Raw genomic sequence first — 72,089 nt, 5'->3', positions numbered from 1 at the left:
TTGTGGGTTTTTCTTCATTTGTTTCTGATGGATGGATATTGAGTGGCTGGCTATTGCTAGTTCTTTCTCAATCAGTTATTGTAATAGGATTTTGGCTCAAACTTTCCATAAACTGGAGACATAATGTCATTTCACGAGCTTTCACAGAGACAAAGTTATACCAGCATCTTCAGAAGTAATCGCATGATTTCAACTTTCTGATATACTGAAGAGGCTGCAAGCTTATACCCTCTGAGCTTTACAAAATGCTGAACTTCTTTTGGTTTCTTAATTTTAAAGCTCAGGTAGCTTTTTCCAAGCTGACACTTGCTAAGGATGAACTCACTTACCCACTCTGGCTCAAATCAAATTCTGGTACCTCCCTATGGGCTTCGCCATGCCGAGGTGGTCGTGGCACCAAGGAACCGTGGGGAAGTAGCTTTTCCCTACTTTCCCCAGCTCCCAGAGGTCTGCTGGGCCTGCGGTGGCAGCTGGTGCCCATTACCTGCTCAACAGAGCTGGGTGCTGGAGCACTGGGAAGGCTGGAGACTGCCAGCCCCTGCCTGTCCCCTCCTGTGGTCTGTTAGCTGAGGAAGAGCCAAGTCCTTCTTGGTCTGTATTAGTGGGTATAGATATGTATTCCTTCCACGTATGTGCATATGAAGCAGCTGCTGGAGAAAAAGTGCCTAATCAAGTTTAGAAAGCCCTAAATACTATCTTGTAAAATAGAAGCATTAACGTGTTTTGAAGTACGGTAGGAGGCATATTTGTATACATAACAGACATATCAAACACTTCTGCTACTCCGGGTGGATTTACTCCATACTATGTTTTCCTGCACTTAGAAAGAAAGGCTCGCTCACCAGTCTATGATCAGAATGTGTAAGCCATATTTGACTCAAAGGCTGTGATTTATTCATTATCTAATAACTCATTTTCCAAATATCTGGCTGTTGTAGATTAAATTTGTTGAATTTTTTAAATTGGGATTTATAACTAAACACACTGCAATTCCTACAGATTCATTCTTGTAAATTCAGTAGATCAGTGATTTTGTTGTGTTAATTCCAATGGTTTAATTGGTTTTGAGGGCACGCTTGCGGTTAGACTAAGCTAACTTCTAAATTTCACTTAGATATTGTTTTGGTTCAGCATTTGTATGGCTCTCTTTTGTTAAGTAGTGGTTTATGTTTAAGGGGGCATCTCTCTGTTTTGTTGCTTGTTTGGGTTTGGTTTTGTTTGTGTAGTAACTGTAATAACAGGTCACCTTATGGCAGCTTGTTTCTTCTAGTCATCAATGTGGATCCCAAATGTCTAATCTGGTTGGAAACCAGCTGGTCCATCTAAAACCTTGGCCGGTTACCTGTAATTACCTTCACAGCAAGTTGTTTTTTATTCCTCTCAACCTTCCCTGGTTTTAGGCTATTTATCACTTTAAAATACTAAACCTGTTGTTGTTTCATTCTCTCTTTTCTCTGAATGTGTTTCATTTGAAGTTTTTAAATGTTGCAAGTTCCCAGCTTAACATAATTTTTAGCAATTGTCAATAATGCATTTTGGAATCAACTTAATGCATTAGCGATTTGAAAAATTGGCAGAAAGTACTGGGTTTGGAGATACACCGGTTGAGGGTGTTTACTTAGCTGGAAGGAAGGACAGGATGAATTTTACCAATGTTCCATAAACTACATATAAAAGATCTATTTTTTTTTCTTTCAGACCAGAACTCTATGAGCCTGGAGTTTACAATCTAGTAATTGGATGTAAGAAAAACAAAAAACTTTCAGCCTCTTCATTTTAATCTTTGTATTGATTTAATAATGAAATTTAAACCCATACTTTAAAGAGACCATGTACAGTATTAGTTTTTTAGATCATTTAATAAAGCTTCAGAGATGGGATAGGAAACGAAGAAGCAAAGAAGACAATAATTTTTGGGAGGTGGAACCTTAGAAATCTCATCTGCTGGTGATTTTGGCAAGTAGTTGCAGCAATATTGCCACGACGTGAGAATTCACTTGCTAGAGCTGAAGTTGAAACAATTGCGAAATATCAAGAAAAAACCAGCGAGCACAATTAACATGAAATACCCTCATGCATTTCTTTCACCTCCTGAAAAGTTACTGTGAGTTGTCTTTTCTTGCATTTATCTGGTTGGTTTTTATTACAGTAATTTCACTAATCTGTGAGCTGACTGTTTTAGTGTTTGTCTTTTTAATAAGAGTATACATCTGAGTAAAATGAACAGCAAACAGCAAGGTTTGAAAGCCATGTAGTTTTATTTCTCTGCCCAAGAAGAAGAAATAAAACCCCTTCAGTTTAGATAGTGTTTGAATTTGTTAGGTTCACTGTTTGGGGTAAATATGTTAGATTTTTGTAACATTGAGATCTAGAAAAGATTTTTCCTAGAAAGGTGGTAACTTCACTTCTGAGGAACAGCTTGGTCTTCATTACAAGGGCCATGTGATTTCAACTTTAGTTTCCTTGTTCTGTAAAAGACTGCATAGTGTTTCTTACCGGGATTTTACTTATCCCACTGAATGTTCTCTTTAAAGGTATAGACTACATACACGAAGTAGTGCAGCTCTCCCAAAAAATAGGCAGGGAATTTTCTATTACTGGTGTATCTGCAGTTATAAAATATAACAAAATGTGGATGATCCTAAAAGCTTAGCTGTACAAAATTATTCGATCACAAAGCTATGAAAAATGCCTGTTGCTTAATGGAAAGATACTGCGTGAGTACTGGATTTTCAAAGTAACCATTACAGTGCTGAGGGCTGGCCAAATTATACAATGGAAAGATTTAAATCTATCTTGGCTTTAAACATTGTGGTAATTATTACTACGGTGGATAAATGTTAAACAGGTACGTGTGGTGTGTGATTTGAGGAGTACTTGCATTTGCCACGTCCAAAACCAAGTGGAACTGATGACGAGTTTATAACTGCATTTTGGGTAGAACATGTAAATATATATTTCCTCAGAGAGCTGTTTATCAAATCATCAATATTTTTTCCATCATGGTAGTTTCATGAGCTTCCACTGATCTGTACTGTTTAAATATAATCCTGGTATGGGTGACAAAATCCTCTTTGAGTGACGGTTTCTTACTCTTCAGAGAGCTTTTAAATACATAGCTTAACATTTCCATTTAATGCCACAGCTTGTAGATTTTAACATCAACAAATTATTTTAAAAGAATAGATGTTGCTTCACACCGAAGTAATCACTAATGATGATAGATAATAGATTAAAGAACCAGACCTTCAATAAAAAAAAGTACTGATGTGCACAAACTGGAGGTAATTTCAGAAGCTGGTAAAGTTCTGATGCAAATGGGCACCTCTTGGACAAATGCGCTTGTTTGCTTGTAGATAACATGGAAAGGAGTCCTGCACCGTGTTCTTCTCCAACATTAGAGTAAAACCTTTCTTTAAATGCTTGCGATTTAGATATAGATAAATTAACTTGCAGGTTTGTGCAAGTAAGTAGAATACTGCTATAAGTTGAGTCTGCCGTAGCATAGGACAAAGGAGAAGTAACAGCTACCAGGGGCTTGGCATATGGATAATGCAAGGCCAGTTGGCAGCTACCAATCCTAAATCACTAGAAAGAATCAATCCCCCTCTTTCTGCATTAAGCTATTGACTTCCAGTTAGCATGTATGGTTTGATGACTACAGCATAACACTTCTTGCTTCTGTTAGGCAAATTCTTTATTTGCATCTGTGCTCTGTATGCAATAAAATAATGTAAGGCAGCTCAATTACAGCACTTGGATAAGGTCCTCTCCCTGGCCCCAAGGGGAGAGTGTCAGGTGTATGATGGTAATTTGGACCAGTGAGCATACCTACACTGCCCAGATCTTCTCTGGCATTAAGTAAATGTCAATGTCTTTGTAGCATCATGCTTTGTGCCACTAAGTTTTAGCATGTTTTGTTGCCTGCATATTACACAGCTACTGAGAAGTTACTCACCTATAAAGTGCTGACAGCATGGTCATCCCTGCTGCCAATTTTTAGGGATGGCCAAAGGGAACTTGGTTGAGTGTGTTTACATGAACTTCTCAAGATCTGTCTGATTAGAGCTAAAATTGCCTCGTGATCTATTGGAGCTGATGGCCCTTAAGCAAAGGCCATTAGTCTGCTGAAAGACTCCCATTTGACGTAAGTGGGCTCTAGATCAGGCTTCATGTCATTAAACAGCTACATTTCCTGGTTCTTGGAGATGAATGCACTGGATTCTTGCGATGATATTTGAATTAAGCATTATAAGCCTGATGTAGGAAGTAATGGGTGATATTCTGTAATGTAAGTTATAAGGGAAATTGGAATAGAAGATGATAATGGTTCCAGAGGGCCTCAGTGGTTATTAGTCTTGTCATCCTTCTTCCCTCTGTCACCTCCCGGAGTCAGAAACTGGTGTGGAGGCAGAGACTGCAATACTGGGGACAAATATCAATAACTTTGCAACCAGCTTGGTGAATTCAAGCCTGCTGTGGCTTTGCGAAAGGTAGCTAACCGTTCCCTGTCAGCAATATGCAGTTAAAAGTATATTTATGGGGAAAAAAAACAACAACAAACTTTGAAGTCTAAGCCTGATGTAAAAGAATTTGAAAAATGCTTAGATAAAAAAAAACAATGTAGTATACAAAATGATTACAAGAGCTTGCTGTAGCTATACAAATATAAGAGTTTTCTCATAAAACTGAGATGATAGTGAAGAAGTCTTTATACCTAAAACTTTCTTTTCTCCTCAGAGGTCGAGGCAGATTGTGCTCTCTCATGAATTTCATAGTTCTAAATATTAAATTTGAAGGAAAAAAAAAAGACATTTCAGGTAACACTTGAACTGCATAGAACTACTTGGAAAGATGCATGATTTTACTTCTCTTTCTTGTTTCTCAAAAACATTCCCGAACATCTGATGGCCTGAGTGACTGAAGTCTAGAGTTGTGCTAAGTGACACTGCGCTGGGTTTTCAGACTGTCTTCTGCCCAGCTGAAGGTTGAAGCTGCTCTGATCACTTGTCAGATTTATGCGTGATAGCAAAGTGAGTGTCTAGGAGATCCCAACTGTCCACAGTTGCGGATGGGTGCACTATATAATTTCTCGTTAGCATTTATAGAATGCATACCATATATAAAATTATGTCTCCTTTACATGTTTACATCTCCTTAGCATTCTCAGGAGCATTCCCACTGTTGTGTGTGAGCGCTTTCCTGCAGTGCCTACCTAAGCAGTGACACTGCTGCACTGTCACTTTGTAGATGGCTTTCCCTGAGCAGAGAGAAGAGGTTTTGGGGGTTTTGTGGTGTTTGTTTCTTGGAGAGAGGAGGAAGAGAATTGAGGATAGAGTATAGTAAATCCAAATAGCTGCCTTTTCCCTTCCATGTGGTGTCCCCTTCCATTTTTTTCTCTGCAGATTTATCCTGTGCAGTTTATTCAATAGCAGAGAACAGGCAGCAACCAGAGAGGAATCTGACTGATTTGCAAAACAGGAGTGCAGGCAATGTATTTTTCAGATCCAAGTTACTTTTTATGTCCTTCCTCATTTTTCGTGGTCTTAGCCTTAAAACAAGTACATCTCAAAAAAGGTTAATCTTGTCAGTTAACTTGATGGTACAAATTCTAATCTTGCATTCTGAGCATGAATAACAAAGGCTGTAGTACAGAGAAAATTAGAGGTGAACTCGTTTTTCTTTATTCTTGATTATAGAGTTCAGTGCTTGCACGGCTCCCTTAGCTGAAAAAGCCCTGTAATCACCCTCTGCACTTCCTTTTTATGCTCTCCCACTACTCAATTAAGAACTCATTAAACTGCACACCTGCAGTGTCTTTACCCTGAACTGTAGTTTTTAACCCCCTACTTCTACATAATTATAATACAGCCTGTGGATTGCTTGACTTCAGCCAAGTAAAAATGACAGTAAAACTTATTTATGAAAATAAAACTTCTGTATTATTTAAAGCCTGTTCATAAACAAGAAGTGGAGGGTTTTTTTGGTGAGCACTGAGGACTAAAAATTGTATTTACCATGACTTTCTGAGTCGATAGGACGGGGTAGAGTGCTAACTGATGAATTACTATAGTATATAGTGAATAACTGTAGTGGAGTGATGCTCCCATTCAAGTGGGGATTACAGCTTGGGGACCTGCTGTAATATTTATGTTGAATGTAACTTCTGAGATGGCACTGATTCGTGATTTTTTTTTTTGAGTGTCCCTTCTTGGCATATGAGCTTTGTTAAGCCTTGGAGGAAATGTTTTGATTCTGGTTTGTTTTGGAGGATCTGTTGCAAGTAGTGTGAGTTTAGGGCTTTTTTATGGTGTTTTGGCAGAGGTTCCCTAAAGAGGGCACTGCCTGTATGCTCTTAGTGCTCAGCTGTGTTCAAGGAGTAGTGTAAATATATAGGATTCACTGGGGAAACATCTGTACTTCATGTCTCTGTTTTTTTCTCCAGCCATAAGGTTCCATAATTTGCTAATGATTACTGATGATTTGCTAGTACGGCAAGAGGGGCAGCAAGAATAGTGAACCTACAGATTTGAACAATATAACCCTCGGTGCTGAGTGATGTTTGCATATAAGCTCTGGGACTTGAGGTATTTTTTGCTTACATACTTTCTTAAATTTATTTCCTTCCAAGTCTAGCATTTAACACAACTGTAGCAAGGTTTTATAATGCTTCTTTTTCTAAACTCTTTACTTACTGTCACTGTAAATCCCAATGGTAAAAGAGCTGCAAGAAATATCTGCTTTGCTTTGATAATGGTTTAGCATCCTAAGAATGATTTTTACCCTGTGCATCTTTACAGTGTACTTTATGCACTTTTTCTGCCTACACTGAATAAATTTTATGTGGCACTGCTTCCTCCTCTAAAGTTTTAAATGACAGCAAAATGAGGGATGGCGGGAGGGCAGAAAGGAAGAGGAGGTGATTGCAAGTTCTCATTATTTAGTAAGAGACAACAGAGACATCTCAGAAGCAGGGGAAAGATGAGGAGTCCCAGGAGGGAATGCAGAGGTGTTTCAGCAATATGGGGAAAACAAAGGAGAGAGGAAGAGACGGTAGCAGCAGCCCAGAAGTGGGGGAGTTCAATCCCATGTGACACAGAATATTGCCAATTTTCTCATGGGAGGCTTAGCTACAAACAGGCTGACACCCCCATAGCAAGTGAGGTGTGGAAACTCATGAGGACTGCCAAATGTCCCTCAAATGTCCCAGTAACACCCCTTCTAATTATAATGTGTATGTTCAAAAAAGCACAGGGACAATGCCTTTCTTGGCTAGTTCTGGCGGGGAGTCGTGCTGGATCCGACAGGGCCAGCATGTGGGAGAAGCCTTTGGGAAGCATGCCGAAGTTGTGCCTTGTTCAGGGTTAGCTGCTGTCTCTGGGATGGCTGCATAGCCAGACACAGGCAGCAGTCTGGTCAATGCACATGTGCTGCCACTGCTGTGCCTGCTGGTAGGTAAATATTGCCTGCTGTGGAAGGGCAGTGATGCCTGATTCTGTGCCTTAGGTGGTTCCCCTACAGAAGATATCTATACTGCAGATATATGCAGTGTGGAGTAATAATCCCCCACTACGAAAGCCTATGCAGACTCTATAACCTTCACTGGGTGTAGTGGATTACAAGTAGATCCCCTCTGAGAACTGGTATTTTTACAAATGTATCATACTTACCAGGAGCTCTGAAATCTGGTTATTGCATGTATTTTGTTGGGGGGGGAAGTCTTAATGTGTAACTTAAAACTATATGTAAGAAGGCAGCAGGAAAAAAAACGATCAGCCTAATGTTGTGGCTAAATGAGCTTTTGTCAAGGACATGAGCAAACACATAATTGTCAGTCTGATTGCAGTTCACAGCCAGAAAAAATTGTGTGCTTGCTGGGCTCCATCAGGAACACCTGTTAGCAGGAGGGATTCCTCTCTGACGAAGCTGAAAACTCCTTCCCAAAAGGGAGATTGTTTCAGATGCTAGTGAGCATTTCCCTGGGCTATTGCTGGAGCTTGCAAACTCCAAAGCACCAAAGGGAATCCTAACAAATCAGAGCAAAGACGCAAAGTGTAGCTCTCAGGCGCAGCGCTGAGCAGCAAGGGAATGCAGACAGACAGCAGGAGGCCATCCAGCCCTATACACGAAATGGGAGAAAGGAGATTGTACTAAACCAAAATGGAAATAGAAATCCAATTTTCTGCATTGTATACCCCAGATAGTAATTTGGAGACTTGATCACAGAGTGTAAAAGTAGATGTAGCTGACGTGTATTCTCTATATATTTACAGGATGTTTACACATATGCGATATTATTACGCACATTGCGGGGTAGGCATTATTAGTGGCACGAATTTGGGAAGGGTCACAGGGCATGTGGCTGTAAATGAGTAATGCACATTCTCTTAAATGAAGGGCTATAAATCTTGTTGAATTTTCCAGCCATGTAAAATTTACCAACAGTTGGTACAATTGCTTGAATATTACTTTTCTGTTGTTAACAATTTATTTGAAATTGTTCTCTCTTATCCCTTTGGCTATTCGTTCCACTGGCTCAGTCAAATATTTGTTGAAATAAAGCTTCGTGGGGTGGCACAATTGCTTTGTAGCATGGACAACATGGAGCAGAATGTATGTAACTTCCACAAATAACAATTGCAAAGAGCCCCTTGACTTTAAAAGATAAGTGACTTGCGCAGAAATTTGAAAGCACTCTAAGCGTGGCCTAAACCAGTTTTCTCTGCCTATTCAAAAAGCCAAAGCTTTTAAGTATGTTATGTTTGGATCCTTTTAATGCTGAATATGTATTCCCAGTTTCTTTGGCTTTGTGGGAAAGTTGTTACTGTTAGCTCAGGCTCTGGGATATAGAGTAAGAGAGAGAAGGAGGATGAAGAATTTCAAGTGGCATGACTAAACCGTGTGATAGCACAACAGTTTAGCAGACAGAAGTTTATGGACACTTAGTTTCATAATGCTTTTTCTTTGCAAATCTGTCACACTAAGAAATTATACAAACTCATGGAAGATTTTATTGAGAATGTGTCCTACTTGTTTTTTTCTTTCGCAATCAATAGCAAAGAGACTATCTTTTCTGGGAAACCTAAGAGTTATTGAGTAGGTTTTTATACCAATATTAAAGATGTTTTTATTTGTAAGAACATTTGCAATACTGTAAACCTAGGTTCACTTGGAACATTCAAAGTTGCATCACAAGCTCTAAGCCAGATAACTAAGATGTTGGCATCTGGAGGGATTTTTATTGTGCCACAAAAGTAACAATTGAAATACATTTTCTTAATGGTGTCTGAGTTATGACTCATCAGATCTACATCTTTGCGTAAGTGTTTTGGTCAAATCGAGAAATATTTATGTCATGGTACAACAGCTGTGTTCATTGGCATGCTCTGTAGGCTTTGGTGACTGTGATTTTTCTTTGCTCAGCTTTCTCTGAGTGGATCATGCTATTTATCGTCATACTAAAAATTCAAGTTGGCTTTGTATCACTCAGTATGACATTTTGATATTTTCTCCTGAGTTGTGACTAACAATGAGATAATTCAGGAAAAGCAAAATCCAGGATGTTGCTTGGTAAACAGGATGTGCTTGGAAATGCAACGTGAAGACTGCCCATGATTTCTTTATTGTGCCCCTCTGTGCGACAGTCCTGCATATTATTCCTGCACAACTGCTGCCCTGTTCACTGCTCATACTGAGAAGCAGTTACAGTAATGCTTCAGTATTTTTATTCAGGCAGAAAGGAGTTTTTGCCCTATTCACATTACACCTGTGCTCGGAAATTATACAGGTATTGTTCTCCATAAATTATTGCTGACTTTAATTGTCTGTCTATTTGATGACAGGCAAATTCAACAGGCACAGATGTTTACACCGGTCTCAGCTGAACCTGTTCAGAATTGGTTCATAGAATAAATCTGTAATCAAGGCAAAAAAAAGAGAAACTGTTTTATGAAGACTGAATGCATCTTGAATTTATGCATAGTATACAATTATAACACGTACTTCTTTCAATGTAAAAAAGAAATATCAGCGTTACAGTTCCGTGTTGGAAGTACTTTGTCCTTGAAAAGCTTGCCAAGGGCTGTCTCCCACAGAGACTGAGTAATAGCTAGCTTTAAAAAAGGATTAGCACATGTGGTGTTTCATGGAATGGGGCCTAATCCTGACTATGACTTTTAAGTTCCACCAAAGTGCAAATGCTAAATAAGATGGGAAGTAAATCAGAAATCTCCTGGGGTAACATCAAAATCGTTGTAGTAAGAGGAATATTTTGAAAAGACAAATAAAGCTGGTGAATACTGAAATACGCTTTTCATTGTAAATTGGCATAACTTTTTAATTGTGCTCCTAAAAGGTGCGGCATAACAAATTAGTTATTAAGGTCCCAGAAGCAGCTGTTGTCTGTAAACAATCAGTTCCTAACTGCTAGTTACAATATTGTTTTTAGGACTAACTTGTGGCTTTTACAACCCTAGGCAATGTGAAACCTTTTGAGAGTCTTCGCTGAAGCTGCGTGCTCCTGTTCTTTGTTCAGTTCCTATACGTGGTTGCTCCATGTGAGATGTGCGCTCTTCAGCTTACCTTAAGAGGGACCCCACAGCTTGTTAGCTCACCTCCATCAGGTGGAGCTGGAGATGAAATCCTGCTGTAGAACAAGTGCCCCTGCAATGGGGGCCGCCAAGGTTGATGCACCCATCGACCATGCAGAACTGTGCTCTTGCAGAGGACTGAGCAGTGCTTTACCAGCGGCTGCTGTTTCAAGGTCAGTAGTAGGGAAGTTGGGGATACCTACTGTTTGCCCTGGGGTCTCTCCCTTCTGTGAATCCCTGAAGGCCTCAGAAAAGCTCGTACTGATAGCTCCACCTTGGACTCATCAGCGTCAGTTTTATGATTTGCTGCTGACATCAATCCAGCTGTAATTTCCCAGTGTCATTTAAAGAGCGGTGGGCTAATGCTGCTGCCATTTTGCTGCCATGGAAAGTAGTTATTTCTACTGACCAATACCGTCTGTAAGGCAACTAAGCCGAGATATGTTCACTGCTCATCACCCCGCTGTGTTTTTAGGTTGTCCAGGTATCCAATTTGATGGGGCAAACACCCATCTTCTTCCATATTTCCTATTTTTCTGTGAGACAGCTCCAATCAGCCACTTCGTGGAATCACTGTGGGAATGTGCTCAAGAAAGAAAACATCAGTGTTAAAAGAAGTTGTATTATCCTGGATAGGGTGCCACATTCGAACATGCCTTTACAGTTGTTTGAGCTTACATATCACTGTTATGGCATTTTCTGAGGTTATTCCTATGTCCTTTGAGTAGCAACTGTCTCTCCGCTACTTTCTTAGAAAGGTCACAAAAATTTGCAAGGCCAGTGTGCAATCCCAGTGAGTGCTGCTGGGTGAAGCATTTGTGCTGCTTTTATCTGGGACTCTGGAGGGACCGGGACAAAGAAAAGCCAACTGAAGGATCCAACTTCTTTAAGAGCAAAAATTCTCCCTCTGACAAAATTCTGAAAAAAAATGGACCAAAAAACCAAATTCACCACTGGCGTAACCGGGTGCAATTACAGCAGAATGAGTAGAGGCTGGTGGGGAATTTAATTCTGTGTATTTGTGCACACAGAGCATATACTTTAACAGGAAACACATACCTAACAGAGCAGGATTTATAGTTATAATTGTTTGTGCTGACACAAAAGTTACAGGATCAGTGTGTACAGTCTTTGATCATCTAAATCATTGACTTTGTTTGTCACTTTTAACTGCATGTGTTGAATGCACAGTATGTCACGTGACTTCCATCATTATTTTTAGTATTTCAAAATATGGCAGAAATCTTACCTGAAAATTGAGATCAAAGGTAAAATTCAGCTGATTTGCATCTGTGCAGTCTTCAGAAAGGCTGCACGTGTATAGTTAAGAGCCAAACTTATCCCCATGTTTTTACATTTTAATCTTATATCTATATTAAAAATATTTTTCTGTAGTGTAAGAGATTATTATTGCATTTCAACCAAAAAAAATTACTGTAATACTGCAAAAATGATTGCCACTTTTGAGTTTCTGCCCTTGCTTATGAAAGGCTTTTGCAGCTTATTTGAGTCAAAGTTCAAATGCCACTTTTATCTGAATGCCTAGTTTTGGATTTGTATAAACACAAGCATAGAGAACATAGAGAACCTTTTTCCTTAAATTAAAATGTGTTTTTTCTTTTTTCATCCAAGAACATTCTTCTTTCAAGGAAGCTTTTAGAAAACTAGCATCAAAATTCTTGTTTTGATTGTAGGTAAAAACTTTATCTGAGACTATTACAATGGAAACAAATGAAGTTAAATCCAGTGTCTAGTAATTATTTTTCCCCTCTTCTTGTGGATTTCCACTGATTTCCTGTAGGATTAGTTGCTAAATCTTTAGGAAACCATATCCATATGCTTTTACATTCCCTAAGAAACTTAGGCTGCCTCAAGCAAGAAGGGACAACTAAGCAGAAATGGTTGTGCATATAGCCAATATGCCATCCTTAACCTCACAGCACAAACTTGCCTCTGGAAGGACAGCATATCTCATTTCATCCCCAAACTTTAAGATTCTTGTGTTTGTCCTCATTCAGTTGTTTCCCAACACTTACTAGTGAGCTCACCTTTATTCTATATAATGATTGCTCAGCTATACCCCCTCACTGTGGAGAATGTATAACTATGCCAGGCTCTTTGATGGTCTGTATTTTGCAGTGCAATAATCCTCCCCTTTTTGAACACAGATTCATGACTGCATCTCTTCTGCCTACCCATAGCTGCTCAGCCAGGTTATAAAATCAGCACCCGTCAAAGGCCAGCCACTAGGCAAGAGACCTAATGCTTGACGAGTCAGAATGTAGCTTGCCCGCATAATACGTGTTACTAAGTCTCTAAGCCTTGTGATCCTAACAGGTATTTGGGATGTAACCCAGAACTGTAAGCTGCAGTGTTTTCTTTGAACAAGCTAAGTAGCAGTGTCAGAAGCCTAAGATAACAATTGCAGAGTTGCCTATGAATAAAAATTATCAGTCTCAGGATATGCATTTAACATATTGTGCTCTCTGTGCATCCTGTAATAACTAGGTAGGTTGCTGAGCAAATGTGAGGCGTTGCAGGGAAGAAGGGCAACACCACAGGAATTGAAGATGCTGTTCAGCTGCTATCCAGCAGTCTCTTGAATGAGGAACAGTCCAGCAGTCAAGGGGTTATTGGGGTTATTGGTCATGGATACCCAGCCTGGTCTGTCTCATCAGCAAATTCTGGGCAGGCACACGGGTGCCTCTGGCATGGTTTATACGTGCTTAGCCAGAAGTCAGTCTCTCTCCTGTGTCCTGGCTGATGCAAGCCGGAGAGCTGAGCTGAGCTGACAGAGGGACGGGTGGGCCGTGTCTCTCCTTCCAGCTGGAAGTGAGCAGCTCCTTTGTGCACGAGCTCATCTGCCCCAGCAGAGCATCTGCCCCAGCCATCAGGCTGGCTGATTTTTTAAAAAAATTAAAATGTGTTGTACAGTGGCACAGATGATAAACTGCCAAGTCCATCCTTCACTTCACACTGAAAATTACGAGGGCAATGAATACATATGTTTAGAATTTTATTTGAATGCTGTTATCACAGGTATGCCTTGTGGTGTATTTCCGTATGTGTGTGCTACCTGACTATGACCTAAGTTGACTCTTCCACCTTCCACATAATTAATGAAGTTGAAATGACTTAAGTACAAAGTCAAGTCATATTATTGAAACGGTATGTGTTGTTATTAACATGTTATCTCATTTGCATAATGAAATCAGATGGCTTTAGAATGTTTAAGCTTTTGTATTTTAGATGTAATTGTCATTGTGTCTTTCATTATTAACTACAAAAAGTTACAAGAATAATGTGTATAAACTTTTGGAATGATTGATTTAAAACTAAAAGCCAGAGCAAATTAAGTGCATTGTACTGATGTGATCTGGCACCAATGAAGGACAGTAATGGTTTTCAGAGTCATTTATTTAGCCTTAAGCTTATTTCTAGATCTGATGTTAAAGTAAGACTAAAAGCTTAAGCTATAAGATAGACGTGCCTTATGTAAGACTCGCAGAAGTTCCCTGCATACAGACAATTGAGTCATCTTGGAAACAACATAGAAAGCAGATAGATTTTGCTTAAATTTATCTTACCAGTGCAGTTGGGGGTAAGAATTGGACTTACTCTGAAAATTTATATGTTCAAAAAGTGACTTTTTAAGTTGAAATCAATGAGCACTCAGCTGTTTGTGTAAACGTGGTAATTGAAGAAACACGTAGTTGACAATGTATAGCTATTTGTTTTCAATCTCCAGGTGAGGTGCATGCACATATATTTTTGCACATATAACTCCTGTGATCTGCTTTATAGTGTCTCAGTGCTTCTGAGTGTAATGTCTTTCAAAAATGTCTTCTAGTCCTAAATGGGCTGCAGCAGATCTACGCTGGCCCCTCAATAAGTGGCTAATAATTTAGAGGCAAAATTGGCATGCCTTTTTCTGGAGCATTTTCTAAAAGGCAGTGAAAGAACACAGTTAAAAACCTACTGACCCTAGTGGAGTTGGAGAAAAACCTCTTCTTACTCAATCTTTTGTAGGCTCAGCTCCTCAGGTAGCACTGGCTTAAATGAACTGCAAAATTTATGACCAAGCTTCTTACAATACTGTGAAAACTGCTTTAAGTAAACCTGGAAAACAAGGACTTTTCCAGGAAATGGTTTGAAGCAAATAGCGTTGACATGAGAGGAACACCACACCAAAACCTATTCATAAAAGTTCCTCGAAGAAGTCCAGTGAATTGGCTGTAGTTATAATTTCACAGTGTGTGTACCTTGGATTGCTAAGGGCCTGCCATAGCATGGGAACTAAATACAATAAAAAGTGTAGAATAAAAAAAGAATGTACAATGTGTTGAGCTGAAGAATGCCTGCAGGCATGCTAAAAGCTTCATGGGCTCGAGGTAGAGTCTCAGATCCGGCCTCTGCCGGGAGAGTAGCAGAGGCCAGAGCCTCTCTGGTCACTCATTCTTACCTGAAGGGCTGAGCAGAACTATAATAAGTAGATGCTAATTAGCACTTATTTACTATTTTTTTCAGAATAAATTGACAGCTTGTAAGGAAATTATTGTATTAAAGTTCAGCACCTGGTTTGCCTTTAGCAGCCTACGTATCTGCTTTCCCCTCCCGATGAAAGTCATATTTTTTACAATTAATCCCAAAGGTTGCAAGTTACAGTTGAAAGAAGTTGCTTGCATATCTCTAGTATGGTCTGTGGACTGAAGAAAGCAGCAATACAAATTCAATCAAGAGAATTCTTTAAAATTAGCTTATACGGAAAAAGATGTTACCAAGCAATTCAACCTAAAATGTCAGTGTACCTTATTTTTGATGGACAAGACTTTAGCTTTCATAAGAATTATTCAGAGCGCAGAGCTCTTCATTTTCAAGAGCAGATAGGTTTTAAAGTTAGAATGAAAGGTGTTTGAACAGGTGTTACTATTATGAAGATAAAGAAAATATCCACAGTATCAGACAGAAGTAACTTTTTGTCCACCCATAATTTCTGTAAAATTTTGAAAAGTTGCACGAGTATTTTGAATTGTAGATCTTGCTAAACAAAAATCCCAGCTCCACAAACTCTCTGTGACTTTGAAGATCAGACAGCAATCCAAAACATCGATTGTGGCATTAAAGAGGAAAACTTAAGATCTTGGACAACTCCTGACCTCTAGGAGATACTAAATCTAGAATGAAACTTCTTTGACAAACTAGTAATGCCTTGCTGAATAGCCAGTTCTGCATTTGTTCTGTTCAGGAGCACTGTAGCCAGGGATAGCCTAAATCTGCTGATGTAAAGCGGATTTGGCATATTGTAGTGCTTTCATCTGTTGTGTTCTTGGGTCAGCGTGTCTCTCGTAGGTGTGTAATAGACATTGCACAGGATATGCTGCCAGATTTTGTTTCCCTTGCTTTGCTAGGTGGTGTCACAGTATTTCTTACATGCTGCAGTGCTTAAAATTGCATAGAACCACATATTCCTCTTTTCCTTCATGCAAATATGGGGCTGCCTCTAGAGAAGTTTTAGGATGCAGCCCCTGCTAAGGGAGGGAAGCTTTCAGTGTGCATTGAGCGGTAGGCAGAAGAGGTTCAGGAAGGAAGGACTTGTAGCAACCTTCTGAGAATTTGCAGCTCGTGCAGAGAAACTGAGAAGCTGCTGAGGTGAGGAGGGAGCAGACCCAGCCAAACCTCAGAGGTGCTAAAGAGAAAAACTTCCTAAGGACCACAGGAAAAAAATGTGTGGTTTGCTGCAAGCCAGAAAGCCAGAGCTGATTAAACCTCCACCTGGAAGCATGAGCCTGACCTGCAAAAAAATAAAGCTCTGTTCCAGTCAGATCTCTGTTCCAGTCAGATCCCCATCACACCTGGCGTAAGGTGTAGCTCTCCCTTCCCTGGTCCTGTTATATAGTGGAGAGTCAACATGTGCTCTGAATGGGTGCAGCCAAATTTTTTATCTAGTTTGGACTGAAAATTCAATTTGGAGCTGAGAAATCTTTGTCAGTGAAAGTTTTTCATTAAAATTGGTAACTTTTCCTAAAAGGTCAGGCCTCAGGAGAAAAGTGCTTAGATAAATTGGTGCATTTGCAAAGAATAATCTTTCAAGAAAAGTTCTCATTCAGCTGTACTTCTGTTCCATATAGTGTAGGAGGATGTTTTTTTAAGATAAGCATTTTTATATTCCAAGCTAGTGAAATTAATAGTCCTTCGACTGTTGTACCTGAAGGTTTGTTCTGTTTTTACAGGTAACTATTTTAAAAGCTTGAAATCCATTGAATATGGAAGGAACAGCTGCTATAGCAAATGTACCCCTTGATGCAAGCAGCATAAAACATGAGGAGGTCTGGAAACTGAAAAGTGACTTTACTTTGAGGTATCGCAGACCCAGTAGGAAAAACCCAAACAGGTCCCATTAACATCCTGTTCAGAAAAAAACACGCTGTAAAGAGAATGTTTTTGAAAAGGTTCAGGCATATGTTTTCCAATAAATTAGAAAGAGACATTGAATGTTGCATTTCTTTTGGTGGAGGAGAGAAAGGAAAACTATTGTTACCAAAGGTCTGGGCTGGAGCTGGAACTTAATCCTCTCAGCTGCCTCTTCCTACTCCGCTGAGTTTTGAAAGCCAGTAGTCACAGTGTGTAAAATGCGCAGTGTTAGGAACATCCCTTTCTCCACTCAAAATCTATTACCGGAATTGAAGACAATTAAGTATAAACAATGTGCAGAAACAATTGGGATGCAAACTGCCTATTTTTAATATTCATTTATAGGAAATGGAACATTACTTTCAAATTTAATAGCTTTTGCAATAAAGTCTAACTGAAATTTTGTTTGTTATCTCTTGGCCTCAGAAAATATTGCACGTCTGAACTTCACTTGTGTTTTGCTTAAAAGAAAAATATAAAACCTTGCCTCTTTGTATTAGCTTATAAACTACAACAGCTCCTAAACAGACTTCTTTTCTTCGACTTCAGTGGGAATCTCGGAGGGGGGAAAGGTCTACTTTCACGTCTTGTGGAAGCAGTTGCACAGAACCTGATACGGGTTTTCCATTGTATTTTAAATGAGAGATTCCATTATTTTGATGCACTTCTGGCAGTTATAGCATACAGCATCTAAGCATATATGCGTGTATATAAAGTCATTTCTAGTGCATTTTATAAAATATACTGGAAGCAAAAACAAGGAAAAGGAAGAAATGGATGGCAATAACGGCATAAAGGGACGTAGCTCATCGCTTTAGTCTCTTTTTTCCTTCGAAATAGTTTCTCTTACAACCTGGACGTGGGTGGGCAGTCTTTATATGGATCAAAATTTTCAACTACGATGCCTCAATGTTTCTCCCTAAGTGCGAACTGGGTTATATTAATCACTGGAGACTGATATTAGCTCTATTTAGCATTTATTCAAAAATTTTAAAAGGAATGGATGCCTTGCTTCAGTACTGTTGACTGATGCTCCCATATGAAGTATTTAAACAGGGTCCAGAGAAGATTCTTTTCCCACCTGGGACCACAATAAGCTTGTGGTGTTGTGGAACCTGGCAAAGTGAGAGGCTGACAACAGTACTGCTGATTTAAATGAAATTTTGCAGAATCATCTAATTACTGCAAGAGAGATGGAATGACCATTGTCCCAGAATCCTTGTTTTGTTTTAAAAGGCATATATATAAATACCTCTGCATTTGTTAAAAAAAAAAAACACAAAAAATCCCACAAAAAACCAAATCACGATTTCCTTATAGAATTACAAAAAAAGAAGAAAAAACTTAATGAGAGTCATGGAGAGGTTGCTGTGGAAACAAGAAAAGGAACAATGAAAAACATCTTTGAGGAGATAGGTCAAGAAGCTTAGGTTGAAAATCAGATACGTTTAATTATAACCAAAGAAATCTTAGGGGAGGATTTTTATCTTCATTTTCTGTGCAAAAGTTCAAGAACAAATAAAGTATCTGCTGTATTAAATGCATACACTTTCTATAATCTGCAGATGAGTTTATGCCAAGGAAGCAAAACTGATGAACAGAATAATTCTGTAATTGGGAAAAATAGTGAAATGAAGTTTGCAATTGCAAGGGTGTGCTGGATTGAAGAAAACAGTCTGTTTTCTTACTGCTCACAGTGTGTGCTCTGTAAAGAGATATTGATTTGCGTGGTCAAGTACACCAGCGAACGTGTGAGGAGTACCTCATGAAAAAATGCTTCCTGTGCCAGTAAATCTGCTCTCTGCAGTTTGGATGGGATGTCTAGTAGCAGAAAATGGCATTGTGGCTCCCAAAGATGAGATGCTGTATAGCAAAGTTACGCGTTAGCAAAGCTGAAATCCGTATCAGGATTTTCATCAAGATATTTTTTTTATACCCTGGTTGATGTGCCATAACAAGAACACCAATAAGAATGATAGAAGGAAAAAAATCAGGCTATTCATAATGCTGCTGCTCAAGCAGTGCCATCTGAGAGCTGCAAGCACGAGTGCTAGTGTGGCAGGATTTATGAGCTGTTATGCACTCTGTTATTGTTTTCTGCTTTTTTTTGCAGAGCACAGTGGCCATAAATTGGCTCGAAGTATCCAGAGCTTATTGCTGAATCTGCTGTCAAGTTTTAATTTTGGATCTTGGTCATGTTGTTTTTTCCAACGTTTTCAAAGACTTGTTGGAGGAGTCAGGGATGTAACAGAAACGTCCTGTGGGAAGACAAGTCCCAGTAAAGGGCAGCGTGGTGGCATAAAGGAAGGAGACCACTTTTTTTACTCACAGACCATCTTCGTTATTCAATCATATTGTTACCGTGTCTGTGGACAGAGAAGCCTGACATATAATTAACATGTTTTTAGGTGCCCTGGATTGAAAAAAAAAAAAAAAAAAAAGATGCAAGGTAGATGGCATTGTCGATGTGGTTCTTCGAAGGAGCAATACTCTTGTTACTGCTCCCAGGGGCATGTTCCTAACAAACTGAGAATAAATGATGGCTCCAGGCAGTCAGGTAGGTTTCCTCAAATCCAGTGGGCAAAATACAAGTGAAACTGGGAAGAATTTCACTTCATTTCACAATATTTCACTTCCTATTTCACAGTTAGGAAGAATTATGTTTAGAAAGAAGAATTAAATGGCATTCAGAGTTTTGAGGTGGACTTTTTCTAGGCAGTTATTAAATATCTACACACAAAATCGTCTACCAGCAGTCCTTTGCGCAAGGCTCTGTTGCAGAACAGACGTCATTTTTGTAGTGAGATGAGACTTATTATGAGACTGAAATTAATTTTTCTGTTAAATTTATCTGTGTAGAGCAGTTATAAAATTGCTTACAGCAATCAAGACCCTGGTAGCTTGCCAGCTTTTTAACAGATAAGCAGTTTTGAAATAATTATTTTCCAATAGTGTCATTGAAGTTGAGAACATTTTTGTTCCTCCTACTCTTTCAGCTTTCTTTTTAATTAGGGGGGGGGGGAGGGGGGGCACATTTCTAGAAATGTGTAATGAACAGGCTGTGAATACCAAGTGTGAATATTGTACTTCTTTCTCCTTTCAAGTGTTCCCATGAGACATTGCAACACTTCAGCAGTACAGCTTCTATATTTTTAGTGATATTTAAGCTATGTTGTAACCCATATCTATAGTGCTATTAAGTAAATCTATCCCTCGTTATATGAAAATACTTCTATGCATTTTTATATTTAGCTGGGAAAGAACATCAATGCTTTAAAGTTATGTAAAAACTAAAATTATGGAAAACTAATTAATGGACATGTTAAAATGCATTTCACACTTGTAATCAAGGTGGTTGTATCGAAATGTAAATTTACTGTGGAAAGAGAAGGGAATGCAAGGAACAGATTCACCTCTCCTTGGGGTTATCCTATGTTTTTTAAACCAACATCCTACCCCAGTTGCTGTGTGGGGCACACGGTCACTTTGAGGCACTGAAAGGGCTGCTGCCCTGCCTCTGTTAAAGACTTGCCGCGGGTGCTAGGGAGGAGATGGAGGACTTCATTTCCTCTTGGCAGACTTTAGAAAGTCCAGAAAGGGTCATACATGGTCTCTCTGCAGGTAAGATAATGATGCGGAAAGGGGAAAGAGGGAGAGAAGAGATGCTTTCAAAGGCAAAGAACAGGCTCGAGCGTTTCTCCGGTGGAGAAAGCTGTTCCCCAAAGATGGGCAGAGCACGGCTGTGTGCATGGCAGGAAGGAGGGCAGAGCTCACTGCTGCGGTCGGCTAGGCAGAGAGTACTTGTTGCTCTGCGGGGAAGGGAGGAGTAAACAAAAAAAGACTGATTAGGACATTTAAGACATTGTATGCCAGAATATCTGTGGTACGTGTTGTCCAGGCCAGCAAGAGGACTGCAAATTACTTGTTTAGAATGATGGGAGTGTAGTCACTGCAAATCAAAATGTTGCTCAAATCTGCAGGCTATTGTTTCTCAAGTTCAATTACACACCTACTGTGGTTTTTTACTTCTTTTTTTCTCTATGTGAACAGAAGAGAATTATTGATAAGTTAGAAAAATCACATGGGCAGCCGTGTCATTTTCTAAACTTGCTAACTTAAAAATATATCCCCAAAGTCATGAATAAAAGGTTTTTATGAGAACAACAGAATTGCAGGTAATATGTAGTATTGATTGATGAAACTGGGTGGGAAACAAAGCAAATGAAGTGAATTTACTATCTTTGTTCTCTTTTTCTCTTATTTAGTTAAGAATGCTTTGGATTATTTGCAGTGCAGTAGCTTTCAGAAGCAATGACAAAGCGTGGTAGTTAACAAGATATTAATAGAAACAAAAATAATTTAGAAATTTTATTATCGATGCAAATGTATGGAAGCACCTATTCTTTGGTTTTGGCATTTCATTGACAGAGACAGCAAGGACAGGCTTCTTTACCTAATGGCCCTAGAATTGTTTTGGGCTTGCTTCAAAAGAAGTTTTCCAGAAGAAAGATTTCTATGTGAATCTTTCACCATACAATTGAAAATCAGCCTTACTTTTCAAATTAGGAATCTGTGAAGACATAGATGGGCCAAAAATATGAAATGGACCAGAGAAGTCGGAGCAGGCACTAGCCAACGTGATGTGGTTTTGACCACCTTAAATAAATTGGTAAATTTCTTGATATTTTCCATTTCTGGACTGAATCCAGGAGCACCCATGGATCGCTAACATACATGCGTGTGAATCTTCTTCCGTCTCAGTGCTCCCTTAGCTAAGGAATCAGATCTACACTCTGTCCTTCTAAAAACACCCTTAATCCAAATTAGAAACTCCAGAGCACTGGATTAGAAACGTCAAAGTAATCCCTGATTTTTTTTCTTCATTCTGGTCTGCCTTTGGGATTTAGTTGTCATATCCCCCTTGCATATCTGCCATTCCAAAACCAGCACATATCCCTTCTTTCCAGAGGAATTACCTGTACTAAAAAGATCCTGCCAGTTCCTAATACCTCTGTGGTCAGATGACAAACACATCTGTCCCACTGGCACTCTTCAGTCCTTCTGTTGCTAGTTTCAGTGGGTATATATTATAGTGAAATAGCTGTAAAGAATAAACTGTACACTGACTCTTATATAGAGATGCATTTTTTTTGCAGAACATGAAGGTGTGGCCTCCTTGAAAGGGCAAAGAACAAGAAGGAGGAGGGAGGAGATGCAGGCAGGAGATGAGAAGAAAGTAAGTGAACTGTTCAAAGAACAGCCACCGGCTTTGCCTTCTGCGGGGCTGCTCAGACGTCGAGAGGGTTATCTCAGTGACAGCAGGGGTGCAGTGCTGGCACCTGGCAGGACGTCTTTCTCCTGAAAGGGAGATGGGAAAGAAAAGCCGCGCTGGGAAGATGCAGAGCCTGAAGGGCAGGCGGAGGGTCATGAAGTGGCTTTGGGGGGAAGCTAGCAGACGTTAGGGGCATTCTTGAGAAGTGGGCTCTGCTGGAGAGTGCTGTGCGCTCAGTGGGGCTTGGGGCTTCACGGTGGAAAACGTGGCATGAAAAAGGCCAGCGCAGGAAAACAGACATAAGCAGGTAACTGCAGTGATGGTACTTACCACATTTTCTAAGTTAGACTGCAGAAATTGGCTGTTTTCAAACAAATTTCTAGGCATGTGAGAGATGTTTTAAGGTAAAAAGTACAGCATAGTAGGGCTACATCTAAAACACCTCTTGGCCCCAGTAGTGTTTGTGAACTAGTGATGTACAATATGAGAGAAACTGCGTATGGGTCATCCTCGGGGCTTGCAAGTGCCTCTGGTCCCTGTGTGTGCTTTTAGTTGCCTTGGCTTGGGAAGTCAGCAGGAGTGCTAAGACTACAAGCTATCCTATTTCTGGCAGGCTACATCTCCTTGTTGATCACTTTCTTAGCCAGAGCAATAAAAACAAGCAGGAAGGCAGATGTAGGCAGTTAGGCTGTAGACCGTAAGACTTTCTCAGCTGTAAGAATAATTTCAGAAGAGCAGACTAAGGGAAATATTTTTTGCTTAATTAGTTACGGCATCTCATCAGTCACATACCACACAACACACAATTTTATAAACTGTTGCACTTTGCCTGATATAAATGAATTGTAACTGATAACCCATAAAAAATTAAGTTAGTTGAAAGTTTTTTAATGGAATAAAAAACATCGTGCTAATGAAAAAGCTGACAGATTAATCAGAAGAATGTGTTAGCAGAACAGCTATGTATACTTTTGGCTAAGTATAACAGACCTGTCATCAGAACATAGCAAATGTTACATGTTGAGGATAACCAAAAATTGGGGGTAACCAAAAATCCAGGAAATTGAAATTAGGGGTATGTGAATTTGTAAGAGATTGAAGAAAAAAAGTATTATCTGAAAAATGCTTGAAAGCTAGTACTTTGCGTTGCAGTCCTGGATGCTGTTGATCTGGTCATTAGCTTGTATGATACTATGCAAAATCGTCTCACCACAGGGTTGCATGGTCAGAGCAAAGATCTGAGCCTGTGCTGTTTTATTGGGTTTTGCGCTTTAATGTATTTAATTGGCCATTTTCCATTCAAGTTAGATAAGATTTTTATAAACCTCAAAGTCATTTCATTTTCATGAATTCCATTTTCCTCTGCCCTACAGGAGGGGTATAACCATTTCCTCATGACAGAAGGAATCAAAGGGGACATCAAACAACGCATGGCCTAATCAATATTGGTAAGTGAATGTCATTGAGTAATTGATCTGCATCCTCTACGGGATTTTTCATTGCAGCCTGTTACCATAATGAGTGGTCAGCAGAGCAGAACTGGTCTAGACAGAAGATAAAGGTCTCTGGTGAAAATTAGCCTTTTGAAATGTAAATTCAGAAAATATTGGAACAGAGGGCTATTTTTTTTTTTTTAATTAGAAGCAACTTTCTTTCTAAATCAGCACCAGTACTTCCTTAAATTAAGAAATGCAGTAAACACTGGAATTATTAATGACGTTGTATAACTGTACCATGGCTAGTTATCTCTATCCCCCTTTGTTATTTTTAAGGGCCTGTTTACTGAATTCAACAGTAAAATCCCATTAATAATTAAATACTTAATTTTCTTTAGAGAGAAAAAATAAGATAAACGCTCTATTTTCTTAGGTAATTCATCGTTATGAATTGAATGACTTGCTTAAAATCAATGTTAATAAATAATGTATAGGATTCTTTTTCAGCCACCCCATAAATACTAAGCTGATTGAAGAAAACAGAGAACATGCTAATGGAAATACATCTTTAGGCAGTGATAAGGTTTTTGTGTGTATGTTCCAATTTACACGAAATTGATTTCACACTTCCACTGGCGAATGAAGCCATGTATCAATCAACTGAACACACGCACGAGGAGGTGACTTAAACATAACTTTCCTCTTGCTCAGTTGCTGCTCAAGGCCCCCTTTGTAAGGGTCTGTCTGACACTCCTTTGCCATGCGTACAGTCCTGCACATCTTTGCAGGATTAGGACCCACATTTTGCAACCGTTACTTTAGGCAGCTCCTTCTACATTGTGTATATCCCATCCAGTACTCTTTTGTTGTGCTGAATCTGGTCTGCATGTGTGCCCCGCATAAGGACGGCACCTTGCCTAACCGAGGCAGAAAAGGCACTACCAAGTTACTGCTGGCAGGCAATGGCTGAGTTGGAAGCAACTTGTTTTATAATGGCAGGAGGAGGGACGAAACGATAACACTATTTAAGGCATGGAGGTAAGCAAGGTTCTGTGAGGGTCTTCGCTGGGGAACTTCGTAGTCCCTGAAGTTTGTATCATCAAGGTTGTTAAGGTTAAAACTCTCAGCTGACGAAAATCAGGACAGATAATTTTGCCCTTAGGCAACCCAAGTAACTTTTATTTATTACATTAGGCATAAAGGATGATGTGAATCTGGTCAGGAGGTTCTTTTGTCTTCCCTTCTCTGTGTCCCTGTCCCCACCCTGCAAAAAATCAAGCAGTAATATATAAGAAATAAACTGTATAGAAAATTGAATAAGTAGGTTTTGGTCAGCCATATATGCACAGATCCTGCTAACATGCCTGATTCTGTTAGTTGCATCAATGTAAAACTAAATGCAAGGAAAATGATTCCTAACAGGCACTGACGAGCAGCAAGTGTGATCTGTGAAACAGCCTGTGCTGTCAAAGGAGGGGAGAGTCACATGTGACAGCCTTTGAAGCTAAGTACAGTTTATCTCCTGGTACATGCAGCAGCTTTCCTCAGAGGAAATAAAACAAATATTCTATTTTCTTAGGTAATTTATGTTTACAGTTGAAGGCGTATGATGCCAATAAAGGCAGTAAGGTTTTTCTTTTTCTTTCAAGAAGGAATTAAAAGCTAGAGAGAAAATGTGAATCCCTTGAGATGGGAACCATGGTGCTCAGCACTGGGGGCCTGTTCTCAGCCGTGGAAGTAGATGGTTGGTTAGGAGGGAGTATCATCTCTGAAACAGTGAAGATGACTGAAGGGTGGGGTGATGCATTATGGACGAAGAGGGAGTTTGTGTGTTTTGGCTGCAGTGATCCTGAAGCTCTGAGAAGGAGCTGAAATGTTAAAATGACGTCTGAAACCAGCAATAGTACCGAGAGCTGCTAAACAATGCAGTATTCAAGGAAGGCGATAAATTGTATAAGGTGATGAACAGATTTACAGACTTGGAAAATGGTGAAGAAGAAAAATGCATTTAGGTTAAAAGCAAGCAATGAGTTTCTGGACAGGTGTGAACATACATCCTGAACAAGGGAGAATGAGGTTGGGAATGCTGCGTGAGTGCCTGCTATAAAACCAATCTCTCTGACTTGGAAACCTTCTGGAAGTGACATCAGGCTTAATTATGTGAATACTCTGGCTGTGTTATTAAAAAGTTTTAGCACAATTCATGAAACACTCACTCCCGAAATCACTTCAGACATGAAGTGCCCCAAACTCTCATCGTCTGTGAATTTTGGACGTGCCAGGCAGTGCTGAGCGTGTCACTTGGGGGAGCACACGGGCCTTGGCCTGCAGAGTGCCTTAACTGAAAAGAGGACTATGCAAACAAAAAAATTTGTAGAGAAAGTGCACTGAAAACTAGTGAGCTTGATAGTCTGTGCTTTCAGAATATGCTTGTAAAATGAAATAGGGTGGGTTCACGCCCCTAGCAGTGCTAATGATGAATTCCCTTCCTGCACTGCTCTGACTTTTGCCTTATAGTTTTGTATTCAAAGACATCTCGAGAAAGTGGGCATATGAAGCTGGACAGCCTTATGCCTTTATTAGTTGCTCAGAAGATATTCTCAGTCTTCTACGGAGCAACAGCATGTAGTATAAGACAATAAAAGAGCAGTTCCAGAAAGGCTTGGGAGTCACTGAAAGTAAATAAAGTGGGCAGAGTAGAGCCACAGAGAAATTGCAGGTAGGAGTCAGTGAGTAACTCAGGCTGTAAGAAGTCAGTATAAGGACCAGAGGAGAGAGGTTAGAGTTAAGAAAAGCCGAGATGAAGATCTCTGTTGGAGATTGGGTTTAGCGAGGATTCACTTTGGTGAGCCAGAGTTGGTAGCAGTGCCTGCTAGCGCAAGAGCCAAACAAGTGAGGGAGGCTTTTGGGTATGAGGATTCAGAGGTGGGAAGCTGTGATTGCCTGGAGATAGTATCATCAGAATATGGTATTATCTCACTGGAATAATCTTGCAGTGGCAAAGAAGTTTCGTTAGAACTAAGAGTATATTATATCTTGTTTCCAAATGCTGTACAGATGTTTTCTCCTCAAAAAGTTGCTTATCAATTGATACTTGCTCATTTCTTTCTTGGCCCTGAATATTCTCCAGTGTTACTCTTATCTTTTGCTCTTGTCTTTTCTGATAGTGGAATTACAGTTAGAACCTAGGACATGCCTGACTCTTCCCATATGTAAAAGCAGATCCCCTTTCTGTTCCAAATACCATATTACTGATTTGGATCATTTTTACTCTAATCTCTTTCTGGGCTTTAACTGAAAGCTCTCAAGGACAAGTGGTTTTCTTAAGTACTGATTATTGTATGATCCTTAATCATTATTACTAATTACATCCTTTTCAAAGATGGAATTTCTCAGCACCTCCATGCAGAGGTCAGTGGGAGGGTTACAGCATGATTGCTCTCTAAAGTGGAGCACTTCTGTGGTTTCCATTTTCAAAGCATAAATTGAAGCTAAAACAAAAGTCAGGTCTTTATTTTCTGGCATTGCACTTCCTTTCACTTCAGTGTTCCCCTTTGCATGTGGCAACTATGGCCCCAAACCTTGAAGACTGTGAGCACGCATCTTGTCTTAATGACTCAGCCTTTTATTTCATTTGTTTGCCTCTCTCACTTCGTTTTGATGATCTGCGTTTCTTTCAAGAGGAAAAAACCATACACTGTTACCAAACACAGCAGAGACAGAAAATCACAGAGGAATGTCAAGGGAAATTTTCAGAGAAGCAGAGGGCAGGCATCCCCATCCTTTAGATCGCCGAAAGATTAACATTGTTACTTTATAAAGGGTTATATCATCAGCTACCTCTTGATAACAAGGTTATTCCAGTAAGATAATGTTATGCTATGAGTCACCTCCTCCCAAGAGGAGAAGTGGGGAGGAAGGACATTTTCACATCAGCTTTCCTACAGGTAAACCAGAAAATAAGCTATCATGAAATTTGTCTTCTGTGGAAATAGGAGGCATATTACATATATGCGTATTACATCACGACAGTGGCTTATTACAGAACAGTATTTTTGTGTATGGGGTAATGCAATTCTGCAGGACTTTTTGAGTCCAGTTGACAAATCACTGAGGGTATAAATATCTCTCTCCTTTAAGGATGCTCTAGAGGAAAGCCATTTTTGCAGGGAGAATGAGGCTTCAGCCTTTATCTCCTTATGCATGCTTTTTACTAACATGATTTTTGTTTCCCTCTGGTCTCAGACAAACAAGGCTTTATGTGCCCATGTAGGGGAACCATCAGATGATTCCCACCAATCTCTCCTTAACCACACTGTACATTGTATTTTCCAAATGCTCCTCTGCAGTAGTGTAGTATCATAGTAGGCTGACAGAGGGGAAGGATGAATAAGATTAATGTCACCACTGGCAGAACCTCCTATTTCCTTTGTTAGTAAAACATTAGGAATCATGGCTAAAACAGCAGCAATCATGGCTACCTCAGACTCTGATGTTATGGGTGGCAGAGGAGTTTTTGTGGCCATTTCAGTGGCCTTGGGAGTCTGCTCTACCCAGCTGTGGGCTTTGTTCTGCCTACAGTCAGCTCTGCAGCATCCACTCCTATGGGAGAGATTGCAGGACTGAATGAAAAACTATGTTCTCCCCTCTTCCCCAAGCAGGCCCTGATACAAGTTGACTGAAACTGAAGAATTCCAGGTGGATTGCCTCAGATTTCTTGTTGTTCAAATTTCAGCGTATTTTTACTGGCAGTGCCAGAATCACTGTCCTTCCCCATCCCACCAGCAAAACCAGTTAGTCTAAACGTGAATTAAGGTGGGTAAAAAAGAAAGGTTTTAAATCTTTGTTTTTCAAGAAGGTGGACATAAAAGGCCACAAGCACAATTTTCACCTTAGCAAGTTACCTTTAAAGTAAAATTATTAATTTTTTTTTAATTATTATTATTTGGAATCTGGGAGTCTGTTTTACAACGTAGGTTTTTGATTGTTTTGGAGTGGTCTGTAGTCCTGAGAGGGATTTGCAGTGCAGCTGCAGAAAACACCAACTGCAGTCTAATGAAGTGTCAAAGAACATAATTAGATATTAAGACAGATGATATAGGCATCGTTATAGGCAACTTAGAAAATTGCAAGCTAGAAAACTCCCCCTTAGTTGAGGATTAGTTATAGTTGAATGTTGATCACTGAAAAACTGGGGAGGGAAGAATGTTACGCATGTCAGTGTGTATGGGGTTTTTCCTGTTGAGAGCTTCAGTAAGAGCACTGCTGTGGTTTAACTGAGACACCTCGTTGCGCTCAGAGGAACGTACTTAGGAGCCTGATCTCTTCATGGGGAAAAACAAGTGCTCTGCCTCACAGGGCCAGTGAGATGCCTGAAGTTGATGGGAGACTATCCAGCTCCCTGATATCACTATAGTCCTTCCTAGCTAAGAATATGTCTTTATCTTTTTGACAGAGGACTGTCTTTTTCTTTAAAAAAAGAGTGGCAAGGGACAAGCCTCTTTGGAACCAAGAGACATTATGAAATAACGTGACAGGGAGGTGTGACTAATATATGCTATTAAAGTCTTGATTTCTTTGAGGCAGAAAGGTTCAGTGTGAACTGTAGAGTAAGTGCCTACATCTTAAAAGCCTGTAGTAAGAAACAAAACTAAGTTCCGTATCATTTGATAGTGAAACCTTTTAAGAGATTTTGTCTTCTGAAGACCGATCCCAAGAATAAAATTAAAATCTCACTTAAAATAGCAGAACTGTGCAGCAGGAAGGAATTCTAATGCCAGCTTGAAAATTATTAGAAAGAATCCTGAAAGAAATGGCAGATATCATTTTAGGAAAAAGTCGATTAGCACACAGTGCTAACTCCTGTATAAGATATGTGAGTAACTCAATAAAACCACTGGCAGGGGAAAGTAAAGTGCTGCATGTACATTTGCACGAAATCTCCATGTTTGGCATGCTTTAAAAAAAATAAACGATTGAAGACGACAAGAGTCGAGCAATAGTTTTACCGGTTATTACTCAAGAAATTGCAGGAACAATGCCGTGTTGAGTAACGTTTCCCAAACCGTTCACTCTCCAGTATTCTGCGGAATTGAAATCCTCTCATCTTCCTATTCATTTAGTACTGCTTGATTTCTCATAATTTCTTAGTAAAATAAGCATTAAAAAAGTTACAAAATGCCAACTAGCTGGTTACCAGCGTATTTTGCAATACTGATTTGACTATGGAAAGCAGTAAGAGCTTAGCTTGCCCTTGGTCACTAGTGAGCAACCCTTGCCTAGTGAGCAACCTGATCAACCCCGCATCTGACCTGAGGTGGGACCAGAGTCCTCCTGAGGTCCCTTTCCAGCCTGAGTTACCTTGTGGTGCTATGGATACTTGCATTAACAGTAGCATAAGACAGTTATGTTCAAATACTCTGGCGATGCTGAGCAAGGAGAGCAAACTGATGACGGCCTCCTGGCCAGGCATGCTGTAGCACCCTTTTTTTCTCAAAGCCTTGTTTCAGGCAAGTCCCAAACAGTGTCGCCATTCGCCCCTTCTCAAGTAAGAAGCAACATGCCGTGGCAGAAGTGGCACAAACTGAGGCAGGCAAACACATTTTGTGCTGTGTAATGGGCATAGAGTGCAGAGTTTTAGTGTTTCACCCAGTCATCCATACGCCATAAGTTGAATTGGTTACATCATCTTTTGTCTCAGTACCTGAGTCAGTGATTAGGTGTTTGTATTAATTGGCAAGAAATAAAATCAAGTAAAAATTCCCCAAGTTAAGACAGTTTTGCTCACAACAGTGGTGTCAGTACAAGGCTGTGTGTCAGGATCTGCTTGTGGAGGAATTCTCCACTGATACCTGCCTTTGAAATGCTGAATGAGCCTTTAATTTTGAGACCTAAAAAACTTACTCATTTGAAACAAAGGTAACATAAAGGGTAATATATTAAGATAGGGTTTTTTTGTAGCATATCCTATTAGAAATAATCCTATCTGAAAATTTTAGTAAAACTCATTCCTAAACTTTAGTTAATAGCACTTCTGTGTAATACTTTTGAATTGGAAAAACATCATGGATTATTGGTATTCAAGCAAGGGCACCAAGTGTGCCATCCTTACTTTAGATTAATATCTGATAAAGTCGTGAGAAGTGGTTCTTAAATTGGACTTGCCTTGTGTATTAATTAGGATTTGCTCTCAACTCTTCTTGTAATGCTTGTGATGAAACAAATCGTTCCTCCAGGCCAGATGGTGCCTTTTGTCAGGTTAACTAAAATACCATGCCTGCTATATAGGAACAGTTATGCAAATAATTAGTTTGTCACTTCTTTGACCAAGCTAAGAAAAGCAAACAAAAAACCATCTACCAAAGCTCTGCCCAAAACTTTGAAAATGGTTTATGGAGCTGTTGGATTAGATTCAAATCCTTTTGCTCTTGTTGATTTGTACCTCACTGTCAAGACTTCTCTGGCTTCAGTGGTATCATTTGTGGAGCAGAATGACATTCCAAAGGGCAGGAAGAGTGAGAGTAAAAATGTAATCACAGGTGGAGCATTGACATTGGCATTGGTAAGCCTTACGGTAGCCAGCAGCGGCTTTAGCTGTTGTTTGTTTGGAGAGCAATATAATACCAGTGTGCCTTCCTTCTCCCTTGCTAGTAGAGAACTCAGCAGTTCACAGCATGAGAGCCTTTGACTGGAAACATTTTTAAAAGCAAATACAAGGAGATTAATTTCCTCTTCGAGAGTGATATGCATGGTGCTAGCCCAGAGCAACAGATACTTCTGCATGGTGGGACTTTACCAAAGTTGATCTGATCCTTCAGACGTATTACTGTATCTCTGTAAGATGATGCTCTAAAAAAGGCAAATGATGCATTATAATTTACTTTCCATTTCATCCTTCTGGAAGACTTAAGTACTGTAATTTATTATCAGCATTTCAAGGGAGAAGCTGGGAGGCTAATGCAGAAAATTATGATGGGAGTTGGAAATTCTTTTATCTCTACAAAGATTTAAAAAAAATCCTAGCTCTGGTTCTACCAAGACAATTAACTTGTGCTTGCTTAAGTTGTAGTTTTAACCTTTGAAATGCTGAAGAACATTGTTCTATTCATCAAATGCCTTTCAGGGCAACTGTTCAGGAAATAGGTTAATTTTTATAATCCCAGCTTTTTATCGTCTTTATGGTGGCATTAAAAACATGAGCCAAACTTGTCTGGAGATGACTGTTGTAGCACATTTGCCTTGCCTTTATGTTCAAATCATCTTCACTTTCTCTCAATTGCTGTGCGAATACTGTACTCATAGTGCTAAATGTAACCCACCGAGGAAAGGTGTTTCATTTCACTGCTGCAATAGAAAACTTTCTTAGGAGTTTGAGGTGGCGAATGTTTGAGGCACTTAGTTTCTTCATTAAACTGCAGGTTAATTGTGCATCCCAGTGCTTTGTTAGAGGTATTACCTTGTCTTTTTCTGTTTCCTACACATGATTTCTAGTAATACTTCTGAGAGAGGTACCTCTCTCCTAATTCCCGCTCCTAAAGGGTAAGAATAAGATCTTTACACACTGTGTGGATCCTCAGTACAAAGAAGAAAAGCAGCGCTTTCGGGTAACACCTGCATAACGAAGTTGTGAGTTGTATTAGCCCTCCCATGTTTTCAGGGTAAAATACAACCTAGGTGTGGCATGGGAGCTTGGAGGACAAGTGATGTGGGCCATTGTATGGATGGTCTTCTAACTTTTTGATTAGACTTCCATGTAGCCCCAAGATTGAAAAGAAAGCAGCATAAAACAATCAAGTTAGGAATTTGAGGAAGGTTGAAATACTGCTTATGGAAACTAGGGCTTTCATTCAAGGTGTTGGTGTGCACTCAGGAATGACATTTGTTAACTGAAGGTCTGATATACAGCCACCTGTTAGCTGAAAAATCTGCTTAACTGAGAGTAGCTTGATAACTCGCTGCACCGGAGATTAGCACAAGATGGTGTGTTTCATGAGCTCCACTCCCCTTTTTACATCTAATGAATAATGTAAGCGGTGTTTTTTATTGCTACTTACTGTTCAATGAATGGCAGAATGATGTGAACTGAATGAATATTTAAGTGTATTAGTATTTCCCTTTGTTATAAAATGCATTTAAGAGTACGTTAGGCAATTCAGAAAGGTAAAAGCAGTGAACTGGAGTTGTCCCAGATTATATGATGGAAAACATATTTTTAGTTTACTCAGCCTCTTTAATGTAAAGGCTAAACAAGTTTCTAATGAATAATGACATCTTCATACATTTTCAATTGCAGCTGACTTTGTTAAATGTCAACTAGGCCATATAAAACAATACTGAAGGTGGTAAAATAACGTGCAATTATGTATGGTGATCTGGATGCACAAGATTAAAGAAAGCTGCAATAGGAATAGGTTTAATGTGACAGACCATAAATTTATTCAGTTGATGCCAAGAGAAGGATGGGGAATGGGCACTTTTCAAATCAGGAAACTGCAGATGAAACTATCTCATCTAATTGTGGAAGTAAAGTAACAACAGCTATCTTACCCGTTCAAACTCCTAACAAGGAATTTTGTTCAAGATGGGATATTTCTGACAGTGATTCAATCCATGCTAAGCCTAAAGCTGCATTTATCTTAGATGCAGTGAGCTTTGGTGCTGGTACTTGTTTGGCTTTGACACTTTCGCCACAAGAAATGTTTGCCTCCGTGTTTTATAGACTGTGCGAGACACCTCTGATAAATTGACCTAAAGGCTGTTGCTGTGGGTCTTTTATCTCCAGGTGGTTGATGCATCGTCTTCCAAAGCCCTCTTTCCCCATGCTCATTCTTCATACAGGAAGGCAGAAGGTGAAAGACAACTATACTAAACATTTTCCCTATATTGCTTTACCTGATTATTTTTTCCAGTGCATCACATTCAGTTTGTTAAAACCTCTGATTTTCTGAATACTACTCAAAATAGCAGAAATTCTTTGCTCTAAAGGGATTTTTTGCCTCGTGCAATTCTTAATGTTGTTTTTACTCATTGTCTTAGTGCCCATTTTTGTATGGATTTTATGGGTTTGAAATGCACAGTGAAAGCACAGCTGCTAATTTGTTCTGGCAATTTGGCTGGAAATTGCCAGGTACTGAGCACTCCCAGACATTTTAATGGAAAGTTTCAGCTGGACTATCTCAAGGGTGTGCTTATTTTGTTTAAACTGGTTCAGTCATTTCTCATCATTTCAGAAGCTCTTGGCCTGTTACCTTTTCAAGTGTAGATTCAGAAACAGGTCTATCTCTTGTTAGTATTTGTATTAATAAATATTAAATAAATTGACAGTTTCTAAAGTACAGTAAGATTATTTGTAATTGATGGTATCTTTAAGAAGTGGGAAAATCAAGTTGATATTTGTTTTGTTATTGTGCTAAATTTCAGCTTGTGGTTTTGTCTCCTAGTTCATTATGGGGAAAAAAATTATTAGCTTGGTAGTAACCATAAGGAAGAGATCCAGTGAGCTATTTTCTGCAGTTGTTCTCAATTAACAGTGCTCTCCGTGCAAAACTCTGAATTGTCAGATTGTCTGTCTAAAAAACCAATAGGCAGTGTGTGAAACCCTGTCTCATCAGGGTGGCCAGAAGTCATCCCATCACTCGGTAGTTAGGTCAGAAGATTGAATTGTCCCACAACAAAACTGTACTTCAGTTTGTCTTTCGTGAAGAAGCACTTGTACTATGAAGTGTTGGCCAACCCGCTTACCCTGGGCATCTGAACCTGACCACCTTACATGGAGGCAGGGGATAATTGGGAGTCCTTATATGGATGATCATCTCTCTAATCAAGGCTCTAGAGCGGAAAGTATCTGCCAATTTGGGGATGAAGAGGAAACGTACAGGGCGCCTGATCTTCAAGAACATCTCCTGCCGGTGACCAGCCGTCACAGTCGCTCCATGTCGTTGAGGACACATGTGCAGCAGAGGGCACAGTGCTTCTGACTCTAGCATGGATGAGTATTAGTGGTCGCAGCATCTTTTAAGCATTTAGCAATCAAATAAACAGAGTTTTGCCAAAAATTTTGCAGCTCAGAGTTTGTCACAAAGAACAACTGCGTAACTCTAAGGCTTTATAAAGCGTAATGAATTATTTTAACACTTGCACTGTTTCCTGTATTTTGTATCTCTTAAAAGTATATGCATGAAGATATGTATGCAAAGATATGCAAATTTTGGTGCCTTTTGGTATTTATGGAAGAAGGCATCCAACTTTGGAGTGGGATCCAGAATACTGTGTATGTGTGCCATAGATTACACGGGGAGGGGGTGTGGAAATCTGCAAAGGGGTTTCAGAACGAGCAACACTGAAAACAGAGTAATCTGGGGTTAAGTAATGGGCAGGCTGGACAGTGTGTTAGTCCATTTCCACATCCATGAAAGGTGTCTCTGTCCATGTGAGATGATCAGTTCAGACCCCTGTCTAGAAAGCAGATGAAGATGGACTTGAGCATGGTGTAAGCAGACAACAAGGGCAGCTGTCTCAGTTAGCAGAGCTCAGAGAACAGCCCCCTGGCAGAGGCATTACTGCCTTGAGCGGTTTGTGTGTCTGTAGAAAATGCGGCACCACGGTTAGAAACCTATGGTCAAAGTCAGCCAGTGTTTCATTAAATTCATCTGTTGAATTTCATGAGTGAAATCTTGATGCCACTGAAATGAATAGCAAAACTTCTACTGACTTTTACTCAGAGCAAGATTTCATCTCTCATTTTTGGTAAGTACAGAGAAACAGTAACTACAAAGGCCAAGGTTTTCAAAGCTACCAGAAGGATTTAAAGTACTCTGAAAACATGAATTGTGGGTGTTCGTTTCCCTTGGGCAGCTCTTGCAGTCTGAATTCTATGTTAATGGAAAACTGTGATGAAATATTAAAGACCCTCGGCATCAGGACATGTGAAATTCACTGTGTGTGGATTGCTGAACTGGTCATCAGCAAGGGCCAGCCCTCATCTGTCAGTGCATGAAGGTACAATTCCAAGCCATGAGATTTGCAGCATGCCCGGGAGTGGTATTTTCCCTGCAAAAAGAAAATTTGAGTTGCAGAATTACCAGACATAGACAAAAAGTGTAAAGGAGAAGTACACAGAGGTACCCTTGGGGTTGCTGGCACTGAGTCGGGCTGCCAAAGAACAGAGCTGAATAAGAGTACAAATAAACTATGTAGAATAATGAAGTTCTTTTTTTCACACATGAATGCTTTTTGATCTTTCCAACAGAAAAACAGGTAACATTCTCAGTTAATGAAGTATCAGATTAGTATCATGACACAACCTAATTAAGCATTGATCATGTGAACATGCCGGTAGTAACCGCTGAAAATAGCTTTTTTTTTCCTCCCTTTGTTATAATCCATACATTGGTGTTACAGGGCTACACTTCTTTTGAAGCAACACAACTTTTGTTTAAGAATTTGGTGGGTATATAGGATAGGACTGAGTTCACCTGTGAACTGTAAGAAGTGTATCTATCTGCTTGAGATTATAAAGTACCTTAATGCTGCCTATGTTCTTTAGGTTGATAGGGCAGGGTCTTAATTTCACCAGTTCACAAAAAATTACTCCAATCATAACAGAAAGCAGCAAACTTCATAAAAATGTTCTTGTCTTATTACAACAGAGAAAAGCCAACATTTGAATGTTTTGTAAATCATCTAAATCAGTCCTTGTTCTGAGCTGCTCTCAGGAATGTAGATGATGTTTGGTAAGTTTTTTTTCAAACAGAGACATTTTTTGTTAAGGAGAGAGGAGTGGAAGATTCCCTAGAGTCCTGCAGGGAGTTAGCCTGTCTGCACAAATGTTTAGTGCTTGGATATTAGAAACGGGTGCTATTCAAGCTCTAAAATAGCTCCAACTTTTCTTTCTTGAACAGCAGTGAACATCATCATCAATATGGTCCACCGTCATTCTTTGTCCCCGTCTTGAGCAATGTCTTCCAGCTTGAGTCTGACTAGGACTCCTAGGATCATTTTCCTGTCGTGGTCTGGTCGTCTCATCTGTCAAGGGTATGGTATTTTGTTAGTCATTCATTTGCTGAATCACAAACTGACTTTGTGTTTCTTCCTCTTCCCTCTCCACTCCCAGTTTCAAAAGCTGAACAAAGGTAATAATTTCTGCTCCCAAACTTCCAAGAGAATAAAATTAAGAGAGTTCTGGAACTGGGAAAATTTACTAAAAAGCCATTTTCATTCTGTTCTCCCATTTGTGCCAGAGGATCTGTGTCGTCTTTGAGTTTCAGACCCCAAGGTGTGCATTCAGAAAGACTTCGTGTCCTTTATATAATGCTCTGCAACACAGAACAGTAATGGTAAATGTATAATTTCACTTTCCTCAGCCAGCTCTTTGAGATCAAGAGGTTAAGCAATATGTGTTTGTAAATCCCATCCGTGTCTTTGTATAAGGGGAGACTTTTACTATTCTCTACTTTTGTTCATAGAAGAAAATTGAGAAATAATCCTATCTGAAGTACCTAAATGGTAGAAAATTGTTTTTATTTTTGGTGTGCTTGCATTGTATTTTGTGCTTCTTATATATTTATTGTGCTAACAATACAGTTCTCTTCATGAAGTAATATAAGTTATCAAGAAATAGAAACTGTCTTAGAGGTTACCTTGTTCCCTGACTAATTGAAGTAAATGTTCCCACAGACACTAAACAACCCTAAACTAAAACATTTGTGTCAAAAGTCCCCATATACAGCAAATCCATAGACCTGATCCAGTGAAAATAGGTATGAGTTAGGCCTTTAAATACTGATGGTCTGTATTTACAAAACAAAAGTAATAACAATCTGAACAAAGAAATCTCCTAGAAGATTTTTGTTGGAAACTGGACGTTGCGTTAAATGGAACTAGTTGGAATTACAAAAGCTGATAAAAGTTGGAATTATAAAAATTACTTCATCTGAAATCTGAAGTGTTGTTGCTAACAGACCTTGTACTTGCTGACTTCTTTCATGTCTTAAATGTTGCCAGCCTGGCAGAGTGTGGTAGATCAACTTTAATCTCTGGAATGGCCCACAGCTTGTATCCTTTCAATCTGTAATACGAAAAGAGAATAACTACTTTCTATGTATCTTGAAAATAGGTTTTAAAAAATAAAATTAACATGGAGGCCAGCTACTGAACAAGGGCATTTTATCCCTCCAAAGAGGGAGGATTAAGGGTAAGTACACAGAAGCACTGCCAATGCTTCCCTTGATTTTTGTACTTGTTATCGTTTTCCTCTGTTTTCAGGTATCGCTAACCTAAGACCTGCAATTAAGAGAGCAAAGGGAAGGAGAGAATAAGTTAATGAGAGCGGAGGTTAAATTAACATAACCAGTGTCACTGAATGGAGCCACCTGAAAATTCATAACTGCCGGAAAACTTCCTGCTGCCAGAGGGAAACAGTCATTTCGACAATCAGTTTCTGGCTGATGTTCTGGGTTTTGGGTAAGTGAATATTTTATTGAGTCATGGTTGTGAGGCTGGGACACTGAACATGTGCCATGTGCAGGTGTGAGAGCTCAAGAGATGCGGCAAAAGGTAAATGCTTCTGTTCAATTAACAAAGGCATGATGGTTTTAAAATATCAAAGCCTATGCCCACGTTGGCAATTCTTAACAGTGGTGTTACTGATAATTAACTTCTTTTGAAGCAAAATGATGATGTGATCAAGAGAAGGGGATTTCTGTCATGCAGGCGGTCCCAACAGTGAGGAGGGGAGATGTCTAGAACTTTTACTGGAAGACTAACATCACGCTTAAAGATGTGATATCGGATCTGTATATTGTTAATATGTAATTTATATAGGTTTTATATTAACTTGCCAAATTGGAGAGTTTTGTCACGTGGAGAACTACGCAATGCAGAATGGCATAGCATGTTCTCAGAAGATTCACAAGAGCAACGATTTGGTTTGACAGCAGTTGTGTTTCTCTACCAGAAAAACTCTCTGCTTTTCTTAAATACATCCGACATACTGCATGGCATTTATTTTGCTGCCAAATTAATTATGCAGCTTCCCTTTTCACCCTGCCATCACTAACATTATTTTATCCAGGGATGAACCTCAAGCTGGCTCAGCTGGGCTGGCTGGGCCCAGGCAAGCCATGCCAGGGGGTCGGGCTGTCCCTGTGTGTCCTTCCCCAAGCCAGGGCAATCCCTGCTCCACACCATAGTTCCAGCTTTTCTGTTTTCTGGGGTGTGTTTTCCGGGGTGTGTGGCATGTCCATTAAACTTACATGGCAGATTTGCTTATGTAGATGGCAGAACAGTCTTCTTTATAGCTTAGGGAAAGAACATTTAATTTTACATCACAGAGTGCCACCAAAGCCACAGCTGTGCTTCATTTCGTATCCAGTGCATGCTCTCGAGAAGTACAAAAGCAGCCTTCCAAAGCCGAGGAAGTAATGCTGCATACCAGTTACCTGTATCTTGTTTAAGTTTTTGGGAAAATATTCTTCTTGGATCTAGAAGTAGATCGTAGGTGAAATACTCTGATCTCCATACTTGCATGGAGACCTACCTGTGTTTCTATATGTGTAATGGTAATCACAGCTAATGTCATTTTTCTAATGTGCTTAAAAAATTCTCGGGAGATTTTATTATTATTTGGTTCTTATGAGGGATTTTTTTCTGCATAACTTCCTGTGCAATATTGTTTAGCTTTTTGCTAGTCTGTCAAAGAGACATTCTCAAGGGAAGGTGGCACGTTTTTTCTGAGGCCAGCTGTATTCTAAAAAAGAAAAAAAAGGCTCTATTAGTTTTTAAATTGATTTAAAGATGGGTTTGGAAGGAATTTGGATCTTTATTTCTTTTGTAACTATAACAAACTTCTGTTGAGTGCATGTCCCCATGATTTTTTGCAACAGCATTTACTATGGTACAACAATTCAAAAGAATATAATTTAGTTAGACCTGCATGTAGCAATGTTTTGTTGACAGTTATATTGTCTCAGCAATGCCTCTAACAAACTGTTCAAAGTAGTCCAAGGTTCAATCTCTTTCTGCCTGTTAGTTGTCTCTTGGTGATGTTTATTATTGGATGCTCTGCCTCTTAATGGAGACAGGTATTCAAGAACAAAGTTCGGTGATGTTCCCACCAAAACCCTTTTCCTGCATATTGACTTATAATAATCTGAACAGAAAGACTAGTTTTATAGTTTATTATAATGTTTTAATTACAAGTGACTTTTTAAAATATTTTAGATATTTAGAAGAAATCGTGCTTTGAAAATTATTTATAACCTTGCAGAGCCACTTCAGTAGAAAAACAGACAGCTTGTTTTGTTTGAACATCCAGCAGAGGCATTAGATTACTTAATTATCATCAGCTTTTATTCAACTGGGTTTTTCCTCTGAGAGAAGAAGCTGCTGTGGACAGAGGCGTTCTTCTGCATAGCACAGCGGAGAGTTCACTTCCTACGCACAAGAACATTTTTACCTAACATGTTACCTCATACAGCCAAGACACTAGATATCAACAACACGCTGCATGTTTCCCACTGTCTTCCTGTGACACATGATAACTTTTGGGAGGCCTTCTGGAATAACGAGTAGGGCCCTTCAAACTGTACCAACTGGGTGGTCATCCAGGTCATGTCTTCTGGTCTATGTTTGCCAGATGTGACCTTAGATTTGGGAAAGGCCCATTTGTTTATGAAATAGTTACAAATTACAAACATACTATCCCTACAGGGCTTTGCGTATGAGCATATCGCCATAATGATATATTTTTTTAAACCTATGAAAGAAACATATTTAAGGAAATCATCTGTTTATTTTTAGTCTCAAGATTTGCTGGAGATGGAATTGTTTGGAGTCTTACTTCTGTCTTTGAGTCCAGCAATTCTACCTTATCATTACATACTGCCTTCCAGCAATGAATTAGTTATGTCAGTCAGCAGTCTTGACTTGCATCACTGAGTTTTTATGGAACACTTTTATCGCTCTGACAGCAATATTTGGGAAAAGACTAATGGTATGAAGGTACCTGGAGGTACATAGTCTGAATGAAAAATAAATAAATAAAATAGCCCAACTTTGTTCAACATGCATATCTGAAACACTATTAAGGAATCAAAGTCCTGTCTACCTTCACTCTTTAGGATCTTGTTGTTCTTTTAAGATGAAATGTTCTCAAATACCTGTGGTAGTAAGAGCTTTCTAGCAAGGCTGAAGTTTTCTATTAATTACAGTAATAAGTGGTATTGAGAAAATGAACTTAAATAATTTGAAAACTTGTAAAATAACTTTAACATAGTTTTAAAATTAACTTTTAAATTAATGCTGTTTCTAGACATCTACTTTACATATATAGAAGAAATAATAAAAAATGCATATAGGGAGAAATTCTGTATAGGAGAAACATTGTTTGCTTCATGGATGTAGAATTAAATTATATCTGTGATTGTTTTTACAAATATATTTGAGATTTGGAGTAGGTTTCAGAAACATTTCATAAACTATTAGCCCCTCTTTTTTAGGAATTAATAGTGTTAGGATTTTATTCTTCATTTTCTTTACTTTTATATGTCTTCCCCAAATATACTCCCATTTATTATTGCTTCATCAATCAATGAATGGGAAATTGCCAGAATAAATAGTGCAGTATTATGCTTTTAGATCAAAATAGAAAATTAAAAAAAAACATTGGGACAATTAATGAAAGAAAATTCCATCAATGGCTGTTGAAGCATAGACATCTCCTCTCAGCCAGGAGGGCTCTGAGCTTTTGAAGTCCAGCAGAGGTTTGGTGGGCAGAGGAAGCATCACTTCAGGCTTGTGCCACCGTCTTTTACTCTTTCCTGGGCAATTGCTGTTGGCCACTGCTAGAAAGAAGATGCTTGACGGAGCTTGGTTTTGCTTGGGGCAGGTGGCTTATATATCCATCTTGATGTCAATTGGTTCATAAGATTTCTGAGATCTGGAGCAACGCTGTTAATGTAATCAAGATATTAGTCTTTTTTGTGGACAGTACTATGCTTCCTCTATACCTGCTTGTCCCCTGCTCTGTCTTTCCACTGCCATCTGCATTATTGCTCATTGCTGAATAAGGAAGTGGGAAAGTAAAGGTAAATTCACTTAATCAGTGTTATGATGACACTATATTTACTGTTCTAGAGCATGTCAAAGTGTGTTAACAAGATCTTTTGGTTTGCAGAATTTATACGTAAGAAAATAGTGTAAAACTGGGAAAATTCTGTTGAGCAGAATCTTTTGATGAGTTTTCAGTTTCTCTGATTTTTAATTTTTTTTCAAAGCAGAAATGAAAAGTTCCTTGATGTACTGCCTAGTGAGTTTGGACAGCAGCTGCAGTAACAGCAGGGATATGAGCAGGGGCAGTCCACTAGAGTCTACAGGCAGCCATAGAGCAGAAAACATTCTTTTCATTATTTCTGCTGTCTCCCTTCTCAGCTTTTTACTCCCTCTAGTTAATGGGTGATAGATCTGAAACACACAAGGGAAATAAAAAGAAGGACAATGATAGAAATAACAGACAATTCTTGATAATAATGGGGCACTGAAGATACAGCAGTGTGTGTGATTCATTGTGGTGTCTTGTAGTAAACATGGAAAGAAAATACTGCTCTTGTTTTTTTTTTTTTTTTCTTCTATCTTTCTTAGTTTAAAACTTGAGTGAAAGCTAATGGGCAGCAAGAAAATTCTGCTATCTGCAAGGTTATCCCCATATTTTAACGTCTTAGGTGATGGAATCAGGAACCTGATTACATCATTCTTTGCTTGTGGTACCACTTTGGCTTTTATAAAACATTTTCGTTTGTAAAGAAACCGTTCCCTGTTTTTTTCAGTGATAAAAGTATTCCCTTTTTCTTTTTTTTTTTGTTTAAAGACTGTAAAATGCTCCTAAGTGTGCTCTCCCCCTCACCACACCCCAAATCTCTTACTAACAACTACTAATGTTTAATATATGCAAGGAATTCAGGCAGAGACCTAATTTACATGCCCCATGGCAGCTCACCGGGTGGTGTAAATGACCACAGCTCATCGACTTGCAAGTGGTTTCAGTGGCAACAAGTGGGAGTATTTGTGTCAGCAAGATCCTGATTACGGATATGGCCACTGAGGCAGAAGAAGGTTGAAAGAGGCAAGATGACTAATAGGTTAATAGTCAACAAGTAATTTACAGTCTGGTTGTATTTGCCTATTATCCACTAATACCACCATTTATTTTTAAGCATTGCCTTACAACACGGAATTTTTCCTACCTTCAGTTTAGCACCTTGTTAAGTTTGCCTTTTGTCCTCATTACTGGCAAGCTAAGGAAACATCTGTCTTCTTCTGGTGTGTCAAGTGATGAGGTAATACACAATCAAAGCAGAATTCAGTACATTTGAACTACTTTGTATTTTAAGATTTCCAACAGAATATCATCTGAGAAATGAAGTTCTGCTACCTCTAAACTATTTTCATCTGTCCTTGCACCTGAAATCAATGTTTACATGCATTGGCTCTCCTCTGAACCCCTCCACCAGTTTTCTAATTTGTTTTGGGATCTGTTGTACTGCTTACATGATTATTTGTTGACTTGTGACTCTTCTAAAATACATAAGGGGCTGATTTTATAAGATGCTGAGTGCCCCTGTGCACTATCTCCAAATGGTACTATGGCACAATGATACAGACTTGGATCAGTTATTTAACCTACAGCTGTTTTTATTCTCGGCTTCTCTCCAAAGTGACCTGTTCTTGTGGAGGTAACCAGATCAGAGCCACTCTGCGGATGCACGTCTACATTAATATGGAGTTGGTATCCTTATAATTTGTGGTTAGGCACAGTACAAGAGTGTGTTATCATTATCGAAAAACCAATGATCTTTTCAACCAGTGTTTTCAGACTTGATTACTACTATCTATAACTATTCAGAGTAATTCAAAAACATCTGAATGAGCATAGTTTAGGCTCTCAAACTGCATTAACAATATCCTGCAGTGACTCCATACACGAGCCATATGGCTCGAATTAATGCATCTTAGTATTTGTGTTTGCACACTAGAGAAAAAGAAACGGATATGTCTTGGATGATAATTTCATCCTCCTCTTCACTGTGCCACTTTATGCCATAATAAGGATATATACACATGCTAACTGTGCATTTGCACTTTTAATATCTATGGATTTCTTTTCAGTATGAGGTCAAATCCAATGTCTAATGTTTGAATTGGGGATAATTGCAACAGTTAGGTAAGGCACTTTACGGCGCACCGACAGTGCAATTCCAAACCAGACCCCTGTCGTCAGCCAGCTTCTGCCAGGAAACTCCCTTGATTTGGCTTTGTTTAGTGTCAGATAAGAATATTTTAATGAAAACTAAGCAAGCATTAGCACATAATATTATCAAATAATGGTTGTTTTTTCCTTTGACTGTTCTGGTCATGTTCATCAGTGTATTCTGGCTGCTATATTTATTTTGGAGAAGCATAAAACCTCTTGATCATATTTCAGATGGCTTTATTAGTGTTTGAGATATCCAGAGCTGCAGAAAGAACTTGAGGTTTTATCTCCATTTCCCGATCTTCTGTCTTTACATTCCCTTGTCTTTTTTCCATCTTTCCATGTTTCCCCATTCCTTCATCCTGTGTGTTTGCCTCACACTAATACGAACGATGTTCTGCCTGTCTTCCCTGCGGCTCACATTCCTTTCATCCACAGCTATGCTATTTTCACTGCCAGTCTCTTTTTCCCAGCCCTACTTTTTATTTCCTGTCTTCACTGCTGAGATGTAAAGGAACAAGTAACTTTTGAAAATAAGTATTTTGGACTAATATATATGGTTTTGTCCTTCTATTGTGAGACTGCAGTGTAGCCTGTTTGCAGGGGTCAGTGCATACAGATGTCAGCTTTACAGAATTCTTTTTGTTCAAAATGGCTGCTGGTTTCCATTGTATGATAACTGCCTGCACTGAACTTACCTAAGCTGTTCATGCTCTTTATTAACCCAGTAATTGTGGCAATTAACACACAGTTCTCATTAATAACTTTATTAGTTACAATGTAAGCATTTAAATAAATACTGATTAAGAATAATGCTAGTTACTTTAAAAGGTCTCACCTACATTGTTAAGGCCCTTCAGACAAAGACAAGGCAAGACTAATGTCTTTAAAGAACGTTAGTTTTGATCAGTTTTAATCTCTGTATTTTTTAGAAGATACTGTTTCAACATACCATTGTGAGGTAACCAAAGGTAGATTTTTAAAATGTTTTTCAAACCAAAGCTTTTGAGGAAAGTCTCCTATTTAGCATGCTTTCAATAAAGTACATACAGTTCTTTCTACTTGATAAGAAAGAGGGATGAGAGGCAGTTTATCTAATAAATCAACACAGCTTTGATTTAAAAACTTTAAAGCTCAGCTTGTTTAAAACATGTATTTTTAAGAAATGTAAATAGCTTGTTCAGGTCACTGGACCCTTTTTAGAACCGGTGTCCTTAGACCCAACGTCCTTAGCTCACTGGACCCTCAGTTTTACTGAATTTGAAATATTTCTGATTAGCTGTTTTCTTGACTGGCTGGTAACTCCAGCCATTGGTTACTGCTTATTACATTTATGAATAAAGTGAAATATTTTCAAGTCTATGACTCAGTTAAGATACAGAAAGAAACTTCCATGAAATAAGTGCACATAATTGTGAAAGACTATACTGCTTTTAAAAGGAGATAGTGTTTAAAAACATAGTTTCGCAATAACTTGCTCATGATCCTTAGATTTTCTGTGTCTTATATTTTCACATGAATGGTATGTTTACTATTGTACTAATGAAAATATCCCCTCTTTGTATGGAGTTCTGTGTTAAAGTTTCTTCCCTAGAGCTCCACAGACTTACCTTAATATTCAGGACTCCCATTTACTAGAGATTGCTGCTCACAGCTCTGACATGAAGATGCTTCTTAAGAAAATACGCTAATTGTTAGTGCATACTTGAAAATAGTATTTGAGGGCAGGAACTAAGGAAGTTTTATCCACCTGAAAGTTCTGGGGAAACTTACAAAAGAAAAACCAACTGATAATTTGCAGTAAATATTCAAATTGAATTTTTGCTAGGACTAAAACATAAAACCATATGCTAAAACTATAATAGGCCCCTATTTAAGTTAATCACTAAACCTTATTTTCCACAACACTGACTTTTTCTTAAATGCTTTTGACTAGGATAAGTTCTGAGACAATGTCCATCTTTGTACAGAGAGGAAAGGTCGGGGTCCAAGTCCCAGGACTGGGATGTTCCCCTGCATGACCCGCAGCCAGGTCGTACAGCAGCTCAGGTGCTGCTAGAGTATTGCTCTCAGCAATGCTCAGCTGCAAGTAGTGGAAATTATGCAGGACCAGTGAAATTTGCAGGGTGTTTGCCGTCTTCTCCTGCAGTTTAACAAGAGCTGAGTCCAGACTTGAGCTCCAGCTCTGATTCTGCCTCGTGCTTGAAGCTAATCTAGGGGGTTTTTTCTTAAACCGTCTGTTCTTCGCGCTGGTATTTGAAGAAAGCAAGCTGTGTTGTACAGAAACCCACACAAGCTGTGTTCTCACTTGAGCCATGGCCTCGTACATTAAACTAGAAGAGTTTGCCCTTCCTGTAGCATTTTTGCTTGCTCTTGTTCAAATCGTGGAGTTCTTCCTTCTGCACCAGTGGCAGAGGATCTTCTCAGTCAAAGTACCAGCGTAGTATCCTTACAACTAAAACTAAATTAGACAAATCTTCTGTTTAAGCAGGTAAATGTATGACTGTAGTTTCTGCATTTTTCATTGCACAAAATGTTCCGAAATGTTAAAATGCCATTATAGAACCTGCTTTCAAAGCATTGTTACTGCTGCTATTGGTGGTGAATTATTACTACTAAGAAAATCAATACTGGCATATGATTTTCCAGCATGCAGGTGTCTGGCTGATCCACTGCTTAAATAAAGACATAGGTCTAGCCTAAAGTCAGTAATAGCAAGAAATGTCAGCTGATGTATTTCAGGACCACAAAAGAAAATTAGATTCCTTTGAAACTTGGGAGCAACATGCCACATGTATAACTACTTCTGAGGATTCAGGGTTTTTTCTTCCTTTTCTCCCATTCCCCAAAATGCTGCTGTGAGTAAATGAATGCCTTTCTCATGTTTATACCCTGTATAACCCCTTGCCTTGAAGAACTTACCTCTTGTTGCACTCACAAATAATATCCCAGACCCTAACTGGTAACTGAGGATCACTGAGCAAGAGAAGCAATAATGCAGTGCGAAGGTGAAGATGTTTGTTTGGTCCTGGGTCACGAGACTGTTTCAGTTGTTTGTGTTAGAGGGAACATCAGATAAGATACTTGAAAGAAGGACTCAGAGCTCCTTGTTTCATCCTTCCTTTCTTGCTCTCCTGGTGCCATCTCCACATAGAAGGGCTGGGCTGCGACCGGTGGCTTGGCTCCTTCCCCTGGAGCCCTGCCCCTGCTTTTAAAGGGTGAAATGTGGGAGCAGGCTGTGGGTTTATCCAAACTCCTTCAGTTTTCGTCCACTTCAAGAGAGTCCACTTCTATAAGTGAGTCTTTATTTTGAGCAGGAAAAGTGCCAGGGGACAGGGCTGCGTCTGCCTGTCAAATGACAGGGGCCCGAGGCAGCAGGGAAGAGGGAAGGGGACTGGGGGAAAAGGGAACAGTCTGGACTGAAATTGAACCTACCAACCAAGCCTGCCTCAACCCCATCGCTGAGACGAGCAGTAGGGAGGCCGCTGCCGGCATTTCGTTAGACAGGGGCTCGTTTCCAGGCTTCCGGGGTTGGTGAAGCCGTCTCTGGGTGTGTTTCATAGCAGTAGGACTGCATGCGAAGGGATATTAAGCTGTTATCAGAGAACTTTTCTGTCTGCTAGCTCTTTCTGCTGCAAAAGCATCACTATGGAGATAAGCAAGGGAGTACCCTACAGCAACAGTGGTAGAAAATCCTCTTTCTATCAGGTTTTCTATAGCCCAAACAGAATAAAAAGGGCTTTATGAACGGGGGAGAGCCTATTCAGTTAGTGTCCTCCTCTTATCATGACTGGAGTCACCCAGAATGAAAATAGAAATTATCAAAGGTTTTAAGGTGGTTATAATTTCAAGGTGGTGATGCATCCTGCTCAAGACTGTAAATAATGCTAGTAACAGGTTTTTTGTTACTATAACAGTTAGTAATGCTTTACTCTTAACATGCTGGGTGAAAAGAGGAGAGCACTGCAATGCAGTCTTGCATCTGATTTTTTTCCTTGGATTATTCCACATGAAAAAGAATTCTTTTTGTGAAATTATGAAGATAATGTGAGGTTGATTAAGCTATGGCATGATAGCTCCCAATTAGATACGTTGCCTCAGTCAGAAACTGAAAACCCAAGAATTTTTACTATTAAGCAAGAAATGCTTATCGTTCAGCCAACAGTAACCAGCAAAACCTCCCAAACAGAAGGAAAAAAAGATTACTTCGCACTTTAAAGGATTCAGAATGTGGCAGGCAATGTGTAAAAGCTAAATACACTGTAGCAGAAATCTGAATACTTACTAACGAAGCAATGCATTCTGCAAATATAAGTTAATGGTGCAGGCTACATGTACCGTAAAGTGGCCTGCAGGCTATAAAAAATATTTAATTTCTAATTCAATTTATTATAATTTTGTTGACTGTGAGCTAAATTTGATATCCATAAGGCTCCTGGTGATAGACCTCCTTGCTATCCAATGTCTCTTGAACAGCTGTTAAAATATGTATTTCAATATATTTGCAGAGTGCAGATACAAAGTTTGCAATCATGACACTCTCAGTCACATTGGGAATTAGAACAAGTTAGGAAAAAACCCCTAGAAATGGACAGAAGAATAAGTCTGATAATGAATTAATTTGTGAATGTGTTAAAAAATAAAAATCTATAAATAGAACAAGATGTTAAATTTGTCATAGAAATTATATTACTTCTGACTGATCTGGTCTTCAGGAGTAAACTTCGGCAGTATCAGCCATATGACATTCTGTTGGCACATTTCCAACAGGAGACACCAATGTTAGCTGAAAAGAAAAGCCTGGAAGCTCCTGATTGCACTTAATTGCCCTGATGAGCCTCACCTGGGCCCCCACCTGCTCCCAGGAGACCCATTTAAGCGTGGGCAGGGCCTTCAGTCCTGCTCTGCCTGTGCTGGAGGGGAGCTGCTCTCCTGCTTGCCCATGGCCCTGGCCTGCCCGGCGGTTCGGTTAGCCCCAGCGCGTCATGTTTCCTGGGGTGGAAGGTGAGGGGAAGGCTTAAAAGGGGAGTTTGTTTTTTCTTTTTATGTGTTTGTTTGTTTGTTTGTTTTTCTTCTCCTGCTGGTGGGATTGTTGTGGTATAGCAATAGAAAGATATTTTTGTTGGGTGAGAAAAGCTGGTATGGAAATAAGGCGAAATCTTGGCTGTGTTTAAGCGAGTTGTATAAACGCTGATGAAGGTAGCGGGGCTGCTGTTTCTGGCCCTGTGACCATTGGGTAGCAGCAGGGGTTCCTGTTTGCTCTGCTCCAGGGTGCAGCACAGCTCTGTAGGGTCCTTCTGGTTCCTTGCACCCACTGTGTGAGGTTGGATGGGGAAGCCATTTCTCCTGCCGTGTTTGGCCCCATGCACCATCTCTCTCATGCCTAAATAGACTTGTAGCTGTTTGCCGAGTTAACCTGTAGCTTTTAACTCTGCTCCTGGCAGTGTGCTTTGAGGACTCTCTGCCGGCTGGGGGCAAGAACTTGAATTGTTCACTACCGCATCACTTGGAGTCATCTGTAATGCACTGCCACTTGTGTTGGGGGAGGGAAAGTTTGGATATTGCCTTGTGAAACAGTGATTCTGTAGGCTCGTTCAGCCTCACTGTCTCTTGATTCCCATGACTTATTTAAACTGGCTGAGGACTTGTGAAAGCAATTACACTTAAACAGGGCAGCGTGGAGGTCTGCAGTGGAAGGCCTCTCTGACTTTTATCTGCTCCTTTGTCCATTGGCTTCCCCCTAGTGCTGGGACTGGTTAAATAATATTGAACTACTTTTTATTCTGTGACAAAGATTTTGCATGCATTTAGGCTAGTTATTTCTATGGCAATTTATCCATAAAATTACACTATGGGCACGCCTGGGTTTCTGAAATATCATCGTCCAAACCAGTCATTTATTTGGGATTGGGAATGTTGTTCTTCTATATTTAAGAACTATGCTACTGTAAATAATAAGAAGTAAATTTGGTTGTTTTTATTGTTTTATGCAGAGCAATAAATAAACATTAAAGGAATAAGTAGCAGCAGGATGGGGAAAAAGGGAAGGACTGAGTGCAGAGGAGATGGCTTTAATTAAAATCTGTGAGAGCCTCTGATTTCTTGACATTTTAAATTGCATTGAGCTGCAATGTAATTTAGTTTTGAAGGCTTTTAAGTAGTCCATTCTTGAGTATTGACTGATTATCTTTTGCTCCATATACAAAATTTGAATAACTATTTATCTTATTGTTGGAAAAGTGAGTACTGCAGCATAGCTTCTGCTTTTCAAAAATATTTTCAATCAGTAATCAAGCCAACATCAGTTACTGTGAATTAATGGAATAAAACTCCAATGGCTGCAGTAGGTTGATAGAAGTGCAGTTAAACCTTGCACCAAAAATAAGTCTTATATGAGCTGTTACAACACATCAAGATGATGTACAACAGTCCCAAATTAACTCTAAATTTTCTTGCTCATTTAATTTGGTGGGTTTTTGTTTGTTTTGTGGTTTTTTTTTTTTTTTTTTTGTGCTGCTCTGCACCTAGATAAGTATGTGCGGTACTTCTGAAATCCAGTTGTGTTGGGATAGTTTGGAGTCCCCATTGATTGATTTCAGGGAAACTTGCCTTGCTTGATTCTTTTGAGTATCACTTCACATGTCTCATCCTAACAGAAAACTTGCTAATCATCCTTCTGTAAAAGTGTTGTAATAGTTTGGCCTGAGTTAGCAAATGATGTTTGGACTTCTGCTCTTGTCAGCCAGCGTTTGTCATGTGTCTGCCACCTCTGAGTCCCCATGATCTTCTGTTGAGGCGTCTCAGGGTTAGATTATGTCAGGCAGCTGGTGGTGATGGAGGTATCTTTTGGGAGGAAGCGGGGAGCACCTTGACGAGAGCAAGGAGCACTGAGTGTGTTTGGACTGCTTGATTTCATCCCCTCTGCCTGTTGTATGGTCTCGCCATAGACGGTTGCAACGTCCTCCTCCTGTGTTGGGAGTGTCTTGGGACATGAGGCTTGTCAAACTGTTCTGGGAGAGCGTGCCACACCTCAAAGATCAAAGTAATTACATTAGTGTGCAATTTTATGTATACACACATACATAAGGGAGCAAACTAGCTCAGTACAAACATAAGAGTATAGCAGGAGCTTTTGGGAAAATGCATTATTTCAAAATAGCTAATTTGCCATCTTTATAACTGAAATTTGGAGCTCTGAAACCCATATTTTTATGTAGAAAGTAATGATCGTTCTTTCACTTCCAAGACTTATCTATCAGAATTAGTAATTGTCCTGGAGAATTCTCCATTTCCAGAGTAGAAAAAAGTTGTGAAAGCAAGCTAGTTTTCAGGCTGTTTATCATTCTGATTGGGTGCTGAAGCATTACACCACCTACCTGTTCTTGTTATTTGTGGGCCAGCTGTGTGTTTTTCTGTCTGAATTAGAATTACCTTCTGTGATTTCAAAGTTAATCATAGAATAGTTTGGATTGGAAGGGACCTTTAAAGGCCATCTAGTCCAACTCCCCTGCTGTGGGCAGGGACATCTTCAACTAGATGAGGTTGCTCAGAGCCCCGTCCAGCCTGACCTTGAATGTTTCCAGGGATGGGGCATCGACCACCTCTTTGGGCAACCTGTGCCAGTGTTTCACCACCCTCATTGTAAAAAATTTCTTCCTTATATCTAATCTGAATCTACCCTCTTTTAGTTTAAAACCATTCCCCCTTGTCCTGTCACAACAGGCCCTGCTAAAAAGTCTGTCTCCATCTTTCTTATAAGCCCCGTTCAAGTATTGAAAGGCTACAAGAAGGTCTTCCCAGAGCCTTCTCTTCTCCAGGCTGGAGAACCCCAGAGGAGTTCAGAACACCTCCTCTTTCTTCAGAGGAGAGGTGTTCCATCCGCCTGGCCATTTTCGTGGCCCTCCTCTGGACCTGCTCCAACAGGTCCATGTCTGTCTTGTGCTGAGGGCTCCAGAACTGGACGCAGTACTGCAGGTGGGGTCTCACCAGAGCAGAGCAGAGGGGCAGAATCACCTCCCTCGACCTGCTGGCCATGCTGCTTTTGATGCAGCCCAGGATGTGGTTGGCCTTCTGGGCTGCGAGCGCACATTGCTGGCTCATGTCCAGCTTTTCATCCACCAGTACCCCCAAGTCCCTCTCCACAGGGCTGCTCTCAATCCCTTCATCCCCCAGCCTATATTGATCCCGGGGGTTGCCCTGACCCAGGTGCACTTGGCCTTGTTGAACCTCATGAGGTTCACATGGGCCCACTTCTGGAGCTTGTCCAGGTCCCTCTTGTTGGGATCCCATCCTTCAGGCCTGTCAACCGCACCACTCAGCTTGTTGTCGTCTGCAAACTTGCTGAGGGTGCACTCGATCCCACTATGTCATTGATGAAGATATTAAACAGTGCTGGTCCCAGTACAGACTCCTGAGGGACACTGCTTGTCACCAATCTCCATCTGGAATCACATTCAATTGTGAATTTTCCTGATTTGTACCTCTTGTAAATATTTGCCTTCCTTTTTTTGTTCTCTTTCACACTAAAAGATTTTAATTTTCATTCACGCTGAGATTTCCCATTACTTAAACGTTTGCTCAGCTGTATTATGACTGCGTGTTTTGTAGTTTATCTACCATATCTACTTTACTCAAATAAAATTATTTTACAGGTGGAGCTGTTGCTCAATAAATATGGTTAACTTGTGTTTTTTCATGGAATACCAAATTAATTTGATCTCCAATCTAGCCTCTCAAATATTTTAAATTCTTATTGTGCAATGTCTTAGGGAATTTCCTGCTTATTTGGAGCTAATTAGATCCTTGAATTAATTGGAAGTGTGACTTTTGGCATGTTCAGAATATTTTTGTATACTCTAGAAATGAAATGCCAGAAAAGTACTTAGTATTTTGAACATATTCATCTTAACGGATGATTCCCAATCTATAAAAATGTAAGAGGAAATTGTTTGAAGCCTTAAAAAAGCCATGCAGCATCTAGCTGTGGAAATAATTTCAGAAGCTTTCAGCATTGATCATTTTAGTATACACAACAGCTTGAGCTGATGCAAAGTACGTTTAGTTTCATGAGGCTACTGTGCTTGCAAAGTACGAGAAATTTTTTGTCCTGCTTTGAAGAAAAATAGATCCGATCCATACATTTCTCTTAACCTGTGGTGTTTTTTTTGCAAGATTCAATAACAAAAAATATTCCTGAAGGTGCTTATAGAAGAATCTGTACTGTACCAGTTCAGTAAGAACTGAAACATCTTATTTTTTGTGTCATTTTCTTTTTGATAGAAACAGTGGCTATATATTGTGCTTTTGAAAGGAATATCTGTGGTGTTACTCCATTGGGCATCTAATGTATTCTGACCTTTGATTCACGAGGTGAATGTTGAAGTGCAGTGCTCACATGGAAGAGGATCCTGGAAAGATCCTTTAATCTATTCCTAACCACCTTGGTTGAATTAGGTTGAAAACAAACAAAATGGCAATAGATTGCTCGGGAGTTGTGGTTCATGCAGCTGCACCTCTTGCTGCTCCAAAGCAGGCAGGCTGAGGGACTTTCATGTAAAAGGAGAGGGCCCCTGGGAATACTTGCTGGCAGTTTCTGTAGAAAGGTGAGCAGGTCCAGTGTCAGGAGATGGTCTTTTCCAGCAGATGTAGTTTATGTTGACGTAGAGCTTTTATTCTGTGCTGTATTAATGTGAATTAAGGTAAGATAAGCATCATAGGAAATGATGCCTGGCCTCGGAAGGAAGTCTGTTTGGATCAGTTTTTGGCGTAGCTGTGTGCCGGGGAGAGAAAAGGGATGAGTGAGAAGTCTTATGCAGGGCAGAGATGACAATCTGGGCAGTGGCTGCCACGTGCGTGGTGTAGGTTGTGAGTGGGGCATGCGTGGCCTTTTGCAAGGTGCAGCAGGGCTGGGCCCTCCGTGCCGAGGAGGGGTACAGATACGGGCAGGCTAGTGGCCATTGTCACTTGGGCACGTGAGCAGGCCCCATCCTCCCCTTTCGGGAGGCCTAGTTTGTAGTTGAGTTTCCAGAATTGCAATGACTTGTGCCACGCTTCTGTCTCTTCTGGCATTTCTCACAGGTTTAGTTTTAAAAGTGAAAATAGAGCTTGTTCAGGTGATACCCTGCTGTACTGCCATCAGTCACTGTCTTAACTACCTTGTAATCACTGATCTGTCCATCCAGACTCTGTCAGCTCCGTGACTCCCCCACACTTTCTGTTTCCAGGATAAAATCTCCCATCTGGAAGAAGGAATCAATCATGTTCCCTGTATTTATGATCCTGCCACTGTTTCCTCTCAGCTGTCCCTTTACAGCTCTTCACTGTCACCAGCAGAAAGTAGAGGTGGTCAAGGCTGTGTCGGTTGTTTCTCCTACATCTCCCCGCTCTGAAGTGTCGCCCATCTGCCCTTTCAAGTGGTGTGCGAAGGCATCCTTCAACTTCTTTCTGCTGGAACCTTTGTGATTCCCAGTGTTCGGGGCCTCTGGTTTCCTCTTTAATAGACTTCCCAAATACCTACTCGCCGCTCTCCAGTACTGATGTCTTATGACTATGTACTCGTGCTTCCTGGGGCAGCATCACAGTACTGGCAGCTCTGCTTCTTCACAGGCTTTTGGGCCACCCAGGCAGACTCTGTGTGGGATCCTCTCAAGCTGTGTCGCTGCACTTCACAGTGCTTGACCTTGCTACCTGCCTACTCCTTTACTCTGTTCTTGAGCTTCTTCCCATCCCCTCCACCACTTCGGTTCCTAATAACTAGAAGTTATTTTTAAAACTGTAGTGTGGTCACAGTTTTTAACTTAAATTTTGCAGGTAGATGGAGCTATTACTTCTGTGTATCCAGGAATCATGAGCCTTCAGATCTCTGCTTATATTTGTTGTTGTTTACTTTATTGATTCATGCTTTTTGGTTTTTGCACTCCCTTATTTTAACATAGAATTGGAAAAATTGTCTCTAAATAAGAAGAGATCTCATCCAATACTTATGTGATTCAAATTCAGGGGGTTTTATGTTTCAGAAAAGCTTGTCCATCTCTTTTTTTAATCTCTATTTAAAGCTTTGCCTATGGCAGAGAGAGGTATTGGGGCAGGGTGGGAAACCTTGAAAAGGTGAGATTTTTCTGCAGTTCCAATTCCACCAGGTTAAAATGAGTTTTATCAGCCGAAGACTTCTAGTACAGAGATGTTTTGATAGACACTAGGGCTTTAGATGTTTAAATGAGCCTTTAATCGTTTGAGGTTCATTTTTTCTCTAGTTGTAGCTGTTCTATAAGAACATATGCTTGTACTCCAGATGCTTTTAAATTCAGCAGTTTTCCTTTATCTGAACTACTTCAACTTTATTTGTGTATTTTCCTGTTTTGCTTTTATGAGTCACAGTATCCAATTCTCTAAAGCATTATCTTGGTCTTTTATCTCTCTGTAAAGTGCTAGGTGATACCTCCTATGCAGGATGTTTTATTAAATTGAATTTGTTTGCTTTGTATTATACCGCAGATCCTTTAGTCTCTCTAAATCTTATCCTAAACAGGTCTGTCTGTCCTTCCTTCCTATCCCCTTGCTCCCCTATCTTTTTAATCCAGATGTCTCTTGGCTGAGAGGCATTGCTCTTATACAGCTATTGTAAGCGGAGATCAGACATCCTTGACTTTGTGGTATTTCCCCAGTGAACACACTTGAGCCTTTTTGTAGCTTTCATCAGAGAGACTTTACAGAGTGGAAAATTCTTGAGCTTAGGTTAGAGATAGTGGTGGAGGCAGCAGCAGCAGCTCAGCGCAAAGTTGTTTAAATGAAAAGAAATGAGATCTTCCCGAGAAGAATGGAGGGGCCAGAAAAGATCAGTAATTGTAAACCTCTATCCTGGAAGGGACCCTGGAAGAAATGGCCTCTGCAACCTTCCTGTGGCAGGCAGAATCTGAAGGCAGGTGGTTTATTTACCAATAAAACATTTTCTTCAAAAAGTTAACCTTGCTGACTTTTTTCTTATTATTCTTCCAGAATGGAACAAGATAGGCCAAATCCTTCTTCACTCTTCCCTTTTTAAGCCTTTTCATTGTCAGCAGCATTAGATGTAAGATGCCTTAAAATTTCTTCAGTATTTTTAGGAACTACTTGAGCTTGAAAATAAAAAGAAACCCAGCTTGATTCTTGTGCTGAGTTTGTGGGTCTAAAATGTTCTTTATTTGGGAACAGAGCAATTGTGCTACGGAATTTATGCAAGTATAAATGGAATTTATACAAGTATAAATCGTTAAAAGGTAGACTGCCTTGCCTAATGACAATGGCCTTCAAAGGAAACCAGTGTCTTCCTTTTAATTTTGGAGTAACATTATTTTTCGATCTCTTGGTTATTACAATATGTCCTACAAAGCCATTGCAAAACCACTTATGATCTTTATTTCACAACTTATAACTTTTTCATATTTTTAGAAAGAATACAGCTTTAGGTTATAAAATAAGAAGTATCAGAGCTAAATAAAATAGTAGAAAATGAAATTCCACCCACTAGTTTAAAATATCCAAAGAAATAAGAAGTGGACATTACAATTATCACCTGAAGAAAAATGGCTGGGGGTCTTATTCCAGTACCTTGCAAAAAAAGTGCTAGTAGTTTTTAGTAAGAAGAGCACCGTTGATTTTTTTTTTTTATAGGCCAATTTTCCTTTTGTGGATGGAGCTCTGATATGCTCATATAGCAGAGTTGTTTAAAATGTCCATCTTCTCTTAAATCAAGTGGACAGTAACACAATGAAAAATATTTTCATATATGTGTATTTTCATACTACTTCTGTCTAAATATCAACTGCCTGGTCAAAGAGTTTGCATTCCCATCTTTTGTGTCCTTTTTTAAAAACAGCTCTGTATTTCACACGTTAAATTTGAAAAACACTTTTGAAATGGAAATCAATCCCTAACTTAATTTAAATCTAAAATTGCTTGCATATCAGAACAGCCTGGTCTCCTTCAGGCATATTATTACGAAGTACCAATTAGGGACATAATTTAACTTGTGAAATATACAAATCATATGGAATTCACGTGTGCTATATAAAGAAAAACACGTGTCAATACCATAAGATTTATGCATTTCGGAAGCTAAATTGCCTGTCGTCATACTCCAGGTCCCCCGTGCACTTGTCTCATTCTCATTGGCTTGTCGAGAATACAAAAAGGAATTAAAAATTTAAACATCACTTGTATTAAAAAGGGAAAGTGAATCTATTGGGCACTTTTTCATCTTCTTATGCTGCAAAGAACTTCACATAATTGTACCTAGGAGATAAAGAGGTGCAGATTTTCGAATTAAAAAGGGGCCTTTTGGGTTCCAGGCCAAACTTAAGCTGTTAAGACCTGATGCCCTAAACACAAGACACAGGAAATTTTGGGTCATGGTAATTTTATTGAGATTTCTATCCTCCCTCCCTGAACCCATCTTTTGTATTTATTGTTTGTGTGTCACAGTGAGGTAAAAAGAGGCTACAGGATTTTCTCTGCCTTCATGTGATAGGCATCACCTTGGCCATCATCTTGGGCTTTTAGGCAGGGAGATCAGTGCTCAAAACTTCAGTTTGAGTTGAAAAGCTGACATTTCTGAATGAGTCTTTAACAGACTTGTGTTTCTGTAGAGGCTTTTGTAATGTATTTAAGCATCATGTAGTACTTCAATGGGTACTAAAATCTGAATAACAAATACCTTTTTTGGTAACAACTAATCTCTGACATGGTGCGCTGCTCATACAAGTGAGTTATTATTCCATCTACGTAATTCCATACAAGCTACTACATGTTACTTCATCTCTACCCTCTAATTTATATTACCTTTAAAAACACAGATTTAATTATAACAATTTTACTCTCGAGATTAAATATATACTTGCCCAGAGAACAAAAGATAATAGAATAAAAATCAGTTAAGCAAAATCTGAATTAAATTCAAGCTATATTGAAACTGAATGCAGTTCAAATAATGATCACAAAGAAGAGGGTAAGCACTTTGCTTATTGGGTTGGAGGAGAAATAAATACAATCAGTGACAGTCAAACAGCTTTTGTATGTACAGTAAGACTTTGGCTAGATTAACAATTTAATTATTCTGTGAAGAAGAAAATATATCAGATGAAGTTGCCTTCCTGAAGCAAAACCGAGTCTCGTGCAGAATGGCGGAAGGGGGGTTCCTGCAGCCCCTTGCCGGCAGTGGCAGCTCCAGCCCCGATGCCGGGAAGTGCTGCAGCTTGGCCGTGTCGGGCCTGGGGTGGGAGTGACCGGGCCCGAGCATGGCAAAATCATGAAGGTGACGGTTTTGCATCCGCGAAGTCCTGAGAATGAGCAGAAGGGAAGCAAAAGCCCCGTGAAGGCTTTGCCTGAGGGGACAGGGGCTCACTGTAGTTTTATGACAGACCCTGCGTGTCTGCTTGAAGGAAAGAAAAGCCCAACTTTGGTAATTAAGTTAAGATGCCCGTTCCCTTTCTAAACTGAAGGTCCTTAAGGATTAAGGTGAAAGTTGCTGCTTTTTTCTAGTTAAATAGGACATATCTCTGGTGCAGTGTTTTCCCAGGGGTGTAAAGGATAGATTCTCGGTGTCAAGATGCGTTTTACTAGGGCTGCAGCCCTCTCGATTAGTGTTGTCCCCCATGCGCAATAGGAGCGCTCCTCGTCCTGCCTCAGGGCCAAGCCTGGCCGCTGGACTTGCCTGGCGCCTCTGCTGCTTAACCGGCTGAGCCCTTTGAAGCTGCTTGCGGGGTGGTCGTGGCTTGCCCCCGCTAGCAGCGGGACGGCGTGGGGCAGCTGCCTCTGGTGGGAGGGCATCTGCTGCCACGGAGCCACCCCACCCTGTTGTGGCCCTTTCCTAGGGGAAGACATGTCCAGATCCTCACGCCTTGGAGAGTAATGCAAACTGCTCTAGTGCAAGTGGGAAACCCCTTTGTGTCTCAAGGCTTTAAGGATAAGGGAGGTCTTGGTACTGTGGTATAGGAAAAAAGGAAAAAAAAAAAAATCATCCCAGTTGCAGTGTGAAAAGGGAACACCCTAACACAAAGGAGGAATCTTTCTGGTACATGGATCACAAGGCTCATGGGCATCAGTGCCATTGCATCAGCACTTGCTTCAGGTTTGGTTACATACTATTTTAAGAACACCTGTCCCAAGACTGAAGAGTGGTTCTGTCTGGTAGCAGGTGTCTAGGGAAACAGAGAAAGTGAGTAGAAATGGTGCTTCAGAAAACTACCAGTTTCCTGGAACGGATCAGAGATGTCTTCAGGCAGAGGTGATGGCACCTTTGCACTTAGGGCTAAATGGATATTTTTTTTTTTTTTAAGTCTATTCATTTAATTGATTGCTTACTGACCCTATTTAAATGTTAGCATCCGCAGTAACCAGGGCAATGAGTTCCCCAGTCCAGTCACTTTTGTGAAATCTTTTGATTTCCTTGGTTTGACTCTACCATCAGATAACTTCATTTGGTGTCCCCTGTTTCTTATATATAGTATGAGATTTAATAGTCATTCCTTATTCATCTTCCTATGTCACTACTGAGTTGACAGACCTGGTTACAGTGCTGCTTTGTCATGATTCTTCCAGATGATAGCCTTAACCTGCCTAATTGTTCCTTGCACAGAAGTGCCTCCGATCACCCACCCGACCTTTCCACCTTCCTAAATATACAGTACACTTATTTTCAAAAAGAGAGGCTGGATCTGCACACAGTACTTGAGAGGAGGGTTGAGCTGCGTGGTGACATGCTGATTTGTTTTGTTTTCTATTCCTCTTCTAACTCACTTTTTTTTTTATTGTTCTTTTGACCATCAGTGAGAGTTGAACTATGTTTGCAGCCTTTTGAGCATGCACAGTAGTGACTCAGTGGATTATGTACCCAGTTAGGGTGACTTTTTTTTTTTGCCTTAAATCAGTGTGTGACATGTGGGATAGGGTATTGCAGATCTGTGATACTTCCATAACAGAAGCGAGGCTAATGGAATTGTGTTTGGTTTTGTTATAAACACCAAACTTGCTGAAGGTCACCATAGTTCTCAAAATTCAGAGGGTGAGGGGTCGCATCTCAAACTTCCTTTCCTTCAGGGTAAGGATTCATAGGTATCATAGGGTATCTTCTGGAAAGCCGATACTTCAGAAAAAGGGACTGAAAAGAGTCCTTCCCAAACTGTTACAATTGCACTCCAGAGGGTGGCTGGAGTTTGATAGCTATCAGAGTAGACTTAATTGCCAGGGCTATATGAAAGTGGGTGATTAGGATAGAAGCTGGTCTGTGCTGGAAAGCTAATGAGCTTCTTGTAAAAAAGCTAAGGTGTGGGGAAGGATGACGTTTTCCTGCAGGCAGTTGTCTTTATTGGAGGGTACCTTCCTTTACAACTCAGACTTCAGCTGCCTATTGCATGGGTGATTGGAGATGATGAAGGCAATGCAAGAAGCTGTTAGAGCCCAGGATGAGTTGGGAGAAGTTTTACCGAAAGTGGAAACCACTTTTTCCAGGTAATTATCAATTTATGAACCTGCTAAGCCAATCTTCATACAAATATTTTACTTCAGCTTATAATGTGGTATGATACTCAAAATAGTCTAGTTCAAATCTGCCAGAAATAGTCACTGAAACCAGAGATTATGTGATGACATAGGTTTTTTCTTCCCCTACGTTACCGTCTTGATATCATCATTACCCTTTTGATATAATCAATAGCTACAAATACAGATTGGTTTTTATTGTACAGCTGCAATGTGATTTTAAAAAAAGATTAATATTTTATAATGCCTAACCTGGAGTGCAACAAAACCTATTTCATTAATTCAAAACAAAAAACCCTGAAAAACTTTCTGTCTTCCAATAGTACTTTTCTGCTATTAATTTTCGCACTTTGCAAAGATACCAGTGGGGAGGATTCACACAGTTAATTCAGTCCTGCCCATCTGCTGGTTGCTGTTTTGGCTAATGCATTAAAAATTTACTTGTGTATGACTCCTTCTAGGCTGCTATTTATTAATGGATTAAGAATGGTCTTTTGAAGTGAACAGCATGTACGCAGCAAACCATTTTGTTCAATTTAGATGAAAAAGAATGAAAGAAGTGCTGTTAGCCTAGTTCTTTGAAGGTGTTTGGATTCAAACATTGTTTGAGGTATCGCTGTACTTTTTTTTTTAATAACATGCCCTAAAAACAAACAAATTTTGAGGGTTTTCTTTTACCTTCTTATATGAAGGTTCTCTTCTTCAAAGACAAAACTAGCTGAGGGAGAGGTACGGCTTGCTGTGCACAGCCTCACGGTTCTGCTACGTGAGCACAGTCCCTGCAGCTCTCTGCTGTAGCAGCAATACTGCTGTGGGAGCCTGTTCAGCTCCTCTGCCCAGAGAGCAGGGGTGGCTCTGGCTGTATCCACACCGTGCCCACCAGGATGGACGTGCAGCTATAATAGCTGCCTCTCTAGTCCCTGCTGGTAGGGAGGTTTTTGGGCCAGTTTTGAGACAGGTGTTCCTGGAAGGAAACCTAGTTTCCCGCTGCTGGAAATGCTCTGAAGACGCTCGCCTGCAGGAGAGATGCATCCTAGGCTCCCATCTGCCCCTGTGGTGGCAAGGGAAGATGGTGCTAGAGCTTGCCTGGGAGAGTTGGCACGGATCTGGGAGGTCTCTGTCCCTGCAGCACGTGAAAGGTGGCAGCATCTGTAGGTTTTGGGTAGGTAGGTTTGTAGGTAACCATTCGTTACCTTCAACATATCGTGGGGATTTTCACTGCTCATTGTAAGATGACATCAAGTGTCAGAGCACCGGTAGTGTCCTGGGCTTATTTGCCTGGCAGACTTTTTCTATAAATTCAGTAGGTCCAAATAAGTAATTAGAGTAGAAGTAGTAAACCCTGATGTATGCACTGAGATCAAGGACTACTATCTGGCCTTCTATAAGGGTCACCATTCCCAAATGATATTTAATACTCCTCCTAATTCCTACTAGGTGATCGTGGTGTCTGGAAGCATGGCAAGGAAATGAGAATAGAAACAGCAACAGCGTGAGGAAAACGAGTTCAGTGGAGTTTGGTTTAGCCTCAAGTTTTCTGTTAACAAGCTATACTGCGTACTTGGTAGAGGCACTCATAGTGCAATGAAAAACGTCGAAAAACAAGTCAGTAGAACAACAAAAATAGATTTCATATGAGTGGAAGCTTCCTTTTCATAATGAAATACTACACGTGGGTTTTTTGTGCACCAGCTTGTAGAAAGCCTGAGAAACCTATGGGAAGGACTGAGGGGAGGCTGTCCTCCCCCCTAGCCTGTATCTGCTTCAGTGCCTAAATCAATCCTCTCGGAAAGAGCATGTGGGGGGACAACTTCTATAATGCGCTTTACTTTCTGGATGTATCTTCTGGCTATGTGGCATAGGGATTGTTTGAAAGCATAACTCTTATTACGGCTATGCATTATTCACAAAGAGAAAAAACTGTTAATTATTTCTGCTTGGTATATTCGGTGATAACCTGCTGTTGTAATAATCTCCACCCCTGCTGTGGATTTCTGGAAGTTTTTTATTTCTTTGTGCTAGGAAATAGATAATTTCTAGTGATGAAATCGCAGATCCTTAGTGTGTTCCTTTTTAAAAAAGGCAGGTCGAAATGCTACAGCTGATATAATTTTGTGGCAAAAAAAATTGAAGAGATTAAAACAGTATGTTTAGCCTGCCATGTAAAGAAGGAATTGATTGATTAGATTTAATCACTAAAGAAAAAGTCAGTGCTACAAGTGCAACACCCCACCCCCCAAACCCTAAATAAGTTCATTCAGAGTGAAAATACAGGACAATTTGATTGATACTTATTGATATTTTCACTGCAACACTCCATCAGTGTAATTAAACCAAAAATGAAGATTTAAGATGGAAATTTTCATCACTCCTTAGAAATAAAAGACAAAGGGTGTAGAGCCAGTGTCTAGCAACTATGCAGTGGAAAGAATAGAAATGAACCAATTCTGCATGGACGGACTACTTAACAGTTTTTACCTTGATTCCAGTTTTGCCTCACTGTACCGGAAAATATCTTGATCTACGTGGAAAGCTTCATTAAAAATGTTTAATTTTTCTTTACTGAAACTGCTTTCCACTCCCAAGCAGAAAATTCATTCCGTGTTCATCAAAAGATGGTTATGGATGGAATGGCATTGCTGAGCATGGTTGACTTTGTAGGGGCGCAATGTTGATGACCATGTGAGGAATGAGCTGTGGGCTGCTGGAGCAGCTGTGGCTCAAGGAGACCCTCTATGTTTGCATCTCCTTGCTTTCTGTGAGCAAAGAAGTCTGCGCCCATCTTTGCGCAACTTCTGCTTTGTGCAAATCAGTCCTGGTCATAACTGAAGCATTCACCCAGCAAGTAAAGCTATTGCATAGGTGATAGTTTGCCGTTAGCTGTCAGAACAGATATAAGAGCATTTACACCAGCACTTCAAAGCTGCGATGAACGAGCTCTGTTTCCAATTCAGATGTGAGGCACATGGGCTTCTTGTATTTGCTCAGTATTCCCAATTCACCATTAGACTGTGGCTGCTCTGTGCAATCTGTTTTGATCTGTTCCCATCTGCTCCAATATGATGTTTTTTTTCTGAAAAATGAAGCTGGCGGTGTGTGATTGTTGCAAAGGCAATCAATTACTGAAGCTGTAAAAGTGTTCTGCCTGGTAGAGATGGAGTGTGCTCTTACCAGACTGCTGCATTTCTTCCACTCCTTAACATCGCGCAGGTAAGCTGCACCACGGGCTATTGGCACAGACTTAAACTGGCAGAAATAGAGGCAGCTCCAGCAGATCTGCCATTGTACATAAGGACAAATCAGAGGCTCCCTGCTGTATTTCATGTTTCGTGAGGGGGCTTTGTTAGTAAGAACAGCTATTGGTGGTGCCTGGGTAAGCGGCCAACTGTGAAAGAGGATGGGGGTACTGGCTGGAGTTCCTCAGCAGTCTGTCCTGGGTCTGGGACTGCTCAGTAATTTTTTTTTTTTGGTGAATGACTTGAATGAAGGAATAGAGAGTATTCTTAAATTAACACACAGGACCAACTCAGAGGCAATAGAATTCCAAATGAACTGGATGAATTACAGAAAGCCCCCCTGAAAAAGTATGCTATTTTACTGGTACAGCAGAAGTATAAAAACAGCATCTAATCAGACACGGGGTACAAAATAGCCCTTTGGAAGAGAATGCTGGCTGTTACTATGCTCTGTTCACTTGAACCTCAATGCCAGCAACGTCAAGCTTTTGTGAGAAATATTAACACTGCTAGGATGTATGAGGGAGACTTATTTTTCTGCAAGAAAGAAGGAGTCATCCCCCCACTCTGATTGTTATGCTGCCAGGTGCAGCCTGGAGTATTGCAGCTAGTTCAGGCTCTAGTCTTACAGCAGGTTGCAAACCAGGCAAAAGTAGCCTGGAGGAAAGCAAAGAGTGATCAGAGGTAGATGAAGTCAGATCTTGAAGGGCTTGAAAAAACTATGTTTGCCTAGGCTTACAAAGATAAAATTAAAGGAGGAGGTTTGAAGATGACATCAGTTCTCAGATGCAGGAGAGATCTGTGGAGCACCAGGTAATGATCTGCTCCGCTCCCCTTGTCTAGGGACAAGAAGTAATGTGCTGGAGTTACTGCAAGAAAGGCTTGGCCAGACACTGGGGGAGATGTCCTAGTGATAAGCTATTTTAAAAACAAAAACACCCCCATGCTTGTGGATCATGCTATGGACACTGGGACAGAAATCACAGAATCATCACAGAACAGCCCAGGTTGGAAGGGACCTTGAAACATCATCTGCTCCAACCTTTCGTGGGAAAGGGAGCCTAAATGAGATTACCTAGCCCCCTGTCCAGTCATGTATTGAAAACTGCCAGTGATGGTGTTGCTACCACATCCCTGGGGAGGTTGTTCCAGTAAATGATTATTCGGACTGTAAAAAAATTTCTTTCTTATATCGTGATGAAAATCATAATGTAGGTCTATAATGTTATGGACCTATGACTTGTCTAACCCTGCCTCTGAAATAGGAAAAACCTGAATGTCTTCATGTATAAAAAGAAGATAGTATTTTCTGGTTTGGAGGGGGGGAAAAAAAAAAATCAGATTTTTATAAAATATGTATTGTGTAGTAGGGACTTAAAATCATTTGCCTTTTGCTGCTGTTTTACAGAACAAACTTTCCTACCAGCTAATATATGACAAAGCCCTTACGTGGCATTGGGAGGGCAAGTATCCACAGGTTACTGCGTTAGGCTTCAGATCTAACTTTGGTAGACTCTGAATGTTTCCATCTGCTTTAGCAGTAGTTTAGATTTTCACCAGGTATATTTGAGAATACCAATACCTACTACCAGATGATGTAAATAAATACTGCTTATTTCTACCTTTCAAACCTGCGTATTAATAAATACTGCATTCCCCTGGGTTAAAATTATACATTGTTACTCTGACATAGCAGTTACAGCATGTATGATATATGTGAATCTTCATTTATTATTGTCTAACTTTAGGCTTTGTAAAACTTAATGTTTCAGAAAGCTGCTTACATAAACCATTATTTTAATGAAGCTGGCCCAATGAGAAGCTGGCGGTGGAAAGCAATTAAATGACACTGCTAGGCAGAGATGACAAAGATGGATCAAAGTGTTCTGATAAGAATACTGATTAATCGTGCTACTTAGCTATAAACTTGTGGAAGTTTAGGTACTGCTCTTGTAATCTTCGTGGGACAGGTGCCTTAACTTTCAAGGAGTGATTAAGTGCTACAGCATTTAGGCTGCTACGTGAATCATAATCTTCAGACTAATGTGCACCTAAATTAGTAATTTACTAAGTTATGAATATGGGAAATATTTTGCCATGATTATGAATAATTAATGCAAAGCTGTATTGGCAACGTCCACCCAGTAATTCATCCTTATTGCTTTGTGACAGAATGTTTCAGGCTGCCTCTGGGAGGGAATTTGAAGAGTAGAGTCAGAATGACAAACCCCACAACTGTAACGAGGTCCTGTGGATCAGTGGCTTTGCAAACAAACTGTTGGTTAATTGGATAGGGGGTGCATGTGTGGAAGCTGGAGGCCTTTTTATATAGGAAGAGATGTATGTCATGCTGAGGGCTCTGAAGGCTGCAGCTCGAGCAGTTATCACTTCAAAGGAAGATGGAAAAGTGAATGTGTCTGTGCTTTGAATGTTAAGGTGCCTAAAGTCTGAGTCTAACCAGTGGCAGATATAACTGGCTTTGCATATGTGTCTTCTCAGTTTTGCCTCACCTGCTACATCATCAACATCTAATATTCAGGTTCACAACTTCCATTAACCACCTGCGAAGAATTAGGCTGTTTTTCTGTTTTTAACTGAGCAAAACCTCAGGTACTTGCTGTGCCCTTTACAGCTGTTTTGGCAGGGTGAGCCACTGAAGGCAAAAGAGGGGAAGGGCGTGTTGGAGGTGGAAATGGGGGATCTGTGTGAGAAAGGATTGGGACATCTCTACATGATTTCAAGAAGCGTGTCGTGGGGGCTGGTCTGCTCTGGGCAGTGGAGCCAGCCAGGCTGGGAACAGAGTGAAAGCAGTCTGAAATGTCCTGGTGCAGCTCTGCACTGGGATTAGCGAGGCCGTGTGTGCTGCTGCAGCACGACTGTGCCGTGCCTGAACCAGAGCCAGGGACTGCACAGAGCCGCTCTGCGCCCTGCAGCACGGCGCGCCCTGCACGCTGGCTCATGGAGAGCTTTACTGTTTGCCTTTGCTTTTATTGCTGGGTTTTTGTTATGTCCATGTGGTATGAGCCAGACTGGCACTTCAATAAAAAGCAATGTGTTTTGGAGCATGGTGTCAGACCTTGATCAAGCAGAGGCCAGGACTAAGTCCTACATGCCCTTCCTTTGTACTTCCCTTGCTTTCCAGGCACTTCCCACTCAGGCCCTGCCTTGGCTACGCTGCACGCAGGTCAGTGCTGTGGTGCTGACTGCTTTCCTCTCACTTTTGCTTTTTAGTCTCCCATTTGTCACAAACTGCTTCTTATCCTCGTGCACGGGTGGGTCACAGAGGCGTTCTCGGTGTGTTCGTGTCAGCAGAGCTCCCTCATGGAGGTGCACTGGGGAGGATTTTCTGCCAGTGCTGTTCTGCCCCACGGGCAGGGCTCTGGTGCGCTCTCGCTGCCGATGTGATTAAGAATGCTAACTTGACCCCCATAAAAGCACAGAAATGAAGTAGCTCTCATTTTAAGAATCCACTCTAAGAAGTGAGGGAGGTAATATTAATGAATGTTGCTGCCATTTTCCCTGATCTCAAGAATAGTACGGGTGGGGTTGTTCCAGAGGGTTCCCAAACATCCCCAAATACAATGTAAAATCAATTAAGAGACATACAAATCTGTTTTAAAATCAAGATGCTTATCTGATTCTTAAGAGAAATTCTTAAATTGAGTAGTACCAGGAACTGACTTTGTTTCTTAGAGTAATAACTGAAGAAAAATAAGAAATTTTGAATTGTTATTGTTTTTCTCTGTGTGAAGTCCATGGAAATAGTTAACACTTTGCTGGGATGATTCTCAACCTCCTTGTGAGCAACGCTTGGAAAAATATTTTTAAAAGTTCGTAACTAGTGAAGGTTGAGTTTTACAGTTATGGTTTGAATAATGGTCTGTGTTTTTTCTAAGACTTATCTTTTTTTCTTTGACAAGACCTTGCTTGTTTCTTTTACTTTCGTAATCCCTCTCAGCTTCCAATATTTGTGTTTTGCTTGTTCTAAAATATTGGGCTCCTTTTGCAACAGCTGCATTGAAGTGTTTTTTAAGCCTTCGGCTCTTATTTTTCAGAACTGCTTATCTTTCTCTCCCCCTCTTTTATGTATTGAATTAGACAAACTATGAATTCCTTTCTGACTAGAAAGAAAGATCCAAGACTTAGCAGGCACCAGATGGTGGCACTGGTCTTTCACATCTGACAAGTCTGGATCATGCAGTGAAACATAAGAAGTTTTATGCAAGTTGTACTGCATGCCATCCTAATTTTTTTTTCTTTCATAGTTGGAATGGGGAAGGTGACATATTTTTATGCTTATCTTTAGAGAGCACCTAGAGAAAGCAAGATGTGTATCTAAGGGAGTAGAAAGGATAAGCCTTGGCAATATCTGAGCATCTCTAGTGCTGTTATTTTCTGTATTTGTATCACGCCATTACATTTCATTACATTTCAGTTGAAATGTAGAGTAGTTTGGATGCCAGCTGAGCTATGCCAGCTTATACTAGATGAGGCTGTAGTTGCAATTCGTAAAATCGGATGTGTACCTTGTATTCTCAGCCTTTACTGAATCTTACTGCATGTGTAGTTTTCAATAGCTACTTTTTTTCTGAATGTAGCAGATATTAGCTTTATAGTAACATTATAGTTATTTGCTTTATATTCCCAGAATCTTCACTTTGGTATTTTCAGAATATGCTTAACAGTATTCTATTTCTCTGCTTTAAGGAGCAATGGCTGGAGAAATCTGTATTTGAAAGAGAGAATGAAGTCTTGAATTCCCTATGAAGTGTTAGAGAAATATTGAAGACAGAAAAACGCGCTCTTTCCTCTGGAGATTAATCGTTGCAGTCTGTATGGTGATTCTTTCCCGTTTGGGCACAAACTGTGCCAGAGAAGAGAGAGCACTTTCAGATGTGAAGGTGATGGGTGCAAAATGAGAATGTAGGTAAAGGCTGATTATGAACAACACAACACAGAAACACCGAAATTCTTTAGTAGTATTGCACTGTGTGAAAATGAGTTGATCTATTAATATCACCTGTTACAGTCCTGAGGCTCACACAGCAGCTGTAACATAAGCTGTAACTAGTGTTACATGAAAACAGGACAAGAGAAAATTTGCTGACCATCCATGCTCTCCCATAATCTGCAGAGCAAACCTTCTGTTATGGTTTAACCCCGGCTGGCAACTAAGCACCACACAGCTGCTCGCTAACTCTCTGCTGGTGGGATGGGGGAGAGAATTGGAAGGGTAAAAGTGAGAAAACTCATGGGTTGAGATAAAGACAGTTTAACAGGCAACGGAAAAGCCGTGCGTGCGAGCAAAGCAAAACAAGGAATTCATTCACCACTTCCCATCGGCAGGCAGGTGTTCAGCCATCTCCAGGAAAGCAGGGCTCCATCACGCTTAACAGTAACTTGGGAAGACAAGCGCCATTGCTCCGAACGTCCCTCCCCTTCCTTCTTCTTCCCCCAGCTTTATATGCTGAGCATGATGTCATATGGTATGGAATACCCCGTTGGTCAGTTGGGTCAGCTGTCCTTGCTATGCTCCCTCCCACCTTCTTGTGCACCTGGCAGAGCATGGGAAGCTGAAAAGTCCTTGACCAGTGTAAACACTACTTAGCAACAACTAAACCATCTGTGTGTTATCAACATTATTCTCATCCTAAATCCAACATACAGTACTATGCCAGCTACTAGGAAGAAAATTCACTCTGTCCCAGCCGAAACCAGGATACCTTCTTGCCAGGAAATGTCCCAGCACTACCAAAGAGGCAGGACATGGGACCTGCAGCCTTGGGTTTCACCCACACAGGGAAATGGGCTCTGAACCCCTAAGGTGTGTTTCTTAATGATGTCAACACACCTAGTTTTCAGGCAACTAAAATCCCCATGTCTTGAGCAAAAGCAAGGTGAATTGGAGAGGTTCAGACATGGTGCCCTGTTTGAGTTCAGGAGAAGTTACCTGTGAACGTTGCTTTCCAAAGCCACCTGTGAACGTTGCTTCAGGGCTTGGGTTTTTTTTTCATATGTTATGTCTTGAAGAAAGTGATGGTGAATGTTTTAAAGTCACCATAGTCTCTACACTGTAATACATTCCTTGGTTACTGAAAGGAAAAAAAAAAAAGTTGAAATGCAGTTGACTTCACATAGCGTGCAGTCTTTCTTCGCATATCTTTGGGGAATTTAGGCTTCCTACCTATGCAAGGTTTAGCCCACATCTGATCTATCACAGCTCTAGCGCATAGTTCAGTTTTATAATAAAACTTTGGACCTCGCTCTGAAACCAGTTAGAGATTTCTCACTGAACTATTGGCCTGAGATTTTGCCTTTTTTCTTTGGTTAAGTCAAGTTACTTTTTCTAGTCTGAAGAAGCTAGAAAAGCTCCCATTTGTCCTGTAAGACACAATTGTTACTTATGTATTGATGTTTGTAAGAGAAACCAGCAAAAACTAAATTGATGAAATGACCAACGAGTATGTTATTCTTCTGTTGGAAAGTTTGCTGTTGAGTGCATGCTCAACATGCACACAGGAAAGGTTGGTGACTTTTTTTTTTGTACTTAAATATGTTTCAAAGTTTCAGTCTGAATAAGGTATAGACCGTGGATCAAAATAGAGCCTGAAAGTTGCAACGTGAAATTACAGGATGTCTGCGCAAACCGTGTGTACTTTTCAACTGACAGAATTTAATCGCAGCTATTATACATTTTCTGCTTTCTTAGCAGCACCTGGTATTCTGTAGAGTCAGGCCTTTATCAGACACTTGAAAAATGGTTTTTCCATATTTCTTTCACCATATTCTCACAACTTACTGTCCTTTTGTCCCTTAGTGTAAACTCAGCTGTGAGCAGTTAGGAGAAAAAATAATTGTTCTTGATTGTGTTTGCAACATTATATGGCCTGTTGGCAAGCTGGGGTCCTGACAGATGGCACTGGTTTGCAATATAAATGGTATTAATACTGAATTGAACTGTTTGGCCTGAAGTAAGATTTAATGGCTTATAATTTTTAGTTGATTGTTTTTTGGTTTGGGTGGGTTTTTTTCTTGCAGGGAAATGCAACTATCCTAAGCTGATCATGTGCTAGGAGCTGCCCTTCTGATTTCAGTTAAAGTACTTTTATAATCAGAAACTTGTAAAAGTCAGATCTGTGGTTACTGTTTTCCATCTTAGTTGAGGTCACTAAACTGTTTTGTCAATGCATAGGCATTGCATCTTTGTACTGCTCTTGTGTTGAGTGGGATACTTAGGGTTCAAAGTGAGTATAAATGAAACCAAGGAACTTAGATTGTGGCTTACTACTGTTACAATAAAATTATTTTTAGAGTTACTGCTTTTGTTCCTCACTGTTAATTCAGACTGTTAGCAGTTACTTTTAAGAAACTGTGGTGGTCAGGTGTGGTGCAGGGAAAAGCAAGCATAACACGGTTCTTTCAAAAGGGGAAAAAACTAGAATGTCACTTAACCTGGAAGAATTGATCTCTTTGTCAGCACTGGTAAGATGAGGAGATAGTAGCCCACACTGACACAGTTTGTTCTTGGTAAACTCATCTGACTTCCTTCTAAGCAGAAAAATTGCACTTTGTTACAGGAGAAGCAGGGGCAGTAACTTTAGCAAAGCTTTTGACATCCCCCTCCAAAACCAGCAGTGGCAACCTGGAAGTACTCATGAAATAACTACAGTAGATACAGCTTTAGCTGAAGACCAGTAAATGTTTTGGTGTATGACCCCGCTGGCAAGTCTGTAGAGTGGTAGAACAGCTGGGTTGAGAGTGTGACTGATGAGAAAAACTGTCCAGAAAAATGAAGACAGAAGGTAGTGGGGCGGTTGACTGGGGAGAGGATGCCCCAAATGGATTTTGAAAGCGGAACAGTCTCGTTTGCTCCACATATCTGTAGTGGTCAGAACAAAAAAGTAAAAAGGCCAGATTTCGGCAAGAAAGATGCAAGGTAGGGGTTCAGAATTTCCTAGCAGTAAGACAGCAGGAGGACAGAGTGCTTGGGAAGGTGTGGGCTCTCCACCATCAGAAATCTTCAAGGCTAGATAAAAACCTGTCAGTAAGGACTTCCCTTCTAAACTCCATTTTGGTGATAGGAAACAGGGAGGCTATATACTGCCTTCTAGGGAAATCACTACTACAGCAGAAAGCAGAGATTTAGGAGTCTCTTTCTCATTTGTTTATAGGCAAATTCTGTAGTTATTTAAATAATGTGGACTAAGATGACTGTGCAAGGGGAATTAAAACAGCCCACAATTCAGTCTCTATCTTGAAAAGAAAATGTTTATGAACCTGCTCTGCTTTAAACAAATACCTGAAGCAAAGGAATGTTTTGAAGTGGTCTCTGCTTAAAAACAGGACATCACAAAATAACTCTGTCAGAGTATTCTGTCATTACTTGTG

At 40.1% G+C, this 72,089-nt stretch overlaps 1 long non-coding RNA gene across 1 annotated transcript; it reads left to right on the top strand.

Moving 5' to 3' along the window:
• Positions 1–19,105: 19,105 nt before the first annotated feature.
• Positions 19,106–36,745, top strand: LOC142084569 (uncharacterized). The gene is made up of 4 exons (XR_012674394.1): positions 19,106–19,557; positions 22,157–22,236; positions 23,646–23,720; positions 36,608–36,745. It is a non-coding gene; the product is annotated as an uncharacterized LOC142084569 (long non-coding RNA).
• The last annotated feature ends 35,344 nt before the right edge of the window (positions 36,746–72,089 follow it).

This window comes from Calonectris borealis, chromosome 7, assembly GCF_964195595.1.
Source record: "Calonectris borealis chromosome 7, bCalBor7.hap1.2, whole genome shotgun sequence".
NCBI lineage: Eukaryota > Metazoa > Chordata > Aves > Procellariiformes > Procellariidae > Calonectris > Calonectris borealis.
Note: the sequence above shows the minus strand (reverse complement) of the source record. Positions and strands in the feature narration are given on the sequence as shown.